Source organism: Muntiacus reevesi, chromosome 1 (assembly GCF_963930625.1).
Source record: "Muntiacus reevesi chromosome 1, mMunRee1.1, whole genome shotgun sequence".
Taxonomy (NCBI): Eukaryota; Metazoa; Chordata; class Mammalia; order Artiodactyla; family Cervidae; genus Muntiacus; species Muntiacus reevesi.
Window position 1 is genome coordinate 174,849,724 of NC_089249.1, and position 71,765 is coordinate 174,921,488.

Genomic DNA, 71,765 nt, shown 5'->3' on the forward strand with positions numbered 1-71,765 from the left:
TAAATACAGATGCTCCATTACATTAGAATTTCAGATAAGCAACAGCAATTTTTAGTGTAACTGCTTTATGCAAAATTTGGTACATAGTTATTCAAAAATTTACTCTTCTGCTTATCTGAAATTTTAATTTAACTGGGCATCTTGTGGGCTTATGTGCCAATCTGGCAGCTCCATCTGAAAGCAAACAGCAAAATGTTGGCACATATGACAGTGAATGCTAACATGGCCTCCAAAACACCCCTTGGTCCAGAGGGTAATACCTGTGAAGGAAGGGGGCTTTTGCAAAAGACTAAAAGTCCATTGTATGGATCAGGTCCATTTCCTGATACTGGGAAAGACTGAAGGCAGGAGGAGAAGGGGACGACGAGGATGAGATGGTTGGATGGCATCACCTACTCGATGGACATGAGTTTGAGCAAGCTCTGGGAGGTGGTGATGGACAGGGAAGTCTGGTGTGCTGCAGTCCATGGGATCGCAGAGTCAGAACTGAGTGACTGAACTGAACTGACTGAAACGTCCATTGCCAAAAAAATGAGAATTAGGGAGAGATTAAGGAGTTAATACATCAGAGTCTTCAATATATTTCATAGGAAAGATCAAGGGCAAGGGGATTCCTGTGGATGTTGGGAAAGAAAGCCCGAGACTGGGATCTGGGAGTGGGGGGTTGCACCTAGGATTGCTGATAATGGGGTGAGCCCCTGATTGAAGTCTGCAACTCATTAGAGGCCAAAAGATGCTCAGTGGCAGAATCCAATCAGAAAGAACGTGGTAAGGCATCATTTTGAAAGCTGAAGGAGAACAAGCTTTGTTTGGGCCTCTCGTCACCTTTCTATGCTGTGGTGAAATTGACAAATAAACCAGAAAAGAAGTGGAGGAAAATCACTAGCCCTCTCTGCATCCCAGAAGATCGTTAGGAGTTTGAAGCAGAGCCAGGTGCTACCTTCTGTTCTTACAGAGGAAATTATAAAATTGCATAGATACAGTGGCTAACTTTGGGGTATTGGATTACCAGTAGGTCAACTAGTCAGCAGGGCTGATCAAACCCAGCCTCTCCCATAGGGTTCTCTTTTGTCATCCTTTTTAAGCATGCACACACATGCACACACACACACACATATACACATTTACACAGAGATATACAAATAGATACAAATACACACATACACACACACATATAAACACATACACACACACACACGGAAGACAAGGAAGATAATTCAGAAATGATTCACACTGCCCACCCCACCTAAACACATGATGAACCTCCCTTATTACAGAGCAGTTGAAACACCTTAATTCCCAGGCCTCTCCCCACCATCAATACCCAAGTCTTGAAGTCAAGAGGGCCTCAAACACACTTACAACAGTTACTGAGGGTGGATTCTTTGGGGCAGCAGTTAGGACTCGTCCGTGATGAGCAAACCATACCATGAGTATTCAGGGGTGAGTTACTGTCTCGTGAAAGGCATACTTCTAAATATTTCATCCACGGGGTTCCAATAACAAACACAAATGAAAAAGATCTTAGTCAAAGGCTCAGATGTAGGCAACTATTCAAGAGAAAGCTTTGGGGGGCTTAGGCAGAAAGCTTTCTCTCCTAAGCCCAAGTTTTGCATGCACATGAAGATTTTGCAAGAATTTTAAAGATCAGAAAGTAATGTCAAGTTTATGCAGCTTGCCCAGAGTAGAATCCTGGCCTCAGAATCAAAGGCTAAAAACGGTTTCTGCCTTCAGCAAGTCTCACTCTACCTGAAGTGGGATCAGTCTTCAATAAAGTAAGTAAGTTATGGGTTAGAGGGAGTTATAGGTAGAAGAAACAGATGTTGAGAGTGGGAGAGGGTCTCTGCAATTCAAGACAGCAATTCTGGGACACACATAAGGAATGGGGCCTTCCAGCTTTTGATGCTTTTCCTAAGTCCAACCTCTCTTGGCAAAATGATCCATTGGACAAACATTTCTATAAAGCTTCCTCCTGAGGCTCCCTATTGGTAGTTATCACACATGTCCTACCGCTGTTACCATGCAGTCTTTAAAAGCAAAACACAGGGTCTTTAGATTCAGACTCTAAATCCACAAGTCCAGTGTGATGAGTACCAGCCATCTATAACAATCCTACTGCATACTAAAAATGTGGTTGGCTTTTAAATTGTATTTTACTCTAATTATAACTCAGTTGGTAAAGAATCTGCCCTCAATGCAGGAGACCCCGGTTCTATTGCTGAGTCAGGAAGATCCACTGGAGAAGGGATGGCTACCCACTCCAGTATTCTTGGGCTTCCCTTGTGGCTCATCTGGTAAAGAATCCACCTGTGATGAGGAAGACCTGGGTTCAATTCCTGGGTTGGGAAGATCCCCTGGAGAAGGGACAGGATACCCACTCCAGTATTCTGGCCCAGAGAATTCTGTGGACAGAGGAGCCTGGCGAACTACAGTCCGTGGGGTTGCAAAGAGTCATTTAATCTGAGCACTTAATCTGAGCAATTAAGACTCTGTGAATCTACCTCTTCCATTTTATGAAACTTAAATGCAGAGCAAGACTTTCACATGGAAGTTTAGTATCTGCCTTGAGATGTAAGGATCAAATTCATATGAGATTTCAAAGACTTGGTATAAAAAATACACAGGTAATGGCTATAGTAAATATGGATGAGAGATTTTCTTAATAATCTCTAACCCTGGCCCTAAAATAGTAATGTAATTGAAGGTTATCCCAGTCTTAACTGGAAGACAGCTGCCCAACGATTCTAAGTAACGTTTAAGAGTAAATCTGGGGGACTTCCCAGGTGGTCCAGTGGTTAAGACTCTGCACTTCTAGTACTTCAGCGCAGGGGGTGCAGGCTTGATCCTTGGTCAGGGAACCAAGCTCCCACACGCCATGTGCTGCTGATGATTTAAAAACATAAATAAATAAAACTGCTCGTTAAGGTGATGTCCCAATCACCAAGTCTGACTTCCACTTTTTCAGAAATAATGATAGCAGCTGAAATATATAAAATCCAAGGACTACATAGAATTAAAATGCCTGTCAGATAAGGCCAAACCTCTATCTGAGCCAGATGATGCCCATTTCATTAGCAGCAGAAATCATAAGTGGAGAAACAGAGTTTTATTACATGATCCTGGGCTCATGGGATGAAATGAAGGTGGCCGGCTATGGCTGGATTCTTGCCAAGTTTTTCCCTCTATGGTCAGAGAAGAAACGGGCCCCAAACCTTAGAGGTGAAATAATTTATTTGCTAAAACCCCAGATAACTGGCAAGCAGATCATATTATGACCCAAAAGAGCAGTTAACAAATTAGGGTCTTTGTTTGTAGAACCTCACCGAGTCACGTGACTGGAGAAGAATTTAGCCAGCAGAGCCGTGTGCCAGTGGGTCTGCTTCATGCCTAGTGTTATGGGTCCGCGGACACCGTTTCATTAATCACACCAATGGCAAGTCTGCAGGCATCCGTGCTGAGCCAGGGGCTGGAACCACGGAGAACCTGCCTGCCGCCTGGGCTGGGGAGCAGCAGAGGGGGCCCTAGGCAAGCCCAGGCTGGAGGGAGCCCAGTCCAGCCCCTGCCAAGAGGGGCCTGCTGAGGGTTTTCGGCTCAAGTCAGCCGGCATGCCCCTGGGTTCTCGTCCATCTCAATTCCACCCCTGGAAGATGTCAGATCTTTGAACCCTCACACCTCTGCCAGAGTCAACAGCTTATGGGAGGGGTGGACCCAGGTCCACAAGCGAGGGTGGGGTAGACGGGACTCCCTTGTCATGGGATCCAGGAAAAAGCTGCAAGGAGAAGGCTTAAAACCACCCCGTGTCCCAGAGGGGACCCTCTGCCTCGTCGCTGATGAGAAGCAGGCGTCTGGACAGTTACGAGGCCCTGCCCCTTAGCTGGGGGGTTTGACATTATTTTTAAAGTACCAAATACTGCTGAAGAATTGATGCTTTTGAACTGTGGTGTTGGAGAAGACTCTTGAGAGTCCCTTGGACCGCAAGGAGATCCAACCAGTCCATCCTAAAGGAGATCAGTCCTGGGTGTTCATTGGAAGGACTGATGCTGAAGCTGAAGCTCCAGTCCTTTGGCCACCTGATGCAAAGAGTTGACTCCTTGGAAAAGACCCTGATGCTGGGAAAGACTGAGGGCAGGAGGAGAAGGGAATGACAGAGGATGAGGTGGTTGGATGGCATCACTGACTCAATGGACATGAGTCTGAGTAAACTCCAAGAGTTGGTGATGGACAGGGAGGCCTGGCATGTTGCAGTCCATGAGGTCGCAAAGAGTTGGACACGACTGAGCGACTGAACTGAACTGAAGCACAGAACTGCGCTGTGAGCCGGAGGCCTCCACTTGACGCTCCCTCAGCCCCCGGTTTGGGGGAAGTCACTGCTTCCATTTCAGAACATCATTCTAGGTCATTGGGTATTTTTCAGTATTGTCTACTTAACAGGTGCCCACCGCTCATTTTCTGATATGTACAAATTCATCTCTTCATTGTTGGGAGTTGAAGAAGACCTTATAGTAAATTAAAGGTATATATTCCCATCAAGATACATATATCTGAGTTCACTCCTAGAAGAAATCTTTTTTATAAAAGTTGCCACATTTCTTCCACTTTTCAGTTCAGTTCAGTTCGGTTCAGTTGCTCAGTCGTGTCTGACTCTTTGCGACCCCATGGGCTGCAGCACGCCAGGCCTCCCTGTCCATCACCAACTCCCGGAGTTTACCCAAACTCATGTCCACTGAGTCGGTGATGCCATCCAACCATCTCATCCTCTATCGTCCCCTTCTCTTCCTGCCTTCAATCTTTCCCAGCATCAGGGTCTTTTCCAACGAGTCAGCTCTTCGCATCAGGTGACCAAAGTATTGGAGTTTCATCTCAGGTGACCTTCAAGACAGTTGTATAATATAACCATGTACTTCTTAACCCCTGACTTCTCATCTAAATCGCTCTCATCAGTGGCCACAGTCAATGGCCAGGTGAGGCAGGTGAGTTCTGGGGAGAGGAAGGGCTGAGTCTTCTGAATAACCACACACCCTGTCTGTGATCGTGGCGCCCAGATTGAACAGGCCTGGGAACAAAGCTCAGCGAAGGCAGGATGGACCTTATAAACGCCCACCAAGGACATTCCCCTTGTCCACAAAAAGTAGGCAGAATGCAGTGAGGATCTCTGAGACAACACTTGAAATTAATATTTTATTTACGCACACATACAACACACCATAAGACTAACAAGAGGAAAAAATGTTGCAATGATTTGCTTTTCATGGAACTTTCCAGAAGGATGCTAAACGCCTTTGTTTGCAAAGGTCTGGGTTCCTTCTGCAGAGCAGTTTGTCCCTGCAGAGTCCTGTCACTCCCTGGGGATCCACATCCGCAGGCCGCACGCTGGGTCCTGCATAGCACCCAGCTCTGGAGGCTGAAAGAGACTGCTTGTGCCATGGGATCCTGAGCGCAAACGGGATGTGCGATCACGCAAGGGGAGCGTGTCGCCAAGGAGGACAGGGTGATAGGGAAAAGCTAAAATAAGCAAGCGTGCAGAAACGGAACAGTTTTTGCATAAAACCAAATTTATCCCTATCCCCGGAATTTCTACTTCAGGACAAAATCCTAAATCCACATCCCAAAGGCTGGCCTGTCTGACTCTGACAGTCCTCTGGGTTGGGGGGTGGGTGGTGAGGAAACGTTTATCCATCCAGGAAACCACACATGGTGGGGTGTTTTGTGGCTTCATTAGTGTATTCAGGTCACTCTGAAGGTGGAGCATCTCTTTCCCAGCCAAGTTCAGGAGTGGCTCATCCCCGATTCTGAGCTAGATCTTGGGACAACACAAGGTTAGGCTGTCCAAATCAAGCTGGAAATAGAGAGAAAGGAGGAGAAGGGAAGAACGCCCAGGAAAGCTCGACTTTATTTTGTCCCTATTGCCGTGTTTGTAAATAGAGAATTAATTTAAAAAGAACAGATTGCATTTGGGGATGAAGCAGGGACTGGACCAGAATCCTTTGGTGACGAGCGCCCCTCTGTGGTCTGTCTTGTGAATTTTCCGAAGAGCACAGCCGCGACGCCCAGGCTTGGGGACAGGGGCTGCGCCTGGACAAACACACCCAACCTCCCCACCTGCGGGCTCAGGCCCACCCCAGACCCGCCCCACAGGCTCACCCCGCTTTCTGGGATGAAGGCCGATGGCAGTGTTACGACCCTGGACCAGGGCGCAGGAGTCCCATCACCTTCTCTGTCCCCGCGGCATCCCGCTTCCTCAGGGTGCCCCACGCCTGAGACCATCGCCCTGCACGGCGCCCACCACCCCTGCACCCCCTCAGGCCTGTTATGACTCAAAACCACCACCCGCCAGAGAATTCCCATCCTTCCCTCCACATTCAGACCACCCTGTAGGCGGGGGGCACCGAGGTGACTTCAGATGTGGGCCAGGGAGGCTGGCCTGGCTCCGTATCTGACACTTGGCTCCTCACTTGGGATTCTTCTCCTGCCCCAACAACTCTGTGGTGGAGTGATTATTTCCCCCATTTTACAGATGAGGAGACTGAGGCTCAGGAGGCTAAAAATGCAGTCCTCGTGCATTTCCCCAGACATCATCACCCTGTTGAGTGAGTCCATGCCAATTCTACCAGCTTGTAACTCCTCTCCAATGGAGGCAGCCCCAGCAACTTGGCAAGGACCCCTCCGTCACTGGTGTGCGGGCATCTCTGGTCTCTGGGAAACTCACACAGGCTCTCCTTGTTCGCACCTCTGCTCACAGGGCCGTGGGGGTCAGCACCTCCTTCTCCATGACTGCAGGCGGTCTCTGGGAGAGAGATCCGGATGTACCTGGGAGGACCCCGGTGTGCGGGCCTCCATGTACCCACAGCCAGGCCGCGCTCCTCATAGAATGGGGCAAAGCCTTCTGTCCTCCCAGGCACCAGGCATGGTAGCCAGCCACCCAGCTGACAGCTGCTCTGTCCAGAGCCCTCTGGCCACAGAGGCATTCCCATCCCTAGAGAGCAGAGCAGAACACGTGGCTTAATTTCCCTGCTTTCTCTGGGTTATTTTCATAGAAATGTCGCGAAGTTCCCATACAAAGTGCAAGCACAGAACCTGAGCCGGCCCGGCTGTCACCTCCTGCGCTGTGTCTGCGTCTGTGAATCACCTCTTCCTCGTTTATCTTCCACATCCTCCCACCTCCGCATGAGGGCAGCCACTTGTGATCCTTCCCACTTAGAGCAACACGGTCACAGGCTTGAGTGCCAGGCGCTGGACCACAAAGGGGAGAGAGATGTGATAAATAACATTTAAAGCACTGCAGAGTTTGATTTTCATGTCTCATATCTGCCTCTGGAGATTCTGCTAAGTGTCTTTTATTCCTCTCTTCATAAATCCTTAGGATAACAGCTTTATTTTGGGAATTAATCCAGATTCCCATTACTCATTGATTTATACTTTCTGGGAGTGTAACTCCTCGTTGTTAAGTTACAAAGGTTTGAAAGCAACGTTAACTCTTTCTGACTACGGTAGTAATACGGTTGCAGTAATTTAGTCGCTAAGCCGCATCAGACTCTCAGGGACCCCATGGACCCCACCAGGCTCCTCTGTCCACGGGATTTCCCAGGCAAGAATACTGGAGTGGGTCGCCATTCCCTTCTCCAAGGGATCTTCCCACACAGGGACTGAACCCACATCTCCTGCATTGCCAGGTGGATTTTTTTTTAACCACTGAGCCACCAGGGAAGCCCATAGTAATAGGGAGGAATTGCTAAATCTCAGGCATTTTAGAATAGTATCTTAAAAGCATTAATGTAGTTTTAAAGGGTTTCCAAATTACAAGCGGGTTGAAAACTGGCTTCTGAGAGAACCCGATTTATACAATCATAGATGGTCCACATATGAGGCAGAGGCTTCCCTCCTGAATCCCCTCTACAAGCAAGTAAGCTCAGGAATGGGACTTCCAGGGTTCAAGTCTTGTCTCCATCTCTCACTGGCTGTGTGACCTCAGTCATGCTGCCTAAACTTTCCGAGTCTTGGAGTCCTCATTTGTCAAATGAGGAAAATAAGACCTGCTTCATGACGCATGGTAAGGATAAAATGATAACTGGGTAAGTTACACGCTGAGAACGCTGCCTGGCAAATAGCAGCACCAGCTGATGTTCCCTGAGAAGCAAGCAGGTAGTTCTAAGCCCTTACACAGGTTGACTCACTGAGCCCCTCCACAGCCCCGAGCCTGGGTTCAGGGAACACTGGTCATTTTCTGGCGGTTCTGATCCCTGACGTTCACTCTCTCCGGCCAGTGGCTCCTTCCAGATTTCAGCCAGGAACCCATGCATAGCCGGCCTTTGAGCCCTCATGGGCTCTGGGCGGAGTCCATCGCGTGACCTGGGTCTAAGCCAATCAGAGCCTCACAGCATCTCCGGGGTGACCGGCCTATCGGGCCCAAGACGCAGTGGTATGGGCTCCTGCTGCCCTTGAACCTGAGGCTGGGTTACCGCCATCCTGAGGGCAGGGCCTGCCCACGAGGGCACCAGCTCAGAGGTAACTGAGTCACCACGGGAAGGGGGAAGCCAGGTTCCATTGGCTGCATAGCGCCCACTCAGAAAACCTGCCTGAAATGCCCAGACTCTGGGCTTCTCCATGCCTCCTGCCCACCAACTCCTTTCAGGCTGAATCAGTTCAGTTGGGATTTCCCGCACAAGTCCGACCTGACCCAGAAAAGCACAAATATGATTATAAACTGTGGGAGAAAATAATCCCTTTCCATCTATCTTGACTCTTACCTTGGGAGCTTCTAGTCAAAGCTTTGAAGTTCCTCTCCTCCCCTCCCTCCAGGATGGGGGGGGGTGCAAGTGGAATTGACATGTTCAGTGCAAGGCATTGCCTCCCAGAGCCTCTTTTTCTATAGAAAGTAGATCGGAGGTAACCGGGGTCTAGGGGGGAGGCGGTGGGGAGTTATAGCTGAAGGGACACAGAGTTTGCATCTCTATACAGGGTGATGAAAAGATTGTGGAACTAGTGGTTACCATCACACAACATGATGCGTGTACTTCTTGTTGTTCAGTTGCTAAGTGGCATCCTACTCTTGCTACCACGGGATTTCCCACGGACAAGAATACTGGAGTGAGTTGCCACTTCCTTCTCCAGGGGATCTTTGCCCACCCTGGGAGTGAACCTGTGTCTCCTGCACTGCAGCGGGATTCTTTACTGCTGAGTCAGCAGGGAAGCCCGGTGTATTTAACACCACTGAGTTACACACTTTAGCAAACTGTGTATTATTTATGTGAAATTTTCTTTGATGTATTTAATCATAATAAAGAAATATAGTAAAGCACCAGCTCTACTGGGACAAGCTGTGTGACTGAAGTCTTATAACCCATCAGGGCCTCTGTATCCTGATCTTCAAACGCAGGAAACAATGCAGCGGGTACCGAGTCTGATGATGGACGAGGCCCAGGGTCCAGCCAGTGGTTACAGCCTGACCAGCGTGAGGCATCGTGGCAGTCTCGATTCCCTATACAATCCGAGCCGCCTGCCTTTGGGGTCTCACTCCCAGCCCTTGCTGGCCAGACCTTCCAGCCTCTGTACTGCACATTTTTCAGCCAGCCGTTCTTCACCCACTCCAGGGTTCTTGCCTGGAAACCCCACAGAGAGAGGACTCTGGGGGGCTACAGTCCATGGGGTCACAAGGGTCGGACACGACTTAGCGACTAAACAACATTTTTTCATCCCCACCTCCCAGGCCTTGCCAAACTAACTAAAGGCACGGTCTTCCACCATCAAGTCAGTCAAGATTCAGACTCCAGCTGCACGTTTAGGAGTCCCCAAGGCCACCTCCCAACTCAGACCAGCTGGCTACAAATGTGGGGGTCCCTATGGACACCGACAGGATTGATGATTCGCTAAAATGACACAGAACTCAGGAAAGCACTGCACTTACAGGGACCGTTTTATTATAGCAAAAGACAATAGCTCAGAACCGGCCCAAGGAAGAGACCCATAGGACCGAGCTGGGCGTGGGAGCGTTCCAAACACGAAGCTTCCGTACCCTCAGGGACACGGTACCCTCCTGTCGCTGAAGTGAAGCTCCCCCAAGCCTCCACATCCCCAGTTTATCTTTGGAGCTTCATTACAGAGGCGTGACTGATGGAATCACCACCTGCGTGACGGAACCCCACATCCAGCCCCTCCTTGTCACCCCCCAGATTTGGGCTGACAGCATGTGGGTCAAAGCTCCAACTCTCTAATCACATCACTGGTCTTTCTGGCCTGGCCAGCCTGCATCCTGAGTCATCTCATAAACATAAAATATCTGGAGTCCCCCATGAGTCACTCATTGGCATGAACTAGCAGGTGTGGTCTAAGAGGCCCACCCTGAATAACAAAGACCCTCCCATCACTCGGAAAATTCCAAAGGTTTATAGATTACCTCCTGGGAAACAAAGATAAAGGCCAAGCAGATTCTTTATTACACAACCAGCTACTGACATCCTTTTGGGTGTTTGCAGGCTCTAGGGCAGCAACACTTCACATTTAAATCCTGTAACTAGATACTTGGTCAACCAAACAGCAACACTGTAGCCCCATAATTATTTGCATAACATGTCTTTGGCCCACCCACTTTCTGTGAGTAACTTTTTTTCTCCAGTCTCATATTTAATAGCAGCATCATAGGCCATTGAAGGCTATCTGTTTTGCCAGAGCTAAGTTGCCCATCACCCTGAACTTCAGAGAATTCACCCTGCTTCGTCCCCCCAGTTAGGGAGTACTTGAAAAGTTCCCGTAAGCTGGCACGTGCCTGGGGAACACACGATGTGATATTGTATATCTGGAGCCGTTTCCCGCTGAATTCTTCTGAGGATTTCAACACTCACCAGCTAGTTCAGATCCAGTAGCTCTAAAAGGAAACTCGTCTGTTTGTAAAAAAATAAAAATACATTTCGCTCTTCCTTTGGGCAAACAGGGCAATGGTTTGCTAGCTACCCCAGTGACGTCAATGAGGGCTGAACCATTCAAAGAGGTCAAACCACATGGAAAGCTGCCGGAGCCTTCTGGGAAGGAGAAGGAAACGTCAGCATATGAGCTGCACAGGTTGGAGGGCTGCGGGGGGTGGGGCCCAGCAGAGCTTCCAGGACAGGACCACAACGGATGGGGTGGTGGCAACAGAAGACCCAGGCCCCTAATGAGCAGGTCAGAGGAACCATCTGGTTAATAGTGACCAGCCCCGAAAAGGAATGCATTCTAGCCAAAGCGCTCAGAGGCTGAAGTGTCCTCTAAAATACTACTTTTAAAGCCCCATAATGAAAGGACTTCCCTGGTGGTCCAGCAGCTAAGAATCCGCCTACCAACACAGGGGATGCAGGTTCGGTTCCTGGTCCGGGAAGATCCCACATATCTCGGAGCAACCGAGCCCAAGCTCCCCAGCTTCTGAGTCTGGAGGTCTCAGAGGTCTGGAGCCCACGCTCTGGAACAGGAGAAGTCACTGCAGGAAGAAGCCGGTCTCTGCAACTAGAGAGCAGCCCTTACTCATCTCAACCAGAGACAGCCCGTACAGCAGTGAGGACCCAGCACAGCCAAAATAAATACATAAATGATTTTTTAAAAAGCACATTAAAACCAACAATGAGAACATCAATTCTTACAGAGGCCAGACCCCTCCCACCAGCCCTTTGCCTGCCTGTGGATGCCTTTCTGAGAGGAAGGTCCCTTCGGGTGCTAAGAGAGTGGAAACGCAGGACTGGGATGTTTTTAAAACCCCCTCACCCTGGCCAGAAAAGGCGAAAGCCTGCTTGCCTTGCCTGGAAATGAGACCTGGCAAAGAAACCACGATCTCAGTGTCTGTGACCAGGCGTGTCTTTGTTGGTGCACTGTAAGTGTTCTGTGTCTGCCCCCAATCTTTTGTATGATATGCAAGAGAGAGGAGGTGGAAGTTGCCAGTCCTCTTGCAGATTGGTCCTCTTAGAGAATGGGCATATTTAGCTTCCGAATTGTACTGGGCAAAGAAACATTCAGGGTCAGTCCAGATTCTGGGTGCCCTTAGCTGTAGGCTCATCCTGGGAACAATGGGTGGATGGGACCATCTTTTGAGTTAATGACTGCAGCTCACAAAGATATCTTTCGTTCCTTTTGATAGCTGTATTCCTCTAAAAAGCGCTCTGTTGAGAGTATGCCGTGGTTTAGCCAACCAACCTTCTGCATTTCTGCATTCAGAGGGTTTTCAGTTACAAGCAAGGCCTTAACAAATAAGATGATGCATATATTATTTGCTGCATCATTGGAGGTGTGTCTTTGGGTTAAATTCCTAGAAGAGGCATTATTTGGCCAAAGGGTACCTGTATTCATTGCCTCCGGCTACCTCATACGCACTAGTATTAATCTTGCCTAGTACTACAAGATGTCTGGTTTTAGGGAACTTTCTGGTGGTTCAGCGGTTAGGACTCTGTACTTTCACTACCAAGGGCAGAGATTCAGTTCCTGGTAGGGGAACTAAAATCCCAAAAAGCCACCCAACAGAGCCAAAAAAAGAAAAGAGATGTGATTTTAAACCACGAGAATCTATTCCTTTACAGTTCTGGAGGCTAGAGTTCCAAAATCAAGCTGCTGAGAAGGCCATGCTCTCTAGAAAGACTCTAGTGAAAATCTTTCATTGCCTCTTCTAGCCTCCAGCGTTGCTGGCAGCCCCTGGCCGTCCCTGGTTCACAGACCCGTCACTCCAGTCTCTGCCTCCTCGTCACAGGGTCTTCTTCCTGTGTCTGTGTCTCTTCTCTTCTCCTAAGTACACTACTGGATGTTCTTAGGAGAACCCACATTGGGTTTAAGGCCCACCCTACTCCAGGATCTTAGCTTAGCTTGATTGCATCTGCAAAGACCCTATTTTCCAAATGGACAGAAAAGTCGGGAGAAGCTCTTCACCCAGTGCTGTGAGTGTGTGCTGTGTGTATACTGTGAGGGTGTGCTGTGAGTGCTGTGAGTGTGTGTACCGTGAGTGTGTGCTGTGAGTGTGTGCTGTGTGTACTGTGAGTGTGTGCTATGAGTGTGTGCTGAGTGCTGTGAGTGTGTATACCATGAGTGTGTGCTGTGAGTGTGTGCTGTGTGTACTGTGAGTGTGTGCTATGAGTGTGTGCTGTGAGTGCTGTGAGTGTGTATACCATGAGTGTGTGCTGTGAGTGTGTGCTGTGTGTACTGTGAGTGTGTGCTATGAGTGTGTGCTGTGAGTGCTGTGAGTGTGTATACCATGAGTGTGTGCTGTGAGTGTGTGCTGTGTGTACTGTGAGTGTGTGCTATGAGTGTGTGCTGTGAGTGCTGTGAGTGTGTGTACCGTGAGTGTGTGCTGTGTGTACTGTAAGTGTGTGCTATGAGTGTGTGCTGTGAGTGCTGTGAATGTGTGTATCATGAGTGAGTGCTGTGAGTGTGTGTACTGTGAGTGTGTGCTGTGTGTGTTATGAATGTGTGCTTTTTGTACTGTGAGTGTGTGTACTGTATGTGCTATGAGTGTGTGTATCATGAGTGAGTACCGTGAGTGTGTGTACTGTGTGTGTTGTGTGTGTTGAGTGTGTGCTGTGTGTGCTGTGACTGTGTGCTGTGTGTACCGAGAGTGTGTGCTATGAGTGTGTGTATCATGAGTGCATGCTGTGTGTATTGTGTGTGTACCGAGAGTGTGTGCTGTGAGTGTGTATATCATGAGTGTGTGCTGTGAGTGTGTGCTGTGTGTATTGTGTGTGTGCTGTGAGTGTGTGCTGTGTGTGTACCGAGAGTGTGTGCTGTGAGTGCGTGCTGTGAGTGTATGCTATGTATATTGTGTGTATTCTGTGAGTGCATGCTGAGTGTGTACCAAGAGTGTGTGCTATGAGTGTGTGTATCATGAGTGTGTGCTGTGTGTATTGTGTGTGTACTGAGAGTGTGTGCTGTGAGTGTGTGTATCATGAGTGTGTGCTGTGTGTATTGTGTGTGTACCGAGAGTGTGTGCTGTGAGTGTGTGCTGTGACTGTGTGCTGTGAGTGTGTGCTGAGTGTGTACCGAGTGTGTGTATCACGAGTGTGTGTATCATGAGTGTGTGCTGTGAGTGCATGCTGTGTGTATTGTATGTGTGCTGTGAGTGTGTGCTGAGTGTGCACCGAGAGTGTGTGCTGTAAGTGTGTGTGTGCGGTTTGGCTTTATTGTGTTGAATTCCCCTCCTAGAGGCTGCCCCGTGCTGGATCCTTGCCGCCTCCACGGCCAGCAGTAGGGCGCATGGTCAAGCTTTTGCGACTTTGCCAGCCTCACGTGTGGAAAACAGTACTCAGTGTTCTAGTTTTCATTGTGCATAAAGTTGAGCATTTTTCTTGTGTGATGGTCGCACATATTTTTGGATAGCGCATATCTTTGCCCATTTTTTCTAAGGTGCTCTGGGGTTTTTTCCCCTCAATTTTTCCAATCAAACTTGTCCAGGATTTTTCTTCAGTTCTTTTCTGGGTTTTTGTGTGTGTGTGTGTGCAGTGAAGTTTTCATGACCAGTTAGAAGGAATCCCAGCTCACACTAGCTTCTCTAATCCACAGAGCTCTCTCTGTTTCTGTTACTCACGTAAAATGTTTCTGTTTTTGTTTTAATATGGAAGCTTGGTTTCTGAAGTTTCCTGACTATGTTTCTCTTCTTCAGTTACATGCAGACCTGCTCTTTCAGGTTTCTCAATTGCCCCTTTTCTGAAAAATGTTTATTCCACTCCCAGATGTTTCTCCTGGGCAGAGGGTGCTCTGGAAGGAGGCGCTGGTAGGTCCGTTTTGGGAGTCAGCGGGCACCAGGGGCCCAGGCGCCTTCAGCAGGGACCACTGCAGTCATCGGCGGCTGTGGTCGGCAGAGCCCGCCCCCACCACACGCTCAAATCATGCTTCCCGCTCACTGTGAACACCCACGGCTATCCTGGGATTGTCCTCTTCCTGCGTCCATCAGATGCTCTTTACTTGCTCTGCTTTTTCTTGCACAGACACAAAAACACACACGTCTTCATGCTGGTAACAGCTGGTTCCCATTTGTTTGTATTTTGAGTTCTGAAGTATATCTTGTGACCCAGTTTTATTAGGGCTTCCCTCATAGCTCAGTCGGTTAAGAATCTGCCTGCAATGCAGGAGACCCGGCTTTATTTCCTGGGTTGGGAAGATCCTGCGGAGAAGGAAATGGCCATCCTCTCCAGTATTCTTGCCTGGAAAATCCCATGGACGGAGGAGCCTGGTGGGCAACAGTCCATGGGGTCGCAAGAGTCAGACATGAGTTAGTGACTAAACCACCACCACCAGTTTTATTTTAAGTGTTATCTGCAGCTGTCTGCTTCTCTACCTCATCACTCTGGCTGTTCTTATGGAAGAATTTAGACAGAATGAAACACTAGACTCCTGTCAACACGGCCATCTTCACCTGTCTCTGCTCCATCTTTAAGGATTCTTTATATGTTCCTGAAATTGGCTCTGTGTTTCTGATCTTTATTACAACTATTTTTCTAGCAGGTTGTGTGTGTGTTTAACAATGCATAAGGAGCATTTTGGTATGCAGAGGTTCTTTTGTAATGTTTATGTGTTCAATTTTACTCACCTTTTCTTTCATGACATCTAGAATTTGATTCATAATGAAAAAACTTTTCCCCATAGAGGAATTCACTCACGTTGCCTTCTGGAATTTAGAATGTGTATGATTTTATTTTTCACATTTATATTTCCAATTCGTTTGGAGTTTATTGTCAAGTATGAGATGAGGAACGATTATTTGATTTTTTTCCAGCATCATTTATTAAAAGGCCAGTCACTTTTCCAGCATTTGACATCTCTCTCTTTATCATAGACTTAATTTTCCTATGTACTTGGGTTATTTTTGGACTTCTGTTGATCCATCTTTCTATTCATACACCAATGCCCTGAGTTTTCCTTTAAAAAAATACTCTTTTTTATACCACTTATTATGAAATGTTGAAGACATATCAAAATGTTTAAAGAGTGATACAGTGATGACCCAGGTACGTGTTTCCCAGCTTAAGAAAGGAAAACATCACCAGAACAACTGAACGCCCCCTCGCCCCCACCCTGTGTGTGTCCTCGCCCCAATCACCGCAGCGGAAACACTGCTGGGACTAAAGGCACAGAGATGGCGCTAAAGGAAGATGGAGTTGGACCAGCAGGCAGCAGCAGGAGGAAACCATTTGCTTGCAAACACGAATTACCTTTCATGAGTAAAAGAAGGATGACTCAGATTCAGGAACCCAAGAGAGACGTGGAGAGCTATTCCAAAAAAAATCAGCATCTACCTGACTGCATTTCAGAACTGCTGTGGACCAGCGCCTCCTCAGTCAGTTCAGTCGCTCAGTCATGTCCGACTCTTTGCGGCCCCATGAACCGCAGCACGCCAGGCCTCCCTGTCCATCACCAACTCCCGGAGCTCATCCAAACCCATGTCCATTGAGTCAGTGATGCCATCCAACCATCTCATCCTCTGTTGTCCCCTTCTCCTCCTGCCCTCAATCTTTCCCAGCGTCAGGGTCTTTTCCAATGAGTCAACTCTTCGCATTAGGTGGCCAAAGTATTGGAGCTTCAGCTTTTGCATCAGTCCTTCCAATGAACACCCAGGACTGATCTCCTTTAGGATGGACTGGTTGGATCTCCTTGCAGTCCAAAGGACTCTCAAGAGTCTTCTCCAACACCACAGTTCAAAAGCATCAATTCTTCGGCACTCAGCTTTTGTTATAGTCCAACTCTCACATCCATACATGACCACTGGAAAAACCATAGCCTTGACTAGACAGACCTTTGTTGACAAAGTAATGTCTCTGCTTTTCAATATGCTGTCTAGGTTGGTCATAACTTTCCTTCTAAGAGGTAAGCGTCTTTTAATTTCATGGCTGCAGTCACCGTCTGCAGTGATTTTGGAGCCCAGAAAAATAAAGTCTGACACTGTTTCCACTGTGCCTCCACAGCGCCTCCTGTGTGCCCCCAATTTCCTTCTTTTTTGAGCAGGAGCATCTACAGCGATGGTCCTGCGCTCATCCCACCTGCCGTGCTCGGGGACAGGAGATGTGTCTTTCTAGTTTCATCTACAGATGAAGACGGACTGTATTTGAATGCACCTGGAGGCCTGTTCACACCCAGATCTGATTCAGAGGGTGAGATTGTGGACTTCGGGCTGATGTAAAAATGGAATGGGACTTTGAGGGTCTTGGGGGAAAGATGAGTGTATTTTGCACCTGAAAGGGATGAGAATCTTTGAAGGCCAGAAAGCAAACTGCGGTGGGCAACCTCTAAAATGACCCCAATGCTCCCCGGTTTCCGGCAGCCACACCCTTGCCCGTTGCTCACAGCTTTTCCACAAAGTGTGGGCTGCACCTAATGACTTGATTCTAAAGCATATAAGACAGCAAAGTGACGGGATGTCACGGCAACATCCGTTATGCAAAGGCACTGGGTTTCTTATTCCGTATGGCCTCCCACGCTGAGGCCAGCTGAGGCTGGCAGCTGGTCTTTCGCTGGCCCTCCTGGCAGGAGACTGAGGGATCCTCCAACCAGCAGCCCAGAGGGGCCGAATCCACCAAGGACCACGTGAGGGTGTGGAAGGGCTCATCCCCGCGGACCTCGAGAGGAGTCAGGCCCGTAACGGCAGCCTGTGAGAGACCTTGAGCTGGAACCCAGCTGAACCACACCAGGATCCCAAACCACAGGAAGTGTGGGATGATAAACGTCTATGGTGTCGTCTGTTGTGTTCTGGGATTCTGTCTATTATAAGCAGTTAATACAGAGCGGCGCAGTAAATTGTAGAAACGCTAAAAAGCACAGACCCAGGAGAAACGTCTCTTGGGAACACAGGCAGCCTGGGACAGAGGCTGGACGTGCTTGCTGCCACAACCACCTTTGGGCTGGTGCCAGGCACAGAGCAGGTAATGAGCGAAGGAGCTGGCTCGACACCGGCGGACTGAGGGCGTCTTGGCGGGGAAGTGGGTGGAGAACAGCCGAGAATGGAGGCAGAACGGAACTGAGAGGATCAGGAAGGACGTAGATCCACAGTGTGGCCTCAGAAATTCAGCTGTGATTTCCTGGGCATAATAATAAACTTGTTCCCAGACCCTCTGGCATTAACCCCAGGAGTCACGCAGCTGGAGAGAGTGCCTGCCGGTGTGGTGGGGTCCCCCCGTCTCTGTGCAAGGCTGCTGAGAAGGTGAGCTTTGAAGAGGGGCGGCCCCGAGTTCAAACCTCCCATACTTACTAGCTGTGTGGCCTTGGGATAGTTCCCTAACCTCTCTGAGCCTCGGTTCTTCATTTGGTTGTTGTAAAGATTGCAGGAGATGATGACAAAAAAGGGTAGCTTAATACATGGTCATTCAAATCCAGTTTAAAAATCATACTTAGCTCTGTCTTAGCTTCCCTGGTTCAGCTGGTAATGAATCCGCCTGCAACGTGGTAGACCTGGGTTCAATCCCTGAGTTGAAAAGATCCCCTGGAGAAGGGACTGGCTACCCACTCCAGTTTTCTGGAGAATTCCATGGACTGTATGATCCATGGGGTCGCAAAGAGTCGGACGTGACTGAGCGACTTTCACTTTAGCTCTATCAGACTCTATCGTCCCCAGCCTCCAAGATATGCGACGATGATGTTGACTCAGCCTCACCCTTGTTCCCACTGGCCCTTCCTTGGGCTCATCAGCCTCCCCGGAACCTAGGAGGAAGCTGCCTGGTGCAAACCGGGCGAAGGTTCTGAGGAAGCAGGGGGAAGGCGCTAGGCAGATGCCTCTGGGGGTCCTAGGCCTCCTTGCTGGGAGGGAGGAGAGGGTTTCCCAGCTGTCCTGGGGAGGCTGATCGTGACCTTTAGCCCGCGCCCGCACACAGGCTCTGGCCATCCTCCACTCGCTTGGACCATCAGTGCACCCGAGGGGACCACCAGCCGGAGGAAGCCAGACAGTACAGAGACAGAGCACCCAGAAGAGGACTCCTGGCAAGCACAGAGCCTCAGCTTTCCACGTGAAAAAATCATTTGGAGGAGGAATTAACTGCCCTGAACTGAAAAATCGAGGATGAGATAAGGACAAGAATCAAACTCTTAAGCCCAGGCCTGTCCAAATTCTTCCTGCAGAAGCAAAGTTGGAGATTCTTGTGGTACAACAGCGTCACCTGGTGGGGAAATCTGAGATGGCACTTAGAAGGTTTCCAGAGAGTTCCTGCCTTCGCTTTGAGGACAGATACAGACAATGAGCTCCCCAGGACAGTGTTCCCTCCAGAAAACTAGAGTACAACATCTGCTTTCCACTCTCGAAGATTAAAGAAGCTGTGTCTTAAAACCTTGTTATAAGGTTATGGGATATTCCAACTCAGGGTCCAAATGGCTTCTTGTTCAGTCTCAAGTCAAGCCCGACTGTTTGCGATCCCATGGACTGCAGCACGTCAGCCTCCCCTGTCCTCCACTATCTCCCAGAGTTTGCCAAGACTCATTTTCGTCGAGTCAGTGATGCCGTCTAACCATCCCGTCTTCCGCCGCCCCCGTCTCCTTCTGCCCTCCATCTTTCCCAGCAGCAAAGTCTTCCAGTGAGTCAGCTCTTCGCATCAGGTGGCCAAAGTACTGGAGCTTCAGCTTCAGCTTCAGCATCCTTCCAAATGGCTGCTTCCATCTAATTAACAACAGTCACTTCGTATTATTCCAGGAAGGGCACTGGGGCTCACCTAATTCAGTGCTCAAAAACAGCCTTGCAGGGTCGCCCAGGTGTTTCCTAGTTTTGACACGCGCAGACATAGACCTGGAGAGAGGCTGAGGGACTCGCCCAAGGTCAGTGCCAGGATTCTAAGGCTTCTTCTGTTCCAAGTTGCATGGGAAACAAATGATGGTTTCAGCTTCGAGTTTCCCAAATACACGATGGGTTCTCTTTGGTTTCCAAAATTCCTACATTTCTTTCCCCAACTGAAGACTGACTTTCTATTAATCAACTCCAGATACCGCTGTGTTTCTAGGAAAGTATAAATCACCTCTCCGAGAGAGTGTGTTGATCGCACGTGATTTGCACCGGAACTGGGTTGAGCGCTGGGGGAGAGTCAGCAGCAGGAGACTCAGGCTCTGGGCCAGTGGTTAGCACAGTCCCCAGGGCGCAGGGTCACCCGCGTCACTCTGGTGACTCCCATGCAAGGCCACACTGAGCCTCTCAGCTGGGAGATCAAGAGGAACCTAGGGTTCACTACCACATACATGTTGTGGATGTGAGTCCTGGGTTAGGCTTGGGGGTGTGCTGGGACTTGGGGAACCCTGAGCAAGCCAGTGGAGGAAGAAATGGCAACTCACTCTAGTATTCTTGCCTGGAGAATCCCATGGACAGAGGAGCCTGGCGGGCTACAGTCCATGGGGTTACAAAGGGCCAGACGTGGCTGAAGTGACTGAGCGCACAGACCACACGAGCCAGCAGGAAGCAAGAGATAAGAAGGAACAGAGACAGAAATGCCCAACGGAGATACCGTCTTGCTTCAGCCTCTGGAGATGCTCAAGACGGAGCCTGATTAAGCCTATGAAGCTTGGCACCTCTTGGCCCGGTTACACAAAGCTGCTCACCAACTCAGTAATTTGGTGGGAACTGGCTGAAGTCTTTGTTGAGGGGGATGCTAAGACCACATCCAGGCTCCACTGGAAAGAAGACTGCGCTTGATTAGCAATGGCTGCAGCAGCGGCAGGACCCAGAGCTGTCTGGGAAGGAGTGCAGGGTCCCAGCGAGGTGGGAATGGATAGGGTCCCAGGTGACCCTACTGTTGCAGGGAAGAACCAATCCAGTCTCCATGTTGAAACTGCTTCTTTGACTTGGGTTCCATTGCTTTTGTTATTATGATCACACATGAAGGGCCTGCCTCAGAGAACCCTGCCCCTCTGCCTGACTGTGAAGCTAAAGAACATTTTTCAGGACCCTGTCCACCTGTAGATGGCAGGCAGGAATAAATTAACACAACCCTTGCCTGAGGCTTGCCATTCTAGGAGATGTTTGCAAGATGAGTGGCCTTTGTACTTGGCTTCTCACCTCCCACCCTCTCTGTTCTATAAAAGAACCTGACATCCAGACCCCGTAAGATGGTCATTTTGAGACATCAGTCTGCCATCTTCTGTGTCAGCTGGCTTTCCAAATAAAGTTGCATTCCTTGCCTCAACACCTCATCTCTTGGATTTATTGGCCTGCTACAAACAGAGCGAGCTTGGGCCCGTGGTAACACTGCAGCCCAGGAAGTGTGAAGAGGACCAGAGTCATCAGCGCAAACGAGGAGGAAGTCTTGCAGGACGGAAGGCAGGCGTCCAGGCAGGAGTGCTGGTCCCTGCTTCAGAGGGCACCTGGGAGGTGACTCTATGGGCGACCTGTGCTGGGCTCTCTGAAGACAAGGGCTGTTCTGGCTGTGCCCCTGTCCTGCCGTCTGGGTGCAACAGGGAGCAGATCCCCATGGGTGGGGAGGTGAGAGCAACATCCTCACGTTCTTGGCCTTGAGAATGGTCCTCTTCATCAAATTTCCCCCAGAGCAGAAAGCCCTTGCTGTGAGGAGATGGCGATGTGGAAGGAAACAGAGAGGATTGATGGGCAAAGAGGAAGGGTGAGCCAGGCAAGGCTCTGGTCTCAGCGGATAAGTGAAGGGAACGTGAGCACACAGTCAGCACTCAGTCAACAGAAATCTACAGAGAACCTACTACGTCAGACACGTCCACAGAGGCACTGCCCCCGGAGTCCACGAAATGAAAATAAAACCAGAAACCACACAGCAAAATGAACTGCTCTACATTCCATCTCATGTTGCAGCCAAGACACACGTCTTCACCCAGGAAATAAACAGTGAATGTGAGAAGGGGCTTTCATTGATGACGTTTTCCTGTGAGGCCATCCTGTTCCCCATCTATCATGGCTCTGGCTTACCCTTGTCCCTCTGCTATTCTTCTCTGCTTTATTTATAATGCCTTTGCTTCCACTGCCACCATTTTTTACCACTCTTCTTTATTCCTGCAAACTTTCCCTAACATTTATCTGCCCTTAGCTCCAGGGTCTTTCAGAAGTTTTGCAAAAATGTTCTCTTTTATTATTCACCTGTGAACACAAGTATTAGTCAAAAGGGGGAGAAAAGAGACAAAAAAGAGAGACATGTCCTATTTTTTAAAGTTTGGATTGTTAAAGCTAAGACTTGGAGCAAAAAAGAAAATCACCATTAAAATAATTTTACAGTGTTTTTTAAAATTTTTAAAGAGAGTATTTTTTCACTCATTTGTCTCCCTAACTTTACAAGAGTTTTCAATTCTATGTTCCCTTCCAATATTTAGACTTCCCTGGTGGCTCAGATGATAAAGCATCTGACTACAATGTAGGTTCGATCCCTGGGTTGGGAAGATCCTCTGGAGAAGGAAATGGCAACCCACTTGAGTACTCTTGCCTGGAAAATCCCATGGACGGAGGAGCCTGGTAGCTTACATTCCATAGGGTCACAAAGAGTCAGACATAACTGAGCAACTTCACTTTCACTTTGCAATATTTATCCAGAAATCTAGTCTGGAACATACTAATAGCCAAGAGGTATATGCCATATTATTTTCCATGTTTTTCTTAACATTATCTCAGAAAGACTGCTTTTACAAAAACTTGGTGTTCATGAGTTTGATAGCTACAAAACACCCCCATGAGATGTCTAACCATGACATGTTAAACCATTCACTTATTAGACATTTTTGGTGGTTGTTGTTCAGTTGCTAAGCCGTGCTCCACTCTTTATGGACCCATGGATTGTAGCATGCCAGGCTTCCCTGTCCTTCACCATCTCCCAGAGTTTGTTCAAATTCATATCCACTGAGTCGGTGATGCCATCTAACCATCTATCCTCTTCCACCCCTTCTCTTGTTGCCTTCAATGTTTCCCAGAATCAGGGTCTTTTCCAAGGAGTCAACTCTTTGCATTAGGTGGCCAAAGTATTGGAGCTTCAGCTTCAGCATCAGTCCTTCCAAAACATATTCAGGACTAATTTCCTTTAGGATGGACTGGTTGGATCTCCTTGCAGTCCAAGGGACTCTCAAGAGTCTTCTCCAACACCACAGTTCAAAAGCATCAATTCTTCGGTGCTCAGCTTTCTTCACAGTCCAACTCTCACACCCATACCTGACTACTGGAAAAACCATAGCCCTGACTAAACAGACCTTTGTTGGCAAAGTAATGTCTCTGCTTTTTAATATACTCTCTAGGTGGGTCATAGCTTTTCTTCCAAGGAGCAAGCATCTTTTAATCCCATGGCTGCAGTCTCCATCTACAGTGGTTTTGGAGCCCAAGAAAATAAAGTCTGTCACTGTTTCCATTGTTCCTTTCGATGCTATTGTACATGAAGTTTTCTCTTTTAGTGTTTGTTAGTTTTTTACGGCTGTGTTGGGTCTCTGTTGCTGTGCTTGGGTTTTCTCTACCTGTGGTGAGAGGGGCTGTTCTCTAGTTGCAGTCCACAGCTTCTCACTGTGGTGGCTTCTCATTGCAGAGCACGGGCTTTAGGGCACACGAGCTTCAGTAGTCGCGACACACGGGCTCAGTTACCCCGCAGCGTGTGGGATCTTCCCGGACCAGGGACCCAACCCCTGTCTCCTGCCCTGGCCACCAGGGAAGCCCCGAAGTTGTTTTCTTCATTTCAGCTTGTCCACGGTTACTGTACAGAAATACACCTGATTTTGCATATTGATCTTCTATCCTGCAACCTTGCTGAAACCAGTTATCAGTTCTAGCTTTTCCTAGGGGATTCCTTAGGAACCAGATGAAATGTTGGGGTTCTGAATTAGCCACCCTAACCCTTCCAACCCCCTGTCAGTGATGGAGCTTCTCCTCTGGGGAGAGTTGGCAGAGAAAGGGCAGCTTGCACAAGGGGGCTAAGCCAGGGGGAACAGGTGGGAGACCTACATCCCCAGCCTTGGTGGCCCACACTTCCCTTCAGCATGCTGAACCATCCTACCCCCAGCCACCCTCCCGCATCCCTGGAGGCAGCATCCCCAGGGAGAGGCGCTTCCTTCTGCTGTCCCTTCTCTACTGCCTTGCTTTTGCAACGTCTTTGTATCCCTTCTGAGTCCTTCCTCCTGGAATTACTGCCTTCTTTACCGCACTGCCCTTTATCATACCCTTTGCATTTCTCCTATCACTTAAAGTTTAGGGGTAAAAAGATGATGGTGCAGAACCATTAAGAACAACTTAAAACTGAGTACCAACCAGCGCAGCCCTGGACATCAGTCAGCCCTTCACTGCCATTTAGAGTTCTCTGGGTGAGGACCAAGTCTCACCTTAGGCCCCAATTATTCCATTCACCCCATACCCACAGCTCTCTCTTCCTCTCCCAAGACTCTCTTCCTCTCCTCTGTAGCTCCAAGCCTCCATTTCCCAAATCCCTCTACTTGTCTGCTAAGGAAGAGTTTGGTCCTCTGAATGACACCCCAAACTCTACCTCTAAATGGTAATTGTATTTCCACACTTGATCTTAGCCAAAAGGCCGAGAAGCGATGGTAATTGTATTTCCAAAGCTTCATTGCGATTTTCTGTTCATCAAAAAACCATGTGTTGTCTTCGCCTTTTAGCAACCCAAAATACCTGCCAAAGCTTTAAAATCATAGTTTTCCCTTTAAGTGATTGAATTGCTGGAACCGGCTGAGATTGTGGAGTTCTGAACTAGCTATTTTCCCACTGACTCTTTTTTTTTTTTTTTAGCCAGAAATAGGTTGGGAGTCATTATCACAGGTTGAAAATTGAAACTCCTGCTCCTCAAACTTTAATGAATGACCTCAGAATCATCTCTCCTCCCTTCTCTTTTTGCATGATTAATGAAAATTTGTTGCTTTATTCCTTCAAGAAACTCTAGTTACACTAGCTATTTGATACCTTCTTCCTATTCAAGGTTGGCAATTCTGTGAGGGGCTTTTGTAGTCATTTTTTATCTTTCTATTCCATCCAAAGCCTTACTAAACACAATCATTTCCACATGGAAACAGTGTTGATTCTGCAAAAGTAATCAATGAGGCCATCACTGTCTTAGAATCCTTAGAATTCTATCTTCCAGCTTGTGTTTGGTAAATGAGATTCACAGGGACAATGGAAACATGAGCACAGAGATATATTTCAACATGTTTGTTCTCTGCCACTCCAAAGAGTGCTTAATATATTCCATGGATATGGAATTTCCAGTGGACCCTTAGTGGTGGGAATTCAGCAAGACCTGATGTAAGCACAAGGCAAGTGTGTTGTGTCTACAATTAAGTACTCTGGGTGCTGACAGCCCTGAAAGGCCACATTTTCCCTTAGAATCTGAACTGGTTTCACAGGTACAATGTAGACAGGGACATCCTAAGAAACACGGACAACCAAGGACCTGGATCATATTCTTTCTTACTCGTGTCACTTCCTTGTATGATGTTACAGAAAACAGTAACATAACAGTGAATGCAAAGATAGGGCAACCCACAGTTCCTTTTGCTCTCAGTCCTTCCTTACACATCAGTAAGCCTAACTAAGGCAGGGAGTACCAGGAGGGCTTTTGCAAAAAAACAAAGTGCTGTAAAAACTGTGAAGTTCATTTTGTGAAGCATTTCCATGGTTCTGATAAGGACAAAATACATATACATACACTAGCCATCAAATACAAAATGTGTGATTTCTGTGATTCCACAAGTGAATTTAATGTAGTTTTATTTGCATTTAAAACTGACTTTGCAACGGACAGATTGGGAATTTGGATTAGCAAGTGCAAGTTATTATATATACAGTGGATAAATAACAAGATCCTACATCCTATATCCTATATCCCTATCCTATCCTATATCCCTGTATAGCACAGGGATTTTTGTCAACACCCTGTAGTAAAAAGTAGAGACATCACTTTGCGAACAAAGGTCAATCTAGTCAAAGCTATGGTTTGTCCATGTATGGATGTGAGAGTTGGACCATAAAAACGGTTGAGCACTAAAAACTTGATGCTTTTAAATTGCGGTGTTGGAGAATACTCTTGAGAGTGCCTGGACAACAAGGAGAGCAAACCAGTCCATCCTAAAGGAAATCAGTCCTGAATATTTACTGGGAGTGTTGTAGCCATGCGTTCTGGGAAACAAACTCACTCAGAAGGACAATGCAGATAGTGGAGTGCAGTTTGTTACACCGGCGGGCCCAAGGCAGGGTCTCCTCTTAGCCAAGGACCCCGACCAGCATTTGTGAAAATTTTTTCTACCCCATGTGTACGTGTCCGAACCCACCACCCCAAATTCCTTGAGACTTACATAAACTAAGGAAGGGTAAATACAATCCCAATAACCCCATCACTCATGTGCCATGTGTTCAGACAGTTAAACAATTATCCAATAATCAATAAACCCGAGGTTACACTCTGATAGGTCCAGAAAATTTATGGCCTGTCTGAAGGAAGGGGTGATTAGTGTATGAGCTCTCTTAGTCGAGGAATAACCTGGATATGATCTTCAAGGTTCCCCTGTCTGGAGGGGGTCTTATCCTTCTGTTGTCATTTCCATAGACACTGAACACCGAGTTCAGAGTTTATTGGAGAGGCGGCTGAGCATATTCAGCATGGACAGGCCTGAGATGGGGTCCAGACCCTATGAATTCCTTCTTCAGGAGGACTGATGCTGAAGCTGAAGCTCCAATACTTTGGCCACCTGATGTGAAGAGGCGACTCATTAGAAAATACCCTGATGCTGGGAAAGATTGAGGGCAGAGGGAGAACGGGATGACAGAGGATGAGATGGTTGGATGGCATCACCGACTCGATGGACACGAGTTTGAGCAAGCTCTGGGAGGTGGTGAAGGGCAGGGAAGACAAGTGTGCTGCAGTCTATGGGGTCACAAAGAATTGAGCACAGCTTAGGCTCTAAACAACAACAATATCCAGTAACAAACCATAATGGAAAAGAATATGGAAAAATGGAAAACGATAATGACAAAGAATACGTAGACACATATATAAAACTGAATCACTTTGCTATACACCAGAAAACAACACAATATTGTAAATCAACTATACTTCAATAAACAATTAAATAAAATACAGTTAGCTTCACATACTATAAAAATGGATGGTAAAATTCATTCTAATAATTTAAAATGTTACTTTTTCTTTACTTAGAATTTTAAATAGCTGGCTTTAAAATGCTCTGAAAATTTAAGACATGGTGGATAAAGCGAAAAGTTGTATAAAGATTCTATTGGTTTTAATGGTACTTTCCCCTGTTTCTTTAACAAAGGACCAGTGTTATCAATTTGCTTGGGGACCACAAATAGTGTCGCCAAAACTGCAGCACAGGGCAAATAGAAGCGACTTCCCTGGTGGTTCGGCCAAGGTTAGCTAAACAAAGATGCAGCTGAATAGGGAACAATGTAACTTTACTAGCAACACATAGGGCTTCCCAGGTGGCTTAGCCAGAAAGAATCTGCCTGTCAACGCAGGAGTTGCAAGAGACCCGGGTTTACTCCCTGGTCCAGGAAGATCCCCTGGAGGAGGAAATGTCAATCCCCTCCGGTATTCTTGCCTGGAGAATCCCTTCGACGGTGCAGCCTGGCGGGCTGCAGTCCATGGGGTCACACAGTCACACAGGCCTGAGCATGCACAGTGATAAGTACTGAGCAGAAAACTAAGGAGGACAAGGTTGGCCAGAGCAAGTCAGAAGCCATCTGGGAGCTAGATTTTGAAGCCCTGCCAGGTGAGAAATGGAGTATCTCCTGCCACATCAGTCAACAAGGATATCACAGTCTTCAGGGATTCCAGCCCTCCAAATGTGAATTTCTGAGCCCCGAGGGCACCCAGGAAGGAGAACTATACCTGCCCATCTGGCAGCCATCAGATTGCAGCCGCTCCCTACAGTGAGCACTGAGGAACTCAGAATGTGAAACACAGGAATATGGGCCCAGAGAGCTGAGAGGCATGTGAAGGAAAGATTTCAGTGAGCCCAGACTCTTGCATCTTCCTGTACATAGAACAGTGCTAAGTTCCTTAGCTTGAGATATCTGGTTTTCTTTAAACAATGATAAGAAAGCCTTCCTTAGTGATCAGTGCAAAGAAATAGAGGAAAACAATAGTGGAAAAGTCTAGAGATCTCATCAAGAAAATTAGAGATACCAAGGGAACATTTCATGCAAAGGTGGGCTCAATAAAGGACAGAAATGGTATGAACCTAACAGAAGCAGAAGATATTAAGAAGAGGTGGCAAGAATACAGAGAAGACCTATACACAAATGATCTTCATAGCCCAGACAACCACGACGGTGTGATCACTCACCTAGAGCCAGACATCCTGGAATGTCAAGTCAAGTGGGCCTTAGGAAGCATCACTACAAACAAAGCTAGTGGAGGTGATGGAACTCTAGTTGAGCTATTTCAAATTCTAAAAGATGATGCTGTGAAAGTGCTGCATTCAAAATGCCAGCAGATTTGGAAAATTCACCAGTGGCCACAGGACTGAAAAAGGTCAGTTTTCATTCCAATCCCAAAGAAGGGCAATGCCAAAGCATGTTCAAACTACTGCACAATTGCGCTTATCTCACACACTAGGAGAAGGCAATGGCACCCTACTCCAGTACTCTTGCCTGGAGAATCCCATGGATGGAGGAGCCTGGTAGGTGCAGTCCATGGGTCATGAAGAGTTGGACACGACTGAGCAACTTCACCTTCACTTTTCACTTTCATGCATTGGAGAAGGAAATGGCAACCCACTCCAGTGTTCTTGCCTGGAGAATCCCAGGGATGGTGGAGCCTGGTGGGCTGCCATCTATGGGGTCACACAGAGTCAGACATGACTGAAGCGACTTAGCAGCAGCACACACTAGCAAATTAATGCTCAAAATTCTCCAAGTGAGGTTTCAACAGTACATGAACTGTGAACTTCCAGATGTTCAAGCTGGATTTAGAAAAGACAGAGGAACCAGAGATCAAATTGCCAGTATCTGTTGGATCATAGAAAAAGCAAGAGAATTCCAGAAAAACATCTACTTCTGCTTTATTAACTACATCAAAGCTTTTGACTGTGTGGATTGCAACAAACTGTGGGAAATTCTTCAAGAGATGGGAATATCAGACCACCTTACCTGCCTCCAGAGAAATCTTTAAGAAGCAACAGTTAGAACAAGACATGGAACAATGGATTACTTCCAAATTGGGAAAGGAGTATGTCAAGACTATATTGTTACCTTGTTTATTTAACTTATTTTCAGAGTACATCACGCAAAATGCCAGGCTGGATGAAGCACAAGCTGGACTCTTGTTTGCTGGGAGAAATAGCAATAACCTCAAAAACACAGATGATACCACCCTTATGGCAGAAAGCAAAGAGGAACTGAAGAGCTTCTTGATGAAAGTGAAAGAGGAGAGTGAAAAATTTGACTTGAAACCCAGCACTCAAAAAACTAAGATCATAGCATGCGGCCTCATCACTTCATGGAAATAGATGGGGAAACAGTGGAAATAGTGAGAGACTTTATTTTCTTGGGCTCCAAAATCACTGCAGATGGTGACTGCAGCCATGAAATTAAAAGACGCTTGCTCCTTGGAAGAAAAGCTATGACCAACCTAGACAGCATATTAAACGGCAGAGACATTACTTTATCGACAAATGCCCATCTAGCTAAGCAATGGTTTTTCCAGTAGTCATGTGAGAGTTGGACTATAAAGAAAGCTGAGTGGCAAAGAATTGAGGTTTTTGAACTGTGGTGTTGGAGAAATCTCTTAAGAGTCCCTCGGACTGCAGTGAGTCAAAACCAGTCAATCCTAAAGGTAATTGAAAGGTTGCTGCTGAACCTTGTAAAGATGCCGGGATTCTTGGCCTCTGGAGGAGAAGAATTCAATCCTGGGCTAGAGACGAGGCTTGATCACTCAGAGCTTTTGTGTAATAAAGTTTTATTAAAGTATAAGGAGATAGAGAAAGCTTCTGACATAGACATCAGAAGGGGATGGAAACAGTACTCACTCGCTAGTGTTAGCAATGGAGTTATATACTCTCCAATGAATCCAAAGAATGTCTGGAGGTTGTAAAGACCTCACCAGACCTACTCCCATAATATACATTCTAAGATAACAGAATTAGCCAGAATGTTTCATCCAGAGACTGTCCTCAGGCAGGATACATTACTATTATATAATCCTATGGAATGTAGAGGAAAAAAAGTTTGTCCTTTCTTCCTCCTTGAGAATTCCAGACCCCTCTCTTCTGGGGGACCCCTAGACTTCTTATCAACCTGCCCAGGAAATGACTCTCTCATAATCAACCCTGAATATTCATTGGAACGACTGATGCTGAAACTGAAGCTCTAATACTTTGGCTACCTGATGCAAAGAACTGACTCATTTGAAAAGACCTTGATGCTGGGAAAGATCGAAGACAGGAAGAGAAGAGGACGACAGTGAATGAGATGGTTGGATGGCATCACTGACTCAAAGGACATGAGTTTGAGCAAGCTCCGAGAGTTGATGATGGACAGGGAAGCCTGGCGCGCTGCAGTCCATGGGGTTGCAAAGAGTCAAACACAACTCAACTGAATGGAACTGAATTTTTCGGTGTTCAGACGACCTACCCTTTGTTGTAAGACCTCTGTATAACCTGACTCCTCCCCGCCCTGCTGCTTAGAGCAGTTCTCTTGGGGCTACTTGAAAACACAACTCTAAACTTTTTAAGTTGAGGCAATTTTTTTAAGTCGGCAGAAGCAACGTCAAACGCTGGAGTTTAGGGATTTGCTGTGATTTTTATCATTTTTCAGAAGAATAACAATATCTGAACGTGTTTCTGAAAACCTCATTTCGGTTGCAATGGCTGTGTGGGGAGGGCAGCACGATTGGAAGTCCGGAGAATACTGCACCTTAGTGTTCCGAAGGTCCAAGCCAGAGAAGCATCACCTGGATATAAAAACGTGGGGCCTGCAGGAGTGGAGCCCCGCGGGGAGAATTACAGCGCCTTCACTGCCATGGGAGGGCTGCTGAAGAAGCAGGTGTAGGCTGAACCAAAAGCTAGTTTTAAACCTTTAAATTTGCAAGGTCTCAAAGTAAAGACTTCGAAAAGTCTTCAGTTCAGTTCAGTCGCTCAGCCGCGTCCGACTCTTTGCGACCCCATGGACTGTAGCACGCCAGGCCTCCCTGTCCATCACCAACTCCTGGAGTTTACTCAGACTCACGTCCATTGACTCGGTAATGCCATCCAACCATCTCATCCTCTGTCATCCCCTTCTTCTCCTGCCCTCAGTCTTTCCCAGCATCAGGATCTTTTCCAGTGAGTCAGTTCTTTCCATCAGGTGGCCAAAGTACTGGAGTTTCAGCTTCAGCATCAGTCCTTCCAATGAACACCCAGGACTGATCTCCTTTAGGATGGACTGGTTGGATCCCCTTGCAGTCCAAGGGACTCTCAAGAGTCTACTTCAACACCACAGTTCAAAAGCATCAGTCCTTCGGCGCTCAGCTTTCTTTACAGTCCAACTCTCACATCCATACATGACCACTGGAAAAACCATAGGAAAAGTCCTCAACTATGCACAGAACTCCTCCCGCCCAGGCTTTGCCGGTGTGCTGGGACAGCGGCTTCCCAGAAGCCCGGTCAGCCCTCCAGGGCACCGAGAGCGCCGGCTAGAGCGGTGGCGACCCCGCCCCCGTCGCAGCGACGTCTGATGACGCAGCGGAACCAACGAGGCGCTTGCGCAGGGGCGCTTGGCGGCGCCCTCGGCTTTTACGTCATCGCGGGCGCGACGCCCTGAGGGACAGAGTGGGGCCCGGTTCTGCTGAGGAGGCGCGGCGGCGGGACCGGCCGGGAAAATGCCAGTGGCGGTGATGGCGGAAAGTTCCTTTAGTTTCAAAAAGTTGCTGGATCAGTGCGAGAACCAGGAGCTCGAGGTAGCGGTCCACCTGGCGGGGTCGCGAGGCCTCTGGCGGCCTCGGTCTCCAGGGTAACGGGGCCTGGGGCCTGCGGGGCTCGGGGCCGGCGCCGAGAGGGCGCGGGAGCTGACGTGGGAATCCCGGGGGTCTGGGGTGAGCCTCCGGGCTTGGTCTCCCCAGACTCGCCAGGAACTTTTCGCTGTGTGTGTTCAGCTAGTGAGCCCGGAACCACTGTGCGTCTTTGCGCCTCACACCCTGCATACGCTTCTGTGCTGTACTAAACGCCCTTCCTCTGCGCTGTGGGGAGAGTTGCAGAAATGTGGGTTTATTAAGACAGTAGTGCAGGCACAGGCACAGATAGAGGTGTGACCGCTGTAACCTTTGCTTGATTCAGAAAGCCCTTCTTAGTTTCACGTTAGCACGGAAGCTTGCGTTTGTCGTGTGTGTGTGTGTGTATTTGTGTCGCTCAGTCGTGTGTGTGTGTGTAGCACGGAAGCTTGCTGTTTGTCGTGTGTGTGTGTGTGTGTGTCGCTCAGTCGTGTCCGACTCTCTTGCGACCCCAGGAGTCCACAGGCTCCTCTGTCCATGGAATTCTCTGGGGAAGAATACTGGAGTGGGTTGCCATGCCCTCCTCCAGGGGATCTTCCCCACCCCGGGATCCATCCTGGCTGGTTCTCCGGCATTGCAGGTAGATTCTCTTCTAGTCTCAGCCACCAGGGAAGCCCCTTGTCTTCCGAAGTACAGGTGAACCTTGTATCATGCAACTACTAAAGTAATTAAGTTTTTTTCCTAGAAAGGCACTTAACGGTATTTATAACCTTGATATAAAAAGTTAAGTAACCAACGGAGACAGCAGCCAGAAGCAGCAGCTCTCCAATAGACACTTTATAGATGTCATCTGAATGAACTGAAATTGAGTGAGGAGGAGAATGTTTTTGTAACCCAGCTGTTTTGTAGCTCAGCTGATGTTCTTCTCTTTATTGTGTTTACTTAGATATTCAATGTATTTGAGGAAGAATTAATCATATTGCTTTAGAAATCTGTTGAAGACACTTCTTATAATAGTACAACTAAGTAAGAATTTGAGAATTGGGAAAGGGATCACATTTAAATATTTTCGTGCGTATGAATACATAGAGTCCCAGACAGAGAAATCACAGCTGATGACAGACCTAAATTTAATCCTCTGGGTTTTAGTGTATGATTCTTCTCTAAGCTGTTTCTCCATCTGTAATAACAACTACTATAAAATATGCTTCAGTTCAGTCACTCAGTCGTGTCCATCTCTTTGCGACCTCATGAACCACAGCACACCAGGCCTCCCTGTCCATCACCAACTCCCAGAGCCTACCCAAACTTATGTCCATTGAGTCGGTGATGCCATCCAACCATCTCATCCTCTGTTGTCCCCTTCTCCTCCTGCCTTCAATCTTTCCCAGCATCAAGGTCTTTTCCAGTGAGTCACCTCTTCACATCAGGTGGCCAAAGTATTGGAGTTTCAGCTTCAACATCAGTCCTTCCAATGAACACCCAGGACTGATCTCCTTCACCATAGTTCAAAAGCATCAATTCTTCGGTGCTCAGCTTTCTTTATAGTCCAGCTCTCACATCCATACATGATCACTGGGAAAACCATAGCCTTGACTAGACGGACCTTTGTTGGCAAAGTAATGTCTCTGCTTTTTAATGTGCTGTCTAGGTTGGTCATAACTTTTCTTCCAACGAGTAAGCGTCTTTTAATTTCATGGCTGCAGTCACCATCTGCAGTGATTTTGGAGCCCCCCAAAATAAAGTCAGCCACTGTTGCCACTGTTTCCCCATCTATTTGCCATGAAGTGATGGGACCAGATGCCATGATCTTAGTTTTCTGAATGTTGAGCTTTAAGCCAACTTTTTCACTCTCCCCTTTCACTTTCATCAACAGGCTCTTTAGTTCTTCACTTTCTGCTATAAGGGTGGTGTCATCTGCATATCTGAGGTTGTTGATATTTCTCCCGGCAATCTTGATTTCAGCATGTGCTTCCTCCAGCCCAGCGTTTCTCATGGTGTACTCTGCATATAAGTTAAATAAACGTAAAATATGTTTACTCTTTAGATGAGTTAAGAAAATTCTTTTTAAAATACAAAAGAATAAATGAGGTTTATTTCTCTTTGATTTTTTTGACCTTTTAGGCTCCAGGAGGAATTGCTACACCCCCAGTGTATGGTCAGCTTCTAGCTTTGTATCTACTCCATAATGACATGTAAGTACCTTCTACCTAAAGCTAAGAGAAGCATCTTCCTCAGGAAATTATTCTTACATTTAAGTAGTATCACTGAAACATAGATACAAGGAGCTATGCCGCTTATTTCATGTATTGAATCATGACTTAAGAAATTATGATTCGGCTGAGTTGTTTTAAAATACACTTGTTTTATATATGCCTTCTAAGAGGCATTCTAATTTGTTATGAGAAACTGCAGTGTCAGTAAATTCCTTTTAAATCTATTGATCTTTTTTTTCTATGGTTATAAAACCTATATCTTTTATGATCTCTGTTTACTTAACTTCACATGTAATCAGTAGACTAAGAGAAACTAAAAGGGAAAGTTGAGAAAGCCAAAAGGAATTTGTTATCAACATAAAACATTTCTTGAAAGGTTTTGTTTTTTAATTATTCCTAATTCATGTTCGTTGAAGAAAAGTCAGAAGCAAGAAGAGCCCCTTGTAGTGCTGCATCCCACCGATGGTTACTGTTAATTTGCTTTATATTCCTCTAGACCTTTTCATTTTGTACCCTTTAAACTAAACTGAGGTTTTCGTTACTCGTGTAGCATACAAATTATGTTTACTGTTTTATAATGCTGTCGTCATATGCTTGTTGTCATGCAAGCTTCCAAGCTCTTTAAAAAAAGAAAAAACTGCCTTGAAGTTTTGATGCCTCTATGCTCACTAGTAGGAGGAGGGGTCATGATAAACATGATAAACATTGTGTACTATGCGTATTGTCAGGAATGCTAGGACTTGGAAAGTGTAGGAATTTGTTTATTTTATATATGAATGAATTGTTGCCTCAGTTTAAGATCTGAATTATTTGTTTATTTTATATATGAATGAATTGTTGCCTCAATTTAAGATCTGAATTATTAAAAAGTTTACTAAAAATGGCAGAATGTTAGTTTGATAAAAATATTTCATATCTTATCTGGAAAACCACACTTACTTCCCCTGGACAAATTCATGTAAAACTAAATTTCATTTTGTATTATATAGAGAATTTTAAAGTATACTTCTTTGTGTTTGCAATAGGATCTAAAAGTTTAAATATTTACTGAGGTGATTTTTTTAAATTGCTTGTTTTTTCTTGGGGGGATGTAAATTAGGAACAATGCAAGATATCTTTGGAAAAGAATACCACCTGCTATAAAATCTGTAAGTATGCTTCTGTATATCTTACTACTTTAGTAACGCCATTCATTTAAAAAGCAAAGTTTCTGTTTTCTTTTTCATGTGATTCACAAAACAGTTATTAAACTGCCTTTAAATTTTAAGAATAGATCTATAGATTCCTCTAATCTTAATTTCCCTTGGATGGAGTAAAAATCTATGCTCAACTGCTTCCGATCAGGTTTCTTAACATACTTTATAAGTGCCATTTTACCTAACAAACAACCAAGTTAGTTTAGATAGAAGTTTGGGTTTTGTTTTATTATTTTCTTTTTAATTGATTTGTGCAGTTTTCTAAATGTGATTTATTTTGCAACTAATATTATTTACAAGAACACTCTTAACAATAATAATTATTCAGAGCATTAAGATTTTTTTTGGTAACTAGGATTTTAGATTTCTTGTTTTTCATGAGAGGGTAGATGAACTCACTTAATAGTTTCTTCCAAGATGGAAAGAAGTAAATTTTTGATTTCTGATGATCCACTGTGTCTCACATAAATGTGAAGTGAGTTTCTTGTACGTTCACAAAACATTAACAAGAATTTACCTAAATCCCTTTCATTCATTATTGATATTCAGCAACAGATCAGGTTAGTATTTATACTCTTTTTCCTCCACATTCTATTAAGTAAGTTTGGAATGTTCCTCCAGTGTCATTGGCTTAAAAAAAGATACTAATTATATGCATAGTTTCAGTGTTACTAGTGGAAATGCTATCCTTCTGTTACATTTTATGACATCTTAGATTGAAAGTCTTTATTATTAGCCATTTTGCTATTATTTTTGCCCTTAGAATAGATTTATGTATTTTATGTACATGTATATATAGATGTTAGGTGTTCTATATATTATATATATGAAATTAAATAAAACATCTGTTAAAAAAGAGTGTTTCATATAACTCATTCCTAAATTATATGAAATATTTTTGGACTATTTTCTTGTGCCTTAATTTTTTAATAAAAATCCATATAAAACATGCTAATAAATTCTATAGCACTAATCACCATGTTTAAAAACCTTTTTGGAAGTGATTGGGCTGAAACAGTGGTTACAGCTCTTAAACCCTGCATTATGTTTTAAACTTCAGTTGTTGGTATATGTGCAGAGTGAGTGTCCTCAAAGGCAGTAATCTTTCTTGCAGGCAAACTCTGAACTTGCGGCGATCTGGTCAGTTGGCCAGCGGATCTGGCAGAGGGACTTCCCCGGGATCTACAGCACCATCAACGCTCATCAGTGGTCTGAGGCCGTCCAGCCAATCATGGAAGCTCTCAGAGGTAGTGTTCCTCTGTGAATAAGAAACTAGACTAGACCTTAAGTGTTGGAGTAATTACAGTATGTTTGAAAAATAGATATTCTCTGCCCGATGAATTGGGGAAGTTTTCAGAATTCTTTTTTAAATTTGCTAAAAATTGTGCTTTGATTTCATGTCACTTGAGTTTGTATCAGCAGTTAAGGGCCTCATTGCCTCTTAATTCAACTCTAGATTGAAGTTGCTTATCAGTAAGAGATGATTTTTGCTACTGAATTGAAATTTTGTAATATTCCAGTAAGTTCAAGGGAATAAGATTTAAACCCCACATATTTGAAAGTAGAGACTGCTATGGACTCTGTGAACCTCAGCCCTTCATGGGCTTTCTTCAGCTTCTGGATTTATGACTAATCAGTTTAGTACATAGATACTCAAACTTTTTTTTAACCCTTTTTTTTTTTTTTTTTTTAATTACAAGTCTAATGCCGTATAGCACAACAGAACTTGCCCCTGCCTCTCTCTCTCTCTCCATTCTCCCACCCCCAGTGTTTGCTTCCACTCTGCTTGGTTCACTCTTTCATATGTTGTTAAACCATTACTTCGTATTGTTACCTTGTTTCTGTGGTTAATTCCTGCCTTCATTATCCACTTTCTGCTCTGGAGGGTCATTGAGCAAGAATTCTTGAATACTACTCATCACTCTGGCAAGGGATGTCAACTTTTTAGGGGAGCAGAAGGCAAAGATTGCCTCTGAAGTGTACCTCATTCTTGGTGTGGTAAAGCAGAACAGTGTGCATGACAAAACAGGAGAATAGGCTGCCCTGGTACAGTAGGGGTGACTTTGGATATTCGCACAGGAAATAAGCTTGGTGTCATTGCGTACGCCTTGAGAAACTCAGATCCAGAGCAAGACGGAGGGGGCTGAGGAAGTACATTCTCTGCCCTACGGACCCAGGTTCACCCAGTACGCGAGCCCTGGGTGGCCAGCCTCTCTGGGGTTTAAGGGCAGAGGTGGGTTGCAAAGGACAGCTGGCTCATCTTCCCCTCTGCCTCTAGTACCGGCATTGGCAGTTCCTGATAGATCATAGGCACGTTGAAGTATTTGTTGAGCAACAGAATAAGCAATCTCTCAGGGTCTCCCCAAGACTTTGTCCCGTGAAGAACTGCCAGCAATATTAGGTGCCAGCTCAACGTGGTCCACCTTCCTGCTTGTCATTCTGATGCATGCCCTCCTGAGGCTGCACATCTCATCGCTGGGGTCACCAGGGCCTGGTCTGGATGCAGATGTCAGGTTCGTTTGTGCTGAGGGGTTAAAAGCAGCCTGAGGGTCTCGGCCTCTGACGGATGCTGTGGCTTTCATGGCCTTTGTGTCTGCTGCCTTGTCCTTCCGGTCTGCCTTCCCCTGGATGTTTCTCTTCTCTCCACTCTGTTTTTTTTCTTTCAGTCATGTTGTATTCTTACTCTGTTCCTTTTTCAACTCTGAGAAATCTGACCAGAGTACTTGAACTTGAAAGTAAAAGTTTCTAAAATATGGAAGGCTTACCAAATGAATGTAGCTTTTGGTGTACACTTGTATTTTCCTCTTTCGTTGTTGCTCTGGGTTCTTTTCCACTGAATGTCTGTAGCTTTCAATAGAAAAATCTCCTTTATCTCTCAGCTGTGTTAGAAGTCTACTTTAAGGTCATTTGCTGAAAGTTGGTAGCAAGGAAGGAGGGAATTGGAAGAGAAGCAAATAACGGCTCAGTGAAAGCTGGGGAGGCAGTCAGGCTCAGGGAGAAAGGAAGCAACAGGATTGACTCTCAGCCACGTCTAAGGAAGAGGAGAGTCCAAAGACTGCGGTCGGGCCCACTTGGGTCGCAGTGAGACCTTTCACAAGCCTATGCTCGGCACACCCTTCCTTAGAGGTGCCCTCGGGGGATGATAAGACATGAAAGCCCTCCTGTAGATGAGTCCAGTCCGGGGTGACGGGGTGGGGAGGGGTGCAGTGCACACGGTGGAAAGGTGGTAGAAGATTGCCTGTTAAGTAAGGGATGCTGTGAGATCAGAGAAGGGCGGAGATGGCAATGAGCTCCAGTGCGGGCGGGGCTGGGGGAGGGGGAGGTGTGGTTATAAATAGACCCAGGGAGAGAAGAGAGGAGGATGGTTCAGACCACGCAGTGACCTGAGCACCAGGGTGAGAAGGTGCAGGCAGAAGCAGCAGGCTGCTTTGAAGCAGAGGGTATCTTCGGGGGCTGGTGTGGCTGTTACCTGTCCCAGGAGTAGGGGGCGGGTTTTCTTATGTTCAGGGCTATCTTGTATGTATACGCTTGCCTATTAAATGTGGAAAGTAAACTCCAGAATTCCTAAGCATGTTGAAGCCACTTGGAGGAGCTTTTGTATTACTGAAGGATGGGCTGAAGACAGGCTAGCTGGGCTCTACTTTCTACCATTCCTTTATCATCTCTGCTTCATTCCTGAATTACTTAATGTGGAAATTTAAGCCTGGGGGAGCCTGTGTGTGGTCTCTAGGGAGGAGGTTTTGTTGGAGTTGTTTGCAGCCCCTTCCTGTGGGGCTCAGGGCTTCACCTTGGGATTTGCACTTGAATGATGTCAAGTCAAGAGTTCAGAGCAGTTAGGAAGGAAGCAGTTAGAAGTTGAAAGTTAGGAAGGGCGCTCTGGTTATCTATCAGGTTTGTTCAGCAGCTCCCAGGTGTGGTCCTGTGTCAGAAACCCTGCTGAGAAAGGACCACTGATCATGGGAGAAGGTGATTTCCTCTCCATTCAGTCCAGTGTTTGTAAATGAGATAAAGAGAAATTTGAAAAATATATCCCAAATACAAATGAAATTTTCTTAGAGTTGGAGTCCTATCTATATTAACTTTTTTCCATCTTTGTCATTTTTATTGTCACCTGAGATTTTATTTTTAACCTGAGGTCTTTTTTCATTCAGAGGAAGTATAAGAAATGCATGTTCCTAGTAGTTCAGCTTCCCTTATGGCTCAACTGGTAAAGAATCCGCCTGCAATGAGGGAGACCTCTGTTCGATCTCTGGGTTGGGAAGACCCCCTGGAGAAGGGAAAGGCCACCCACTCCAGTATTCTGCCCTGGAGAATTCCATGGACTGTGTAGTCCATGGGGTCGCAAAGAGTCAGACACCACTGAGCGACTTTCACTTTCACTTTCTTTGGTGGTTCAGTGGTGAAGAACCCACCTGCCAGTGCAGGAGCTGAGGGGACACAGCTTCCACCCGCGGGTCGGGAAGACCCCCTGGAGGAGGGCACAGCAACCCACTCCAGTGTTCTTGCCTGGAGAACCCCATGGACAGAGGAGCCTGGCTGCAGTCTGTGGGGTTGAACCGAGTTGGACAGGACTGAATGATTTAATGTGTACGCATGTGTTGATTCAGCAATATTTGAGCCCTTCTTACATGTTAGGTGCCTATAACTGTGGCTGTAAACGCAGAAGTCTTTAGGTTGATCTAGTTTCTCTTAACAAATTTGGAGAAGGGCTGTCATGTAATTTAATTGTGTGTTTCAAAACTGGCAGCTCTTTTGGTTCACTGTCTGCCTATCCTTTACTCCCACGACAGATGCAACCCGGAGACGAGCCTTCGCCCTGGTCTCCCAAGCCTACACCTCCATCATCGCCGACGATTTTGCAGCCTTTGTGGGACTTCCTGTGGAGGAGGCTGTGAAAGGTATTTGGGGCCTACTTTCTGCTGTCAAGGAAAATGGAATGTAAATCATAGGTCCGCAAGCCCTCATCTGAAGCCCTTGGGACAGGACACGTTTTGGAATTCAGGTTGTGTGTTCTTTAGAAAGGTGATAGGAGACATACACTGCACAGCCCCCAGGCAGCCAGCACCTGGTGACCAAGCCCACTCATAGTCCCCGCAGAGCACACGTGTCCCCACAGTTGGCGTGAGGGGGACTGTACATAGATTTTCGGGCCTGCATCAAGTTTTGCCACCACATGAGTTAAAGAAAATTTTTTGATTCATAGAATTTTTTGGACTTCTGAGTGTGAATAAGAAATATTGGGTTTGTGTTTACCTGTAAAGTGCTTTTTACCAAAGATAGTCACCAATTAAAGATGTCTTAAAACAGGAGCTTTGTGAAGGAATGCGTTGCTATTTCAGTGAGGTTAAAAGTTGACTGTATCTTTTAGATGAACCCTTGTTGCGTGTCTTCACTCTGTTAATAACTCTTTCCTGCCTGAATCTCCTCACTGTGTGTGCAGTTACTTCTTATGGCATCCGTGGTCTGGCCCCTGAATATTTTCTGCTTTTGTCTCTAATACCTTTGGTCAACTTCTGCTCTCTGCTGAGCAGTGCTGAGCCCACCAAGTTGATGTCCAGGAAGGAAAAATTAGACCTGCTGTTGACTCATAGAGGGAGGGAGAAGGAAGGTGGTGAGAACAGCAGGTAATTGGAGGAAAGAGGCAGCGGATGAAGGTGCAGACTCAAGTGTTTGATGACATTCCCCCCTCTGAGCCCCCGATTGATTACATCATAGCTTTGACAGGTGGTGGGAAATGTGTGTGACACGGAGGAAAACTGAGGGTGTGCACATCATATGCTCTTAGATATGCTGGGTGGGTAACATTATAGTCATAATTTTAAGCTTAAATTTCATTACCGTCTTTATATATTTTCCTTTGAAAATCAACATGGAGGTAGGGTTTTTTTTTTTAAGAAAGTAAGTTTTAATGGATTTGGACATGCAGAAGCCCCTGTTTTACTTTAATGAAGGCAGTCTCCTCCTCATATGCCTTTTCAGCCCAGTTTTTCTTCACCATTTCTTACCAGTAACCTAGGTGTCTGCACCTCACTCTCACCCACTGGTTTCCATTTGTGCTTCTGCACTTTCATTTCTCAGGCCCTGACAAGTCTACCCTTGCCTGGCCAGGTTGCTGTAGAATATTAATACTGCAGGTATCTTGTGGCAGTGATTTATGGTGTTGGACATTTTGGATTCTCCAGTCAAAATGTGGTCTCCATTAAGCACCACATATCATAAATTTCCAAGGCCTACCACAGTTATAGATGCACAAGTGCAGGTTAATGAATGTCCTTGGAGTAAATCATACTGTTACTTATGCATACAGACATGTGTTTTAACTCTTCTTTTGAAATTAATCCATGATTTATTAATTATGGATTAAATATATTAAAATTCATCCATAATAAATAATATATCCAAAAGTCCATATCTACCCAAAAAATATATCCAAAGTCCATACTCTTAATGACTGTCTGCCTGTGATCCTGGTTCACTTCTCCATGCCAGCTGTGCAACTAAGACAAGTTACTGGGATTCTCTGCACGTCATGTTCCACATCTGTGCAGTCACGATGAGCTGTACAGGGCTGTCGGTGGTTGCATAACGTGATCCCTGCAGGAGCGCCCAGCACAGTACCTGCGGGCCCGCCTCTGTGGCGTCTGTGTGCTGTTTAATCCTCACCGCCATCTTTGTCACTCCTGATGTCAGGATTAGAGAGAGTACTCTAGACGTCTTCCTTACATCTCTTTTTAATCGTTTGATCTGGTTAATAGCGTAATACATACATTATAGAAAACTGATAATTTTTTAGTGATTATGTCAGCCTGATAGAATAAATTGAGGCTTTCATGGGTGTTTCAGAAAGGTATTTCCCAAATAAGTTCCCAGGAGAATGCTGTCTCTAGGATACCTCTCTAGTGAAAATACACGTTACAGGTTCATCTACACTTGTTGGACCTCCCATACAGGTAGCATCATTGATATATTGTGGATCTTTTTAGTAGTGTTCCTGTTTTTAAAATACATTTCTGTGTTAAATACACAATTTAGGTATCCTCGAACAAGGCTGGCAAGCCGACTCCACCACAAGGATGGTCATGCCCAAGAAGCCAGGTAGGTGGAGCTGCTCGTCCACCATGCAGCCCTGAACTCTGAGACCACTGCAGCTTTTCAGGCGCTGCCTGTGAATACTTTGATACAAAATTCTGCCATGCCAACAACATGAAAGTAACTCATGTTAAATACAGATATAGGGGTATGGACACTTAGGGTAGAAAGGATCTTAAAGATCATCTGGTTTTACTTTAATTTTTTAGAATATATTTTGTGCATTAGAATCTTGTATGTATGTGTTTCCATAATCCTTATTACAGCTTAATTTTTAATAAGTATTAATCTCTCATCCTTTTATTTATGGAGCCATTTCTCACTGCTTATTTTAAATACTAAACTGCTGCCTTTTAAAATGATACTTAAAATATTCAGAAATTCCCCTTTTCTCCTCATGCTGTAAACATGTAGACTCTTCTCCTAAACAAGACTTTGAGTGGCTTTAACTTTCACAAAATTAACTTATCTGGTCTGTTCAGGCCTTAAAAATTTGGCCTGTCCTCGTCGTCTCCATCTGAATTCCTGGTCCCTGAGCCTTCCTGTCTGAAATGAGCCACTTTCCCTGCTGCTTACCAGGAATGTCCTTTTCTGCCATGGCTTTAGACCTGGGATCCATGCCTATCTGCATAAATGCTCAGATCGGCTCCATCTCAGAGTTCCACCTGCTCTGAATTCCTATTGTTCAGATGTTGTTGACCCCACGGTAAGGAAGTACACAAACCGCCTTGTGCTCAGCCCTTTGAGGGTGCAGAAAAGGGGTCAGACAAGGGCCCAGCCAATCTAGGTGGTGAGAGAATGCTGCTATAGTAAAATGATCAGTGTGTTCAGGTGGAGCGTGATTGCTGTTTTCTCTCTGAGAAGTGAACGACTGGGATGCCAGTGCGTTAGAAATGCCCTGTTCCGTGTGAAGGCTTTGGATAAGGCTTCTGTAACCAGGCTGTGCGTTTTGTTCAGTTGCAGGGGCCCTGGATGTTTCCTTTAACAGGTTTATTCCCGTATCAGGTATGTATGTTCATATGTTCATTTAAAAAGCATTTCGTTACTTTTGTCTCTTGTTTTTGTAGTATTTCTTTTTGTCAGCTCTCATCTTGTAGACACAGAGGTTAAATCCTAACATGGTATTTATAGTACCCCATTAGTCACAAGGATGCACAGTGGGGTCCCCTCTCGCTTCCCTCGAGGCAGTGGCCCCTTCTGGTGTCACTTTGGGCAGGCCTGATGGAGCCCCTCGCCAGCCCTGACTCGGACTTGGCCCCAGGCCGACATGTGAGAGCTAAGCTTTTTGAAAAAGGGATCCTCTGTGGGTTTTCTGTTCACTGACAATTTAATATTTTGTGTGGTAAACACTGGGTGATTATTAAATTAATGTCATATGGGGAGGGGTCTTTCCAAGAAGGGCTGTGTTCTCTTGGGAGAGGTGTTGCCTATTAAAAGTGTTTCTAACCTTCACATGGAAACTTCAGTAACAACAGAACCAAATATGCCTTTATTCCCAGTTTGGGAAAACTCCTCATAGAAGTTGAGGCTCCTTGGCTTGTTTTTTTTTTTTAAATGTCCAAGATGAAGGCAAATCTAAGAAAGTTTCCTTTTTGGTAAATAACAGGCATTGGAGGGGGTCAGTGCAGGGCCACGGCTTTGTGACCCTGGTGATTGACTGTGTTTCTCTCTAACATGCAGAGCCCGCCCCTGTCCCACCCATCCCCAACGAGCAGCAGTTAGCCAGACTCACCGATTACGTGGCTTTCCTCGAAAACTGACTGTTCCAAGTTCAAGATCCACCTTCAGAAGCCTGAATACTGACAAGTAGAGAAATGTAAAATTTTTATTTTCAATTTTATTGGATGGATGAAGCACCTCAGCATACTTTACTGAGTATGTGATAAAATACATATATAATATCAAGTATATTATATATATTTTGTCCTTAAAACAAGCTGAATGGTTGTTGGAACAGTTCTCATTTTGCAACGTTTGACAGTTTGGATGGAGTTCGTCAGTATTATGCGGTCAGCTTGTATCTCCCAGTGACTTGTGAAAGGCAGCCCTCCCGCTCCCGTAGAACAGTGGTTGTCAAGCGCTCTTTCTGCCCCGCGCACAGTGCGTCCCCTCCCATCTGCACCGTAGGTTGACAGTTGCCGTGGTGCATTGGGGTGTGAGGGGGACACCCCAGAGGCCGCGTCTGCATTGCTGGGGTTGGTAATTCACACCCTCTTTGGAGAACATGCTCTTTTCCTCCGCCCACCTGAGGCTCACAAATGCAGAAAGCTGAGCCCGAGCTGAGGAACAAGACCATTTCCCTGGTAGACCAGTTTGCTTTAGATTTTTTTCTGAGAGCGTGAGTATATCCATTGCTGGCGGTGGAGGGCTTGCCTTGAATATGCGACTTATTTAACACATCCGTGGGAAGTATGAAGTTGTAATATTTCCTTTCAGAAGAAGGGAGACGTCAGTGTGGAGTGCATTGTTGGGGGAAGAAGCTATTACGTGATACACTTTGTACCACTAGTCTGCAGCCTATCGGCTGCTTGTGTTTATCCCTTGGGTCAAGTTCTGCCCATGGGAGGAATATTGAACAAGTCTTTCATTTTTTTGTGTGTGACAGCCCTCTGAATATTTGAAGTTGCGTATTTTATCTTCAGGTTAAATCCACCCCCTAGTTCATTTATTCTGCATTTGTTCAATAAATATTTAATTGAATTCTTCAGCTGTTTTACTGAAGGTCGTTTCTAGAGGTTTCACGATCCTGTCTTCCTGTGGGTGCGCTCTAGTTTGTCATTGTCTCTACTAAAGTACAAATTTCCTAATTAAATAGAAATGACCTATGTAGTGGTAGTGACATGACTCATGTTTTCTTCATTTAAGGTGTACGTTACTGGCTATTTCAGCTGCTGTTGGCATTTAAATGTTAATGTTAAAATTAAATGTTAGTGGTTACTTTAAACACCTTTTAAATTAAGGTTTTGCTGTGCTGGGCTGCGGTGATCATGAAAGACTAGGCGTAGCGAGGTGCCTCTAAGTATGAGCTGGAGCAGGCCCTTAGTGACACTGCAGCTGGGGGCGAGAGAAGCTGCTGAGACCGGAGCACCTAGAGAAGAGGCAGCCTGCCGGGAGGAGCGTGCGTTCCATGGCTGCAGAGCCAGAGAGACCGGCAGTGACCAGAGCCCGAGGAGGAGAGGGGATGAGGAAGGGAGGTAGTACCTGAAGCGCTGGCCGTAAGTTTTCCAAGACTGATGAAAGAAATCAAGCCTCAGGTTCAGAAAGCTCAGAAAACCCCACACAGGATAAATACAGAAAATCATACCGAGAGGCATCATAGTAAAAGTACTGAAAACCGAAAAGAAAATATTAAAAGCACGAGGGTAGGGGGAGGGAGGACTTTTTTTTCAAAGAAGCAGCAGTAAAGCTTAAGTGTCAAAGAAATCATAACTGCTATTACAAGAGATACTTTTAAAACTTTCACTCTTCTGTGTTGTTAATTTTAAAACTGGGGATAGATACACTGATGAAATACTAAAAGAAACCTGGTGTGGCTTCAGCAGTATTGGAAAAAGGAGACTTGAAGCCAAGAAGCTTTGTTACAGATAGAGGTGGATTTTTTTGTGGAAACGGTTGCATCAGTTTTCTATTGCTGTGGTAGCAAATTGCCATACACTTGATGGCTTAAAACCACAGGATTTACCCTCTTATAGCTTCACAGCTCGGAAACCGGAACTGGCCTCCTGGGCTACCGCCAGCTGTCAGCAGGGCCGTGTTCCTCGGAGGCCATCACGGACACTTTGTTGGCCCGTGGCAGCTCCCAGAATCCGCCTGCTTCCCCCAGCTCAAGGCCCTCTTCCTGCGTCTTCATGGCCAGCAGTGTCGGGCTGAGTCCTTCACACTGCCCCTCAGGTCCTCTTTCCTGCCACCTCTTCCACTTTGAAGGATCCCCGTGGTTACATTGGTCCCACCTGGAAATCCAGGATAATCTGGTTTTAAATGGGTTGATTCAGTTCAGTTCAGTTGCTTAGTCTTGTCCGACTCTTTGTGACCCCATGGACTACAGCGTGCCAGGCCTCCCTGTCTATCACCAACTCCCAGAGCTTGTTCAAACTCATGTCACCTTCATTTTATCTGCTGCCTTAATTTCTCTTTCCCACGGTCCCAGGAGTTAGGGTATGGACATCTTTAGGAAACCATTTTCCTGCTACAGCTGTTAAGTCCAATAGGCAATGGGAATATGTAATTCTAAATGTATAACTCCAATCAAGCAAAATGGACAGTTGAGATTCCTCTGCAGTCACAGGTGTGGGGAGCACTATGCTATCAGATATTTAAACAGTGCAAGCCTCTCCTATTAACACAGCAATGCACTGCAGCATGGGTAGCAGACAGCCCAGTGGGACCCAACAGAGAGATGAGAAATAGACCCAAACAAATACCAGATAAAGGTGGCATCTCAGGTCATTGGGGTAAAAGTAGGCTTTGTACTAAATGGTTCTGGGAAGATTGGTTAGCCACTGGAAAAGTCAAAAGTCCATTAGAATGAAGTTCGAATAGATTAGGGATCTTGATGTCAAAAAATGAAAGCACACCAGTCCTAGAAGAAAAAGTGGATGAATTCCTCTTTCACCTGGGCAAAGGACAGGCTCCTGTAGCTCAAAATTCTGATTAAAGAAAAGAATAATCAGTTTGACTGAAAATAAAACATTTGTATGGCCAACAATAAACTCAATGTCTGACAACTGAGAGAAAATATTTACCACATAAAGAACTAATAGCATTCATAATATAAAAATTGAGGGAATTTAAAGGAAAAAAATGACAAAAGATATGAACACACAACTCAAAAAATTATAAAAATGGCTCTTAAACATGGGTAGATGTTCAACTTTATAATAAGAGAGATGCATTTAACCCATCCATTTGGCAAAAACTTTGAGTACAGCATTGCATTCTGGTGCAAAACTGGGAAAATTGGTTCTCATGCTTTGCTGGTGGGAATTCATGTTGGAAGTTTTTACAGAGGGGGATTTGGCAATAGCTAAGGATTGGAAAAGACCCTGATGCTGGGAGGGATTGGGGGCAGGAGGAGAAGGGGACGACAGAGGATGAGATGGCTGGGTGGCATCACCGACTCGATGGACATGAGTTTGAGTAAACTCCAGGAGTTTGTGATGGACTGGGAGGCCTGTCGTGCTGCGATTCATGGGGTCGCAAAGAGCTGGACATGACTGAGCGACTGCTGAAGGACTGCATATGCATTTATGTGCTTTTTGATCCCGCAACTAATTTTTAGGAATTCACCCTGAGGATTCAACTCCCACAATATAAATACACACACTCACACACTGAGTTATTTATTGCAACACTGTCTCTGATTGTGAAGTGTTTGGAAACACATGCATAGTTGATGGCATATCCCTTTGAGGGAGTACTACCTATCTGTTATAAAGTATAATCAAAGTCACTGAGGTGGAGTGATTTTTAGGATCTGTCATTAAGAAAGAAGCAAAGTTCATAAAAATGTCTAGAGTCTGCAGTTTTTTGTGTAAGAGATGAGTAAATAAAATATACATATATTTGTTCATCAGTGGGAAATACACAGAAAGGAAACAAGGAAAATAATGGAATTGTTTGCTTTCAGCGTATGGGAAAGACTGAGGGGGAGAGGACTGAAAAAAATCGGGAAATGAGGGTCAGTTCTCTATTATACGGTTCTGACTTCTGGAATTATTTTAACACTTCACATGTTCAGAGAAGAAATAAATGATGATGGGGGGGGTGGCATGTAGAGAAGGAGTGACCCACTCTTGTATTTCAAATAAATAACTTCCCTGAAGGTAAGAGATGTAACTCAAGTACACTTTGAGCATACTATTTAGATGATATGTCCAGAGGTTAAAGACAGAAAGAACTTCAGACATGCACTGAACTCCAGTCAGCAGTTTCCTTTTTTGCAAAAGTAAAGTCTAAGAGTTCTAAAACTACTTTCTGTGTATTCTAGGACTGAACAAAGAAATGTAGATAATGGGACCCAGGTTTTTCACTGTCAGAGGAGTTACAGTTCTAGAAAAGAGGAAGCATTAGACTGAATCTTGAGGTGCCAGACTGAACTCAAGATACTGCATAATAAGCTCCTGGCTTTTAAGATGGTTGGGTGGGTAGATGGGTGAATGGATGAGTAGATGGTTGGATGGATGAGTGCATGGTTGATGATGGGTGGATGCGTGCATAGACAGGGACATAAGTATATCTCCCAGTTCCATCCACTGAGAGACACTCAGCTCTGTCCACAGCAGAGCAGTGACACCCATCCTCAGGTCATTGCCTCCTGAAGCACCTCCACTAAAAGGAACTGGGGGCTCCCAGTTTCATGTGTCTTTCTGATACAAGACAACATTTGAAAAACTGAAAGAAACTGAAGGGGCACAACAACTAAATGCAGCACTGTAATAAATAAAAGTATATCACAAAACACATTACTGGAAAGTTGGTGAAATCTGAATAGACTACAGATTACATCAGGAGTTGGCAAACTACAGCCTGCAGCCAAGACCGGCCACTGACGGTGTTGTAAATAAAGCTTTACGGGCACACAGACACGCCCATTCATGTGTGTACTGCCTGTGGCTGCTTTCACACAACGGCAAAATGAGTCGTTGGGACAGACTTGCTTCCTGGGAAGCCTAAAATATTTATTGGCTGGCCCTTTATATTAAAGTCCCAAATCTCAGATAATTTTGTTTCAACATTAATTTCCCTGGTTTTGTTGGTCCTATTGTAGTTGCAGAAGAGAACATCCTTGTTTTCAAAAAACAAACTAACTTAGAAAATGAAATAATTATAAACATGGCGTATATATACACATACATATACATGTACGTGGTGGATGGTGACTGCAGCCTTGACATTAAGATGATTGCTCCTTGGACGAAAGCTATGACAAGCCTAGAGAGCGTATTAAAAAGCAGAGACCACTTTACCAACTAAGGTCCGTGTAGTCAAAACTGTGGGTTTTCCAGTAGTCATGTACGGATGTGAAAGTTGGACCACAGAGAAGGCTGAGCTTCAAAGAATTGATGCTTTTGAATAATGGTGCTAGAGAAGACTCTTAAGAGTCCCTTGGACTGCAAGGAGATCAATCCAGTCAATCTTAAAATCAACCCTGAATATTCATTGGAAGGACTGATGATGAAGCTGAAACTCCAATACTTTGGCCACCTGAGACAAAGAGCCAGCTCACCTGAAAAGACCCTGATTCTGAGAAAGATTGAGAGCAGGAGGAGAAGGAGGCCACAGAGGAAGAGATGACTAGATAGCATCACCGAATCAGTGGACAGACATTTGAGCAAAATCTGGGAGATAGTGGGAGACAGAGGACCCTGGCGTGCTGCAGTCCACGGGATCATAAAGAGTCAGACACAACTTAGCAACTGAATAACATCAAAACATAGTTTACATATATATGTACTTGTCAGTAATAAATATTAGAGCTACGTTTGTAGTGAACGTTGAATTCTCAGAAGTTCTCTATCACCAAGGCTGAAAGTAGAAAGTGCTGTTGAGCCCTCCACAGAGCACCATTCCTGAGAGAAAGCAAATAACCCATTGGTGGCAAGTTGATTATCTTGGCCCCTTCCACCCTGTGTCATCCTTATTGAAAATGGCATCTAAGTCCAGCTGTGGTTTGCCTTCCACACTGACGGCATCATCTTCTTCATCACCTCCCAAGAACATCTAAACATCATCCCACATGATCCATTGATTTTAAGCTGTTCCATTGATCCTAAATCCTTACCTAAAAGCACCCAGCCTAACAGAATGGTTCAGCAGATCCCAGCTTCAGGACAGCTTCTCTCCAAAATGTGAAGCCTTTGCTGAACCAAACCATAGCCATCAGGAAACTGTGTCATCAATGGCAAGAAGACAGGGGCGTGAGAACAGAGCATCACTGGATCATTGGATACCCTCCCCATAACGCCAAGAGATGTGTTTACAGAGTTTATGCTTTTCACCTAAGTTTGTAAGAACATCATTCTCTGGTTTCTACAGATTAAAGTCTGAATAACGAGCCACTAACAAACCCTTCTTGGCTTTTTGCCTAAGATCAAGTGTAGTATTGGGGCTTCCCAGATGACACAGTGGTAAAGAATCTGCCTGCCAATGCAGGAGATAGTAGAGAAGCAGGTTCTAATCCCTGGGTCAGAAATATCCCCTGGAGTACGAAATGGCAACCCACTTTAGTATTGATACTTTTGAACTGTGGTGTTGGAGAAGACTCTTGAGAGTCCTTTGGACTGCAAGGAGATCCAACCAGTCAATCCTAAAGGAAATTAGTCCTGAATATTCGTTGAACGGACTGATGCTGAAGCTGAAACTGAAGCTCCAATACTTTGGCCACCTGATGGGAAGAACTAACTCCTTAGAAAAGACCCTGATGCTGGGAAAGATTGAAGGCAGGAGGAGAAGGGGACGACAGAGAATGAGATGGTTGGATGGCATCACTGACTCAGTGGACTTGAGTTTGAACAAGCTCTGGGAGTTGGTGATGGACAGGGAAGCGTGGCCTGCTGCAGTCTGTGGGGTCGCAGAGTCAGACACGACTGACTGAACAGAACTGAACTAGTATTCTTGCTTGGGAAATCTCACAGACAGGATCCTGGTGGCACCAGTCCACAGGGTCGCAAAGCATCAGACACGATTGAGCGACTGAGTCCCACGATCCACAACTGCTAAGGAGCCGGGTGCTTCACAGCGCTGTGAAGTCAGATACATTCCCTGGGAGAGCCCAGTGAGAGCTGCCTCAGCGTAGTAAAGAAACTTCCCAGCAAGGTAGCAGCGGTCATTTTCCAAATGGATACATAATCCTTAATACTTGTTGTCGGAGGAATATTTTGGAAGGTCTGTAAGACATGAGAAGATGAGGTGGGGTGATGATTGTCTTCAGATACTGGACTTGCACATGGAAAATTTTTGTGTACTGCTTCCCAAAGTAAAATCGAAGATGGTTAGAGAAAGTTAGTTTTGACTCAGGGGCTTCCCTGATGGCTCGGTGGTAAAGAATCTACTTACCAATGCAAGAGACACAGGTTCCATCCTTAGGTCAAGAAGATCCCTAGAGAAGGAAATGGCAAACCTCTCTAGTATTCTTGCCTGGGAAATCCTATGGACAGAGAAGTCTGGCGGGCTGCAGTCCATGGGGTCCAAACAGTCAGATATGACTAAGCAAAGAAGAACTTTCAAGCTGTCTAGACCAGCCCTCTGCAATAGAAATAGAAGTTGCATCCATATGTAATATTAAATTTACTAGTAGCCGCTATAAAAAAATAAAGTGACAAAGAAAAGCGTGAAATTAATTTTAGCATTTTATTCAGCCCAATCCAAAATGTTATCGGTTCAACCATGTCATCAATATCAAAAGTATTAATGAGATATTTTACATTCTTTTTTTCCATACCAAGTCCATGGAATTCTGTGTGGATTTTATGCTCCCAGCCCAACTCAGTCTGAACCTTCTGGGTGTTCACCAGCCACCTGGGCCCAGGGCATCCTACACAGCAGTGGTCTGCACTGTCTCAGAGACCATGAGATCCCGCCCATCAGGTGTCCTTGGTGCCAAGGTAAAGGAGCTGCTTATTCAGGATGTTTGCAGGCAATATTCACACACTGGTTATGTCAGGGACAATTTCCTGGTTTCCCCTCTTACTTCATTTCCACTTTTGGTAGCAAAAGGAAGAACAGAATCCAACCACCCAAATTATGGCAGAGAGGGCTGATATGCTTTCTGGAAAAAACTATCAGTTTTCCTGGAATCTCCTAGCCCTCAGTGAGTTGGGGGATCTTTTAAAAACAACGCACAGTCAACTCTGCTTTGTAAAGCAGAGAAACAAAGCCTTGTGTTGATTCTTGGCAGCTCACGGATTAGAGTAAATACACCAACCCTTGAACAACACGTGTTTGAACTGCACAGGTCTACTTATGGGCAGACTTTTGTCAATAAATAGGTTGGAAAATTTTTTATTGCAGGTGAATCACATAGCCTTGAAATATTGATAAAAACAAAATTATGAATCCATATATATATATATATATATATAGTTTGTCCTTATATAGGAATAAGGTAAGTGATGTTTAATATAAAAGTATAATAGGTTACTTATTATTTTATGACTGTGCTTTCAAAGAATGACATCTGTGTACAGTATGTCTCTCTCTACTAATTAGACTGGGTGTTGGTCTGTCATCACAGGTAAGTGGATTTTTCTAATGTAATAATATTTCCAATGCTGTATTATGAATATGACTGTAATACTCTGCTATAAAAATTTTACAATGATCTGTTCATTTTTGAAGTCTAGTGTTAGTAATATGTGTAACATCTACAGTGGTTTGTGTCAGACAAGATTGATGTAGATACAGATATACAGTGCATCTTGTAAACAGATGATATAAGCATATGGTATTGATAAACACAATACCATATTGTAAATATATTTTGTCTTCCTTATGATTTTCTTAATAACATTTTCTTCTCCCCATTGGAAATACATATGTAATACATTCATACAAAATACGTATTAACTATTTATGTTATGTGTCAGGCTTCCAGGACTTCCCTGCTGGCACAGTGGGTAAGAATCCACCTGCCAGCGAGGGGACACAGGTTTGACCCCCGGCCCAGAAAGATTATACAGGCTGCAGGACCGCCAAGCCCGTGGCCACAACTCCTGAAGCCCATGCGTCCCGGGGCCCAGGCTCTGCAACAGAGAAGCCACTGCAACTAGAGGAGCCCCTGCTCACCGCAATAGAGAAAGCTCAAGCAGCCGCAAAGACCCAGCGCAGCCGTAAATAAATGAGACTTCAGGGCAGCCTAGAGCTGCCTGTCCTTGGCACCAAGGACGCCTGATGGGCGGGATCTCATGGTCTCTGAGACAGTGCAGACCACTGCTGTGTAGGATGCCCTGGGCCCAAGTCATTAACCTGGGAAAACCAAAAGTAATCCATGGATTTTCAGCTGCACGGGGGGCTGACACCTCTAAGCTCCAGGTTGTTCAAGGATCAACTGTACCTCCTTTTCAGCAAATGCTGTGGCTGTGTATCCCCTCATGAGAGCCATGATAACACTGCAATTTGAGGACGATGGAGGCTTGCTTTTATCATGAAGTTGATAACCTTGGATAATCCGATCACTTTTTTAAGGTTCAGCAAAGTAATAAACACCCCAGATTTTGTTGCTTCTCTAAGGAAAAGAAGTTTTCAGGACACAGTGGAAAAGTCAGTATCATTCTGTTTAAATATGTCAAGACAAGCTAAAACCAGCATGGACATTCTGTTGATTTAAGTGATCAGTGATGTTCTCCTGGGTCAGTTGAGACAGTGAGAAACCAGTTCTTTGGACATTTCTTCAAGAAATGAGTGAACTTCACCGACCCTGTGTGTGCATCCACCTGACCACAGCGTGTACACCATGGATGTGAGTCACAGGATCGCTCCTGGGTGGAGCTGCAGGCAAGGTTTCACTCTGAATAAAAGAGGCACCAAGCCATTTTCCGCCGGTGAGTCACATGATGGGAGGAATAGCCAAAAATCAGTTTAGACTTAATAACATCTTCCTCATCGTATGCCTGTGCCTAGATTCTAGGAGGAGCCAATGCAGGACAGCCAGCCAGATGCCCCACGCATAAGATTCCTTATGGTGACAAAAACCGATTCACAGGCATTCCACGTCAGTTAAATAGCAGCTTAAAAACAGGAGTAGGTTGTTTGTGAGGCTGGGTGATGAGTGATGTCAAAGAAGAAAGGGCCAAGAAGTTGCACATCCAGCTGGCAGCCTGAAGCCTACTGGACGCCTTCTATAAAATCTAAATTTCCAGCAAACTGCTACAGGGGTTTCTGAGCCCACATTCCCGTAAAACACAAAGAACATGGGTGGAAATATGGGGCGTGTCCTCGGGCGCTTTTGTCTTGCCCGAAACACTTTAATAAAGGACCCACCTCAAAAGGTCAGGAGGCTTTTGTCTCCAGCCGTGTCTTCTGGGGTCCGTGCCGTCTCTGCTCAGAGCCTACTTTGATACCATCTGATGCCTTTCGTGTGCCCAGAGCTGCTGCTGGCAGTGGGATCCTGTGCATGGGGAGCGTTTCTTCACATCCAGCCACGCCCCTCAGGGCAGCTGCGGGCTCCAACCAGGGAAACCAAACACGCAGGGTCCACACTGAACCTTCTGAAGCCCACGGTTTAGCCAGAGCCGGACATGTGCCTGATTCTCACCCCACACTGTCACCCTCAGTCTGTTTGAAAACCGCTGTTGGAATTCACCTGGTGGACAGGGTCATTCCTGTGGATCCAGGCTTTGGATGCCAGGTCACTCACTATATGTAACGATGAGCTAAAACCAGGGTAGAGGTTCTGTTGATTTAAATGATCAGTGATGTAAACACAGTCTGAAAACACAGTCTCAGGAGAGAAAGAAATCTTTCCTAAAGGAGACAGTGCCGTCACTAGGTATTTTTGACAAATAGGGGTTGTGTTTTCTTAGTTTTTAACACTTTTGACGGCCCATGAGATGTCAGTCCTTTTGTCATAAGAGTGGCATGGACGAGTTTACTAAGACTTGGCAAGATAGAAAATTTGTAGTGAATTTGGAAGCAAATTCCTAATAATTAGGGGAAAATATTAAAAGACCTAGCCAAGGCATAATTCTCGGGGTGGGGGGGCGGTGCGGGAGCGGTTGTCACACACATACTTGTAATTCATCAGTTCAAATCCAGTTGTAGGCTAAATTTAAAAATTAAACTTAATTTAAAAGTAACAATAATACTTAAATATTATAAATTTTGATTAAAAATAAAATAACTTTAAAATAAATAATTTTAATAAAATGGACAAAAGCTAAGCAGATTGTCCTGGATGTCTGCGAGGGAGGCCGCCAGCAGCGCCAGCATAAGGAGTGAGCTTGGGGCTGACGGAGGGCGCCCCCGCCCCCGGGAGGAGGCGCAGGGGCGGCGGCTGCAGCTCCAGTCCGGGTCAGGCCTCAGCACCCCCGGGGCGGTAGGTAGCGTAGGCCCGCACGGTCAGGGGCGTGCCCTGCCCTTGACTGCAGCGCGGGGTATAAGAGCACCCTGCTGTCAGAAAGTTAGCTCCAGGTTTCTTCAAATTCTCAGCTGTGGGAAATCATATTCGTGGCGGGGGCGGGTCCTTAAAGCCCTAGTTCTCAAGTGTGTTCCCTGGACCACAAGGCAGGCATCAAGGAACCCCAGTTCAGATGGACTAAATGGAAACCTGCCATCAGCCAGCAATGGAGGGACTGGTCCTGCGGTGGGGGGGGGAGGGGGGGGCTGGCCCTGAAGAGAGGGCTTTGGGGTGTGGGGACCTCAGGTGTCTCTGCCGTCAAGTACTGCCACATCAACCCTGGTGATCGGTGTTCTGTGTTCTGTGTCCTGGTTTATACAGTGAGTGAGCACAGAGCTCAACTGTAGTTTGAGAAACAGATTTGGGTAACTCCCAGGGTGTTCCAGGGAAGAAAAAGAGTCAGGGGCTCACAAGGGCCAAAGCCCCACAGTTGTTAGTTGCCTGGAGAAAGCTGTGATTGACCAGCCACAAGCCAGGAAATGCTTGTCCTTCAGGAGTCACGTTTTAGGGTAGGAGTCCAATAAGGAGATAGGCTATCCCAAAGGACTTTAGACTAAGGGTTTGAAAAGTATCTTGAAGAGGGCAACGCATAGTCAAGAGGTTGTACTCAGTCGCTAAGTCAGGTCTGACTCCTTGCAACCCCATGGACTGTAGCCCACCTGCCTCCTCTGTCCATGGGATTTCCCAGGTAAGATTACTAGAGTGGGCTGTTTTTTCCCTTCTCCAGGGGCTCTTCCCAGCCCAGGGGTCAAACCCGCGTCTCCTGCAGTGCAAGCAGCTTCTTTACCACTGGGCCACCAGGGAAGCCCAAGAGGTGACATTGGTGAGTGTGGAGAGTCACCATGTGGTTGGGGACAGACAGACACTCCGTCCTGGGGCCGTGTGCCATCACAGTGGGGGCCTCGCTCAGCCTGCGCACCCTGGTATGAGCCAGAAACAACTTTCCCCTCTCAGCACAGGAGACAAAGGGGCGCCTGCTTGGAGCAAGAACTCTCTTTCCATCTAAGTCAGACTGTTACGATGCTGCGTGTTCTGTTTGTTTCGGGGACATTTGCAAAATAGGGGCTTCCCAGTTGGTACCAGGTAAAGAATCCGCCTGCTAGTGCAGGAGACATGGGTTCAATCCCCGGATCAGGAAGATCCCCTGGAGGAGGAAATGGCAACCCACTCCAGTGTTCTTGCCTGGAGAATCCCCAGGGACAGAGGAGTCTAGTGGGCCACGGTCCATGGGGTCGCAAAAGAGTCGGACATGACTCAGCGACTGAGAACACACGCAAAATAGACCTGGCATGCTGCATGCATTTTTGAGGGAGTCACACACCCCTGTGCCGGTTGTCCACTTTTTATGGAGCTTGGCTACAACCAACCTTAATTTTGTCCATCCAGGTCACCACAACCTGGCCCCTGGAACAGCGTCCTCGCCCCCTTTCTCTCTGTGACCCTTCATTTATAAGAGAAGCCAGACCTCAACAACAGAACCAAAACCATTCCCAGACATCAGCTCTGGTCGTGACCAAGGTCCTCAGCTCCCTCAGCCTCTTTGCTGCCAGGGGAGTAGGAGCTTTCTTGGAGAAATTAATCATTCAGTTAACTTCAAAATATACTTAGAAACTTTGGCATTTATGAACCCATCCTGTAATTAAAAACACAGGGTGTCAAAGGTTTTTCCATTGTTAAAAAGCATCGGTTTAGACTAACTCAATTATTTTGTGGCCACTTTCTGTGTCTGGTTTGGTCTAGACAAGAATTAGGAGGATCACTAAGCGCTTAGTCTGTTTTCTAACATAGGATTGTGAATTTTAACAGACTAAATATCCTTAATGTCAGTCCCTGAAAAGGAATTTGCAACACTTCAAAAAGTGAGAATTTTTTAAAAGGCCCCAGTCCAAAAATGTGTCTCAACATTTGAAGAAAAAGAACCAGCATTTTTGTCTAATTGAGTAAATTTCTCTACCAGGAAGAGGATTTTATTTCTTTAAAGTCTGAAGTGTAACCCTTGAACCACTCTGGCATCGTCCAAATTTAAAATGCACTTAAACTCAAATATATGCACGCATGCTTAGTCACTTCCGTTGTGTCTGACTCTCTGCGGCCCTGTGGACTACAGCCCACCAGGCTCTCTGTCCGTGGGTTTCTCCAGGCGGGAATACTGGACTGGGTTGCCACGCCCTCCTCCAGGGGATCCTCCTGACCCAGGGATCGGACCCTTGTCTCCAGTATCTCCTGCATTAGCAGGCGGGTTCTTTACCACTGTGCCACCTGGGGAGCCCCAATATTACTATGTATATACACACAAGCTTAAGATCACCCACTAAAAGTTGAAGGATAGCAGACATGATTCACCAAAACGCACTTCATCTGTCTCCTTCCTTTTCTTCCCATGCACCCTTCCCAGGCACCCTCTGCTGTGTGTCCCACCAAAGCACCGCCGACATGGGCGCCCTCCCTGGACAGGGCGTGGGGCAGCACCAGGGGAGACCCGGCCCAAAGGTTCCACCCAGACAGCCCATCTGGCTTCACTCCTGGGTTCAGCGGAGGCCCTCACCTCAGGTTCACTTTAAGGACTGCGAAGGGGGCCCTGTGCCAACCTCGGCTTTGAACCAGGGTCTGCGCATGGGGTGCAGGGTTCTGCAGGTCGTGCAGCTGCATGCAGCCATGGGGATGGGCATGTGACTGCTCTCTGCATCTGAAGCGGACACAGGTGTGGGCACCTGGCCCCAGGCCAGCCCCTGGCCAGGAGGATCAACCCTCAGCCCCCGCCCCCCACCGTCCCCCGCCAATCCTCTGTATTGGGGGAGACCCGAGTCTGGTCCAGGACCCCTCCTTGGGTGCCCCGCACTCCACCCACTCTTGAGTCAGGCCTGAGTCTGGTCTTCAGGCGCTCCCTGAGTGAAATCTGAGCCCAGGGTTCCACGAAGACCCCAACTCCAAGCCACTGGGCCACCCTCCCCAGCGCCACCAAAGGACCACTCCCAGCCATCCCAGGTCAGCGCCCGGAGCCCCGCCTCCGTGCGGGGTCACCGCGCCGAGCCGTCCGCCTGCGCCCACCCATGTTCTGAGCGATCTGGGGTTTGTTTCCTGGAGTTGCTGAAGGAAACGCGAGGCTGTGGAGCTGGTCCCCGCAGCCCTCGAGGAGGCCTCTGCATGGGCTCCTTCCCCTCGAACCTGGTGGGAGGCCTCCCCGCTCATTAGCGCTCAGGAGGAACGCCTGCCAGCTTCTCTCAGAAGGCCTCCACATGTGGGACAGACGGCCTGCTGGGAAGGGAGTCTCAGTTGCATTTGGCCCTCCGTGAGTCACGGGATCTAAGCCTCTTAGAGAAGCAGTTTAGACAAGTTTCCTGAGTTCATGCATTTCTGGCAGCTAAAATATTCTTCTTTGCCTTTTGCCTTAAAAAAGAAATATTAACCCCTACCCTGGAGAAACAGAGACAGCATTATTGTTCCTCAGCTCCCCCTGACCCTCAGCAACAGCTCTCAGATAAAGGCCCGCCTGATTCTCAGGAGAGCAATTTATTTACTAAAACGTCGTGTTCGCTGGGATTTTTCTGAATGCCACGTCGGCTCAAAGCTGCTCTGACTTAGCTCACTCAGCGGAGCCGGTGAGGGGGTGGGTGGGGGCAGACGCCCTTCCACGTCAGATTTCCCCCAGCATCTAAGCCGGCTCCTGCGGGAGGCAGACTGCTTCCTCCTCGGGTGGGGAGCAGGCGGCCCCCCGCCCCTGGCCTCTGCTCCTGCGGCAGGCGGGGCCCCTGGAGGCCCCCAGGCTGGGCGCCAGCGGGCATCTCCTCCGCTCACAACTCCTCTCTCCATCCCTGGTCCAGGGTGACCCTGCTTTTCTTCCACCCTCCTCCCCCGCACGTCCCCCGCGGTCCAAGAGAACACCTGGACCAAGCCCAGCTCCTCCAAGCGGCGACCAAACACGAGGCTTGTGACTCATCCCGGGATGAGGCGGCTGGAGGACGGAGCGAGCCCAGTGCCAAGCCCATCATGGGAGCCCTGAGTCACAGCGGGAAGCGGGAGCTGGGTGTTGATGGGGTGAGAGCTGCGTGGGAGTGCGTGAGCGCATGCGTGTGAGCGTGTGATCCGTCCGGCCTCTAGGGCCGGCTCTTCTCTGGCTCTCTGCACGCCCCTTCCCGCCTAGCCCCTGCTCCACCTGCCCCCCACCCCAGTTAACTCTAACCCTCAGGCCAGATGGCGGAGAAGGCAATGGCACCCCACTCCAGTACTCTTGCCTGGAAAATCCCATGGACGGAGGAGGCCGGTGGGCTGCAGTCCGTGGGGTCGCGAAGAGTCGGACACAACTGAGCAACTTCACTTTCCCTTTTCACTTTCATGCATTGGAGAAGGAAGTGGCAACCCACTCCAGTGTTCTTATCTGGAGAATCCCAGTGACGGCGGAGCCTGGTGGGCTGCCGTCTATGGGGTCACACAGAGTCGGACACGACTGAAGCGACTTAGCAGCAGCAGCAGGCCAGATGGCTCCACCGGCTAGTTCATTATGGGGGAAACTGCTCCCTGCCGCCCTGCCCTGATGCTTAACCTGAGGGATGTGACCCAGCTGCTGGTTTCCATGGCAACCGAGGAGCCCACCTGACATCAGTCCCATCTGTGCATGTCAGCCTCCTTCTCCCCCTGCCCCGAGGGGTGAAGGTTGCTGCCAAGTCCTGCTTGTCGAGTGCTGTCCACGCTGGGGAGTCGCCGCAGGGACTCAGCTGCAGACGTGTGAGGAGCCCCGTCCAACGGACACTCGAGGTCGTTGTCAGCGTCTGTGGGCTCTTTCTTCAGTCTGGCAATGGACAGTGGCAGGCCTGCAGGCCTTCGGCGTGTGGCCCAACAGCATGAGAGGGAGTCTGTGTGTGGGTCAGTGAGTGTGTGAGAGGGTGTGTGTAGGAGTGTGTGAGTGTGTGTTCGCCTTGTGTGAGCATGAGGAAGCGTGTGTGTGCGTGAGAAGCTGTATGTGTGTGAGCTTGTGTGTACGCCTATGCAAGTGCATAGTATGTATGTAAGTGTATATGTCTGTATGAGAAACTTGAGTGTATGTGAGACTGTGTGCATGTGTATATCTGTGTATGTGTTACCTGCACACGTTTGCTCTAGCTCCCTGACTTCCCTTGGCCTTTCCCAAACAGCTTTCTCAGGAACAGACCCTGAAACAAGGCTCTTCAGTTGGCTCCTGACTTAAGTCAGCTCTAAAAAGTGGGGCCAAGATGGCAATCAGTCACCCCCCTGCCCATCGGCCAGCTTGGGCTGCGTGGATCCAGAGGCTTCGCAAAGCCTACTTTTCCAGCGCACCACGCCCATTCGTATCCTTGGGGGTCATTCCTTGTTGACTCAGGAGAAGCTGATGACGGTCTCACATTCTGTCTCAGTTGTGTGGAGCTGTCAGTTCTTCCCGGTTCAAAAGCATGAGCAGGACTTGATGCGGCAGCTAGACAAGCTCGGCGCCCCTGAGATGGTTCTCACCCACTTTGATGAGAGGGAGAAACAGCATGTTGAAAGGAGAAAGGGGGTGACTATTAACAGAAGCCCAGCCTCAACCAGGAGAGAAGCATCAGCTGGGGCTCTCTGAGGCTTTACAGGGCTGAGGCCACTCGCTCCTGCCGAGAAGCTCACGGGGCCAGGTTCTGCTCTGCAGTCTGAGGAAGTGCTCCCCCGCCCCAGAAGCTCAGCCCTACACGGTGACAGTGACTAAGCCCAGGTTCTGCCCGCCCTCTGATTCTCGCCCCTTCTCTTTCATCAATACCAAGTGGCCTCAAATATTTTTAAAAGGTATTAGAAAGCATAAATCTTGTGTTTTATATATCTTACAGGAAAAACCACCTTTCGAGCTGGGAAGGGCCTGCAGCTGTCTGAGAAGGTAGTCTTGGACATGAAAGCCGTTTTGAGACCTGACCTGGAATCCTAACTTGCCTGTGTTAGCTTCTCACAGATCATAAAGCAAATCCAATGAAACTGTGTGACTGTCAGAACTGATTGTCCAAAACCTGGACATCCCCACAGCTGAGGATGATCACCTAAATCAATGATTCTCAACCGGGAGCAATTTTGGCCCCCAAGATTCATTAGGCAATGTCTGGAGATATTTTGGGTTGTCCCCTTTGGTGGTGGAGGTCACAGAGGTCAGGAATGCTGACCACAATGCACAGGGCAGCCCCACCTCAAAGAACGCTGTGGCTCAAAGTGTCAGTTCCTAGAGTAAACCCTTTCTTTGCCCTCTGGCCACTGGCATGGGGAGCCCAAAATGATGGTAGCCTCAATTCAAAGTGGAACCATTACAGCGCCCCCTAGTGAAAGCGGGATTTGTGATGCAGGGGAGGCTAAAGTTGAGATTTCAATGGGCATCACAGATTCCCTGGGGTGATGAGACATTGCTGGAGGAGAGGAACCAGATTTCAGCTAAAGGTTTAGCCCACAGGTGGTAGCCTGGGAGTCAGGGTCCTGCTTGTTCATCATCCGCTTATTAAACTCTCTTACACTCCCCAGCCTGCGTGTGCTATCTGCTTCTTGCTGGTGTCCCTACACCAGGCTTCTTGAGGAGGAGTTCCCAATGCGCACACTCCTGGTAAGCAGCAAGGAGAGCCAAGATCTGGAATTCCAAATTCTTGATACAAGGGTTTCTGTTTAACTCATGGAACTTTTCAAAGTGGTTTTACCAATTTGCACTCCCATGAGCTGTGTGTGAAAGTTACAGTTCTTTTACATCTAATCAGCACTTAGTATTGTGTGTTTTTAAAAATGTTATTTATTTTTCACGGTGTAAAGAAAGTTCACAGTGTTTTTGACTTGGGCAAATGACTAATGAAGTTGAGCACCTTTGCATATGTTTATTGGTCACTGGATATCATTTTTTTGCCAAATTTTTTGCCCATCTTACTGTTGGATTGGTTTTCTTATTTACTATTGACTTTAAGAGCTTCACATATGTTCCAAGGATGAGCCCTTTTTAGATATATATAATGCACCTTCTTAGATGGTGTGGGTTGCATTTTCACCCTCCATATATCATTTGTCTTTATGTTAGTACCTGGAGTTTCTTTTCATTGTACTTCTGGTTTACTCCCATTGATTCTTGAATATTTTCCCCTTGGATCCCTCTTTGATTTTGCTGAATTTTATTCCAAAACACTTTTCCAATAAAGGTCCATATAGTCAAAGTTATGGTTTTTCCTGTAGCCATGCACTATGGAATGTACACTGGATGTGATAGTTGAACCATCATAAAGTGCTGAAGAATTGATGCTTTTGAACTGTGGTGCTGGAGAAGACTCTTTGAGAGGCTCTTGGATAGCAAGGAGGTCAAACCAGTCAATCCTAAAGGAAATAAGCCCTGAATACTCATTGGAAGGACTGATGCTGAAGCTGAAACTCCAGTGCTTTGGCCACATGATGTGAAGAGCCGACTCTTTGGAAAGGACCCTGATGCTGGGAAAGATTGAGGGCAGGAGAAGGGGATGACAGAGGGTGAGATGATTGGATGGCATCACTGACTCAGTGGACAACACTTCCTCAGTCTGTCTTTAATGACCTCAATGTGAGTGAAGAACTTCAGACATCCATTATTTTTCAGACTCTCTCTCTATTTGAATTAGCCTGATATTTTCTCATGATAAGACTGATGTTATGTATTTTTTTGCCAGGGATACCCCAGAAGAAATGCTATGCCTTTCTCAATGCATTATAACAGTGGTACATGAGGTCCATATGTCTCATTAGTACTAATGGTCACTTTGATTTGATTAAAGTGGGCTTTGCCAGATTGCTTACTGTTGTTAGCTTGTTTCCCTTTGAAATAAGTATCTGGTGGGGAGTTACACTGAGACTATGTAAACACGCATTTCTCATCACACTTTTCACTCACCAGTTTTGCTTTCTCACTCACCCATTGAATGCTTTTTGACTACAACAATTAACTGTATGTGTTACTCAAATAAGGATGTTCCATTTTCATCATTCTTTCTACATGTATTAATTGGAATTTCATCGTAAGACCTGTTATTTGTTCTGTTATTTGTGGTAGTATGGACTCTTGGGTATTTAGTTTATTCTAGGGATTATAATCCATGACTATCGTATAACTTTTTGTCCAGTTTATCCCAGATTTAGTCACCGGTGATCTTTCAAGTTCTCTCCTGCTTTGGCAATAACTCCACCAGTCAATCCTAAAGGAAATCAGTCCTGAATATTCATTGGAAGGACTGATGCTGAAGCAGAAACTATAATACCTTGGCCACCTGATGGGAAGAACTGGCTCATTGGAAAAGACCCTGTTGATGGGAAAGATTGAAGGCAGGAGAAGGGGGCGACAGAGGATGAGATGGTTGGATGGCATCACCAACTCAATGGACATGAGTTTGAGCAAGCTGTGGGAGTTGGTGATGGACAGGGAAGCATGGCTTGCTGCAGTCCGTGGGGCTGCAAAGAGTCGGACACAACTGAGTGACTGAACTGAACTGAACCATCATATTTGGATCACTGTCTTACTTTCTGGCATCACAGAATGTTCCTGACTAATCTTGTACCTTCCCAGAGCCAGCTCAGGTGTCATCTGTTTCTCCAAGAATTGCTGTTCCTTTAATTGGACAATTAGAAGCCAAAATCTGGGTACGGGGTGTGTTCATTGCTGCTGGGTTGTCATTTCTTCTCAGCTTTCTCACTTGTCACTTAGGTTTGTCACTGTATTCCATTGTAGATCCCTTCTCACATTTCATTTGTTGAAAAAAAAGGGAGATGGTCTCAGGGTTTCCCTGGAGGTCCAGTGGTTAAAACTCCATGCTTCCAATGCAGGAGGCCCAGATTCAATGCCGGTCAGGGAACTAGATCCTGCATGCTGCAACTATTAATAAAAGATACTGAGTGCGGCAACTAAAGATCCAAGGTGTCACAACTAAGATCCAGCACAGCCAAATAATTTTTTTTTAAGGGAGATGATGTCTCCCTTAAAAAAAAGTGAAAGGGGAGAGTGAAAAAGTGAAATGATGAAAGTGAAACAGGAGAGTGAAAAAGGTGGCTTAAAACTCAACCTTCAAAAAACTAAGACATGGCATCCAGTCCCATTACTTCATGGCAGATAGATGGGGAAACAGTGGAAATAGTGAGAGACTTCATTTTCTTGGGCTCCAAAATCTCTGCAGATGGTGACTGCAGCCACAAAACTAAAAGACACTTGCTTCTTGGAAGAAAAACTATGACAAGCCTAGACAGCATATTAAAAAACAGACATTATTTTGCCAACAGAGGTCCATCTAGTCAAAGCTATGGTTTTTCCAGTAGTCACATATGGATGTGAGAGTTGGGCTATAAGGAAAGTTGAGTGCTAAAGAATTGATGCTTTTGAACTGTGGTCTTGGAGAAGACTCTTGAGAGTCCCTTGGACTGCACGGAGATCCAACCAGTCCATCCTAAAGGAAATCAGTCCTGAATATTCATTGGAAGGACTGACACTGAAACTGAAGCTCCAATACTTTAGCTACCTGATGCAAAGAGCCAACTCCTTGGAAAAGACCCTGATGCTGGAAAATATTGAATGCGGGAGGAGAAGGGGATGACAGAGGGTGAGATTGTTGGATGGCGTCACCGACTTGATGGACATGAATTTGAGCAAGCTCCGGGAGTTGATGATGGACAGGGAAGCCTGGTTTGCTGCAGTCCATGGGGTTGAAAAGAGTCAGACATGACTGAGCGACTGAACTGAAATGAGATGGTATCAATTTCCTTTACTGAAGCTATGTTTTACCTCCTCCCGTTGGAGGCCAGCACTCAATACTTCTAACTACTTCTATCTCTTCCCCACCCCACTTTGTGCATCACATGTTAAGAGTGAAGAATGTTTGACAATTTTTGACACAGTTCCTAAGGGATCTGGATGGGAGCTTCTGTCCTCCAGCCTGGCAGGCAGGCAGGCTGGCTGACGTCCCCACGTGACCTCAGGTCCAGGGTCTGAAAGCCCTGTAGTTCATCTGAACTCGTGCTTGCAGTTCAGTTCTGTCTCTCAACCACACCTTTCAGGGAGCAAAGGGATGGATGAGTCATGCAGAGAGAAAACTGTTTTCATCAGTAAAATTTAGGATCATTTATACAGCAGCTCAACCTAGGTTTTGTTTGTTTGTTTGTTTGTTTTGGTTTTGGTTTTTTTCTCAGATTTGCTTCAGTTCACCTGATTCAAATACTATAAACCTGTGGCTTGGGAGGGAGATTTCCTGTTGAAATATGTGGGTGGGCATTTTGATCCACAATGGGCATCTTGTTGTATGTGAAGTTGTTTTTAAAAGAGCAAATTGTTGTTGGTTTTTTCCTCTGTGCTTCAGGTCACCCGAAGACTGGGTGTGTAAACAGGCACTTTAATGCACTATTGGAGAGAAAAGAAATCATTTTGAAAATTTTTGAACTACATTTTGCAGCATAATTTAAGACTGAAAAATATTCATATTCTTTTAGTCAATAATTTCTTCTCTTGAAACCAAACCAAGTTTTAAAAAATAGACATAGATTCATTTCAGCATTTTCACAATAATAAACTTGAGGGAGGAAAATCCCTGAAATATCCGATCATAGGCTAGGTGAAAAAATTATTGCAAATGCTCTTGATAGAATACCAAAAAGCCTTTAAGCAGATTTCCCAATACATTAGTAAACTGGAAATGATTTATGACATAATAAGTTTAAAAAGAAAGATACTGGGTTAGTTATTTGTACTGAACACACACATGCTATTATTTATGTATGTTTTAAAGACCAAGAGGAAATTTATACCAAAGTATAAATAGTGGTGATGGTGCTTCTTGTATTTTTCTTCTTTCTGCTTCTTTGAATCTTTTAAATATTCCTGAATGAGCACAAATGATTCTGATAACAGGGTGGGGAAAATAAAAAATAAAGTTTTTCATTTCTAGTAAGAACAAGTGGTTGGGTTCAGCTAACAGAATTAGTTATAGTGGCATTGAAGGTTAACTCTAATGTTAAAAATAAATTTAAAAGAATCATTCTCAAGCAAAATGGATGTAACTAGCAGAATCATCTGGAAAGTCTTTCCAAAATAAATAACCCTAAATTCAGCTCCTATGCCCACCCAGTACACAATCAAGCACACACCCTCAAGCACTCACGCACACTCACTCATGCACTCACACACACTCACGCACTCACACACACTCACGCTCTCACACACACTCACTCACGCAGACACACAGGTCACTGGGACTAAGAACCATAGTTCTCATTCTCCAGCACAAAGATGCATCCATCACCAAAGTGTGCAGAAATGCACTCTGCGATCTCCGGGGACGCACAGGTAAACTGGGGCTCACAGAGGCCTTTACTGGTTTTTTAGTTTATTTATTTTTGGCTGTGCTGGGTCTTCAGTGCTGCTCGAGCTTTCCTCCAGATGTGGGTAGCAGGGGCTCCTCTGCAGCTGTGGTATGCGGGCTTTGCATTGCGGCGACTTCTCTTGTTGCAGAGCATGGTTTCTAGGGTCCGTGGGTGTCAGTGGCTGCAGCTCCCAGGCTCCAGAGCACAGGCTCGGTAGTTGTGAGGCATAGTCTTAGTCATTCCATGGCTTGTGGGGTCTTACTGGACCAGGGATTGAACCCTACATTGGCAGGCGGATTCCCCAACAAGGAGCCACCACCGAAGCCCCCGGGCCATTACTATGAACTCTGTTAAATTTAAACAGTGTAACGGGATATTTGGAAACCAAAGAAGAGAAAAAGTGACATAGAATCCTATGACTCTAGAAAGGACAGTTTGCATTTTTTGTGCGTTTGGGAAACACATCACAGACCTTAAAAGGAAACCCCTCCCGAGCCCTCCTGCCATGCGCAGGGGTGCGTGGTGGCTAGGGCGTGGGCTCTGCAGGCTCGTCCTCTGAGTGATGAGTGACCTTGGGCCTGACCCAGCCTTTCTGAGGTTACTGTCTCTGTTTATCTGCATAAAGCTGGAGGATGATAATGGCTCCTGCCTCATAATGTTGTAGTCAGAATGAAAAGAAGCATTCGTGTAAGGCGCTGAGAGAGATCCCCGGCGTATGGTGCGCTGCTGTTCAGTCGCTAAGTTGCGCCCTACTCTTCATGACCCCAGGGACTGCAGCACGCAGGCTCCTCTGTCTTCCACTGCCTGTTGGAGTTTTCTCAAATTCACGTCCACTGAGTCAGTGATGCTATCTAACCATCTCATCCTCTGCCACCCGATTCTCCTTTTGCATCTATCTTTCCCAGCATCAGAGTCTTTTCCAATGAGTTGGCTCTTCACATCAGGTGACCAAAGTATTGGAGCTTCAGCGTCAGTCCTTTCAATGAATATTCAGGGTTGATTTCCTTTAGGATGACTAGTTTGATTTCCTTGTTGTCCGAGGGACTCTGAAGAGTCTTCTCCAGCGCCACAGTTCAAAAGCATCAGCTCTTCGGTGTTCAGCCTTCTTTATGGTCCAACTCTCATATCCATTCATGACTACTAAAAAAACCACAGCTTTGACTATACAGACCTTTGTTGGCAAAGTAAGGTCTCTGATTTTTAATACAATGTCTAGGCTTGTCATAGCTTTCCTTCCAAGGATCAAGCGTCTTTTAATTTCGTGTCTGCAGTCACCATCTACAGTGATTTTGGAGCCCAAGAAAATAAAATCTGTCACTGTTTCCACTTTTTCCCATTTTATTTGCCATGAGGTGATGAGATCAGATGCCATGATCTTAGTTTTTTGAATGTTGAGTTTTAAGCCAGCTTTTTCACTCTCCTCTTTCACCCTCTTTAGTTCCTCTTCACTTTCATCCCCAGACACATCCACAACTGAGCGTCATTTCTGCTTTGGCTGCTTCATTGTTTCTGGAGATATTAGTAATTGCACTCTGCTCTTCCCCAGTAGCATATTAGATACCTTCGGACCTGGGAGGCTCATCTTCCGGCATCATATCATCTTGCCTTTTTGTACTGTTCATGGGAATCTTGCGGCAAGAACACTGAAGTGGTTTGCCATTCCCTCCTCCGGTGGACCAGACTTTTATCAGAACTCTTCACTATGACTCATCCATCTTGAGTGGCCCTGCATGGCATAGCTCATAGCTTCATTGGGTTACACAAGCCCCTTCACCACAGCAAGGCTATGGTCCATGAAGGGGGGCCTTATACAAGGGATGGCTCCCAACAGAAGGTCCTTCCCTGGGTCTGAGATTCAAGCTCTGAGAGCAGGGCCAGGGAGCATGGACTCAGTCTCAAGCCCTCCAAACCAGCCATTTGTCCAAAATGGCCCTAGCAAGACCTGGGCAGAGCATAACACATGTTGTCCAGAAAAATGCCAAGGCCAGACCCACCATGGCCCTTTGAGCCGGCCTGGGTGGGACTGGGGTCTCCTCATGAGTTTGAGGAGACCAGGGCTGGGAGGAGCATCAGAGGTCTAGAACAGGAGGGCCTGACCATCTGTCAGGGAAGCAGCCTCTGGCCCCGGATCCGGGTAGACGGGTCGCCCAGGGCAGGGCTCTGCCCCCTGTGCACTAGGACTTCACAGACTGTAGCCCCCACAGCGTCATGCCAGTTCCCAGGAGGCCTCCTTGCTGTTCCATAGATGCTGGATCACCTGTGGGTTTCCTGACACATAGGTTCCAGTGGATTCAGGTGGATGGGAGACTGAGCTGAACGTTCCCAACTGGAACATCAGGCCCACAGCCCTCGCCAAGGCCACGGTCACTGACGCAGGTCCCCACAGGCCACCTTCTCCTTGTTTAAGGGAACTGCTGTTGGCCAGAGCCCTCAGCTGGCAGTGGGAAAAGTGCGACTTCAGGACAGCGAATGCTTAGTCTTCGTCACCCTCTCTGATGAGAGCGGAAAGGCAAAAGTCATCGGGAGAACTAGCGTTTCTAACCTCGGGCACACGCTGGGCTTTCTGCATCTAGGTCCTCATGTCCTTCTAAGAGAACCCCCGAGGGGCAAGAGGTGTGAGGGCCAAAGGGCCTGGGCATCCCCCTCCAGCCTCTCTCCTCCTCCGGCTCAGGGCTGCCCACATCCTGCTCTGCATCCTGGATTAAGTCACTCTGCGGAGGTGTCCTTACCACTGAAAATCTTTAATATCCGGTTCAAGATGGCAAGCCCCTCAATCAGATTTCTCTCTCCAAAATTCCCATGGAAAATAATGGAACAAATGTAAGAGTGCAGAGAGGTGACTCAACACTGGGAATCCAGGAAGGTCGATATTCACAGGTGAGAAACTTCAGGATGCACCTTTAAGGAATGAAGTTGATGACTGGATGGGAAAATGGACGGACTGGTGTAACTGCACATACATTGGAAAATCTTCCGTGGGAAGAAAGTGAGGGCCTCCCTGCAGAGGCCACCAGAGAGCCTCAAGCTCAGGGGCCCCGGGCCTGGAGGGTGCAGGGCGGCGGGAAACAGGGAAGTGAGGCAGGAGCAACTTCCACTGCCGGAAGCAGACGACACCAAGGAGAAGCCTTATGTTTCTCTGCGCCACAGTCTCCAGCAGAACCCAGCCTGTTCCTCCCACCATCCACTGGGTCTGTATTTAGACACAAAGGCCCTGAAGTCAGAGCAACCATCTCCACAGGAGGACCAGCATGGGGCAGTGAGTGGACCGAGAGCTGGAAGTATTAGCCAGGGGCCACTTGACCTGAAACGCCGGCTGGTCTCCCATTAGTTGGTGGCACTGCTATCCTTTACCTGTGAGCAGAGAAGGGCCCGGTGGACCTAGGAAGGCTGAGGCAAAGGGAAGGCATGTCTTTGGAGACTGTGACAGACATCCCAGAGGCAAAGGTTCTTGTCCTGGGCCTCCCGGTTGCCAGTTTTGTGACTTCGGGGCCTCAGTTTCCTCATCTGTAAAACAGGTCTAATCTCAGCACTTAACACATGGGGGTTTGGTGAGGACTCTGTGTCGTGGTGGGCTTCTCAGATGGCGCTAGTGGTAAAAAACCTGCCTGCTAATCCAGGAGACTTAAGAGACACAGGTTCAATCCCTAGGTCAGGAAGATCCCCTGGAGGAGGGCATGGCAACGCACTCCAGTAGTTTGCCAGGGGGATCCCAGGGACAGAGGGGTCTGGTGGGCTCCACAGGCTCAAAGAGTTGGAGGTGACTGAAGCGACTTAGCACACTTGCTTGCTGTGTGGTGGTATTTTAAAGCAAATATCCTAAATTATTTCCCCTGGACTGTGTGCTGACAGAGGTAGATTGTCAAGCAAGACTTGTTGACTTTATTCGACTTGCTTGCTATAGTCATCTGATGCTGCAAAACAAAGCCCCCAACACCCAGTGTCTGAAAACAAGGATAAGCTATGTTCTCACGTGGTTTCATGTGGATCAGGAATCCAGGAGCAGCTTTGCTCTCCTGTGAGGTTGCAACGGCAGGTGTCAGCTAGGATTACAGTTGCTGAAGGCTGGACTGGGGCTGGAGGACTCACTTCCCAGCTGGCTCCTTTGTGCGGTTAGCAAACTGGTGCTGCCTGTTGAGAGAGGCCTTGTCTTTCTCTGTGCTGGTCACTCGGTGTGGCTTGGGCTTCCTCATATAATGGTGTCTGGAGTTCAAAGACGAACATCCTGACATTGAGAGAGAGAGAGAGAAAAGGAGGGGGAGAAAGATGGGGGTGGGAGAGAGGAGGAGAAGTAGAAGGTTGGGGAGACAGGGCGAAGTGGTATCTGTCTCTTTTCTTATGAGTTACTGTGCATGCTCAGTTGCTCAGCCATGTCCCACTCTTTGCTACCCCATGGACTGTAGCCCACCAGGCTCCTGGGATTCCCTGCGTCCATGGGATTTCCCAGCCAATAATACTGGAGTGGGTTGCCATTTCCTACTGCAGGGGATCTTCCCCACCCAGGGTTGGAATCCACATCTCTTGTGTCTCCTGCATTGGCAGACAGATTCTTTACCACTGAGCCACTTGGGAAGCCTATGACTTCAAATTTCTTATGACTTAGCATAGGAAATCATTTATCATCAGAATCTGTCAGACTCCACTGGTCAGGATGGAGTCCCTGCCCAGACTTAAGTGGAGAAACTAGATCCCACCTCTCAGTGGGATGGGCCCCAATCACACTGTGAAAGGGTATGTGGAATGAAACAAATATATATGAACATTAACATGTCTTTGGAACATATGGACTGACACATATGTTCTTATTAGAAATCAAGAGTGCAGCTCACATCCCTCTTTTGTCAAAAACTGCTGGCAGTCAGAAACCAATCTTGTCTGCCCCATGTATGATCAGAGGTGGGCCTTCCTTGCCAAACTCCTAGTTTGATAAAGACTGTACGGAAATGTTCACAAGAATAAAACCTTGGCTGGGCTCGTGAGGCAGCATGACAAGCAGATACAGCAAGGAACAATTCAGGAATTTATCAAATTTATATCA

The 71,765-nt window shown here is 46.5% G+C and overlaps 1 protein-coding gene across 1 annotated transcript; it reads left to right on the forward strand.

Moving 5' to 3' along the window:
* The first annotated feature begins 31,622 nt into the window (after positions 1-31,622).
* COPS8 (COP9 signalosome subunit 8) lies at positions 31,623-45,015 on the forward strand. The gene is made up of 8 exons (XM_065917026.1): positions 31,623-31,784; positions 33,939-34,009; positions 35,130-35,178; positions 36,341-36,473; positions 40,017-40,124; positions 42,259-42,321; positions 43,273-43,320; positions 43,996-45,015. Exons 1-8 carry the CDS (start codon positions 31,707-31,709, stop codon positions 44,073-44,075), a joined length of 630 nt encoding a protein of 209 aa, XP_065773098.1. The 5' UTR covers positions 31,623-31,706; the 3' UTR covers positions 44,076-45,015.
* The last annotated feature ends 26,750 nt before the right edge of the window (positions 45,016-71,765 follow it).

What these genes read in the sequence shown, in the direction of transcription:
- COPS8 (XM_065917026.1), top strand. Translation starts at nt 31,707, where the DNA reads ATGCCAGTGGCGGTGATGGCGGAAAGTTCCTTTAGTTTCAAAAAGTTG. An exon ending in TATCTACTCCATAATGACAT is followed by an intron (nt 34,010 to 35,129) that starts GTAAGTACCTTC and finishes GATGTAAATTAG; the next exon opens with GAACAATGCAAGATATCTTT. An exon ending in AATCATGGAAGCTCTCAGAG is followed by an intron (nt 36,474 to 40,016) that starts GTAGTGTTCCTC and finishes CTCCCACGACAG; the next exon opens with ATGCAACCCGGAGACGAGCC.